We start from the raw sequence: 72,089 nt of genomic DNA, 5'->3' as shown, positions 1-72,089 counted from the left end.
TTAGTTTTTATTTAATCGGATCTTTCATATTTTTTTAATTATTGCAAGTACGAAGATTTAATTACTTGGAAAGTTTTTTTAAAAAATAATAAATGTATGTTTAATTCACTAGTTGGTTGGCCTAGCTGTGATGTTTGGCGCCATCATGACCTATAGGTGAAATTGAGTTGTGACAACATGGTATCAGAGTACTAGGTTTACGTAGGTCTCACAAGTTATGAGCAGGCCTAATAGAGTCTTGCAGATCGATATGGAGATGTCTGTACTTTTCTTTGGGAGGCTATAGGGTGTTAGGAAACTACCTTTCTTCATCTCCCATCGTGCAGTTGATGTAGTACTAAATATCTTTCTCTTATTCTCTTACAGATGGTGAGAACGTGCTCAAACGAGGTTCCAAACCAAGGAAGAGCTACTCCCCCAGTTGTTATAGGCCGAGGTAGAGGCCGAGGGAGGGCTCCAGCCCGTGGTAGGGGACGAGGACGTCCTAGGGTTGTTCCAGTTATGCCACCAGTGGATCCAGTGGAGGATCCTATTATCGAGGAACAGGGCGAAGTGCCCGCAGCCAAGCCAGCTCTGGTGGATTTCACATCCACACCGGGATTTCAGGAAGTCATGGGCCGTATGTTGCGGTTCATAGACACTATGACTCATTTCGGTTTATTTCCGGCAGACCCATCCACATCTCAGGCGGGCGGGGGAGCACTGACCCCTACCGCACAGACTCATGGGTAGGCAGCTGTTGTATATCATACTTAGGTTGCACTACCCGTGGGTGGAGCCCAACCAGTGGCAGCGGCTAGACCTGAGCCCAGACCAGTTGCATTCGGCGAGCCGCAAAAGTGATTGGATAGATGGACTAGGCTACATCTTCCTGTCTTTAGGGATGAGCGACATGAAGATCCCCATGACTTTGTTGATCGGTGCAGGAACAGACTGCACAACATGAGGATATTGGAGTCCCATGGGGTAGACTTTGCTACCTTTCAGCTGGAGGACAAGGCCCGTAGGTGGTGGCAGTCATATATTCTTGGCAGACCAGCAGATTCTCCTCCCATGACTTGGGAGAGATTCACCCGTATTTTCCTGGATAGGTATATTCCACCCTCCCATAGGGAAGAGTTGCGATTTTAGTTTGAGCAGCTCCAGTAGGGTCAGATGTCAGTGATCGATTATGAGGCAAGGTTCTCTGAGTTATCTCGCCATGCACTTATGATACTCCCTACTGAGGCGGAGAGAGTGCGGAGGTTTGTTGCGGGTTTACATACTGGCATTCAGGCCACTATGGCTCGAGAGGTTGAGATGGGTACTTCTTATGAGCTAGTCGTGGATATAGCCCGCAGGATTGAGGGTGTACGTCAGCGGAGCCGAGAGCAGGTTATGATAGATAAGCAGTTTAGATATTCTGGAGAGTTCAAAGGTGCTCCGTATGGGGGTAGAGGTCAGTTCGAACATTTTTACCTACCATAAATGATAAATCATGCGCTTTCTGATCCGCGTAACTCTTTTGTCTGGACTGTGCTGTACAAAGTCGCTCCTAAATCAACTTTACCTTTTCCAAGGCATCTTTCACCAAATCACTACCATATAACTTAGCCTCACCGGGCTCAAACCATCCGATGGGCGAACGACATCGCCGACCATATAAAGCCTCAAATGGATCCATTTCGATGCTGGATTGGTAACTGTTGTTGTAGGCAAACTCGATCAAAGGCAAGAAACAATCCCACTGATCTCCAAAGTCAATCACACATGCCCTGAGCATATCCTCCAAAATATGAACTGTCTGCTCCGACTGCCCATCGGTCTACGGATGAAAAGTTGTGCTGAGCTCTACATGGGTCCCCAATTCACTCTGCACTGCTCTCCAGAAATGTGAAGTAAACTGAGGGCCTCTATCTGATATGATGGAAATTGGCATACCGTGCAACCGAATTATCTCCTGAATATAAATCTGAGCCAACCTCTCTGAAGTGTATGTAGTCACAACCGGAATGAAGTGTGCCGACTTGGTCAACCTGTCGACGATGACCCAAACTGCATCAAACTTCCGCAAGGTCCGCAGCAACCCAACTACAAAGTCCATAGTAATGCGTTCCTATTTCCACTCTGGTATAGTCATCTACTTAAGTAGGCCATCTGTCCTCTAGTGCTCATATTTAACTTGCTGGAAATTTAGGCACCTAGCTACATATTCCACTATGTCCTTTTTCATCCGCTGCCAACAATAATGCTGCCTCACGTCATGATACATCTTTGTAGCACCTGGATGAATAGAATACCGAGAACTCTGTGCCTCCTCTAGAATCTTTTTCCTCAGTCGATCCACATTAGGAACACATAAATGATTCTGGAGTCACAGAATACCATACGTGCCAATAGTAACGTCCTTGGAACCACCCGTAGTAGTGTTTCTCGAAGAACCAATAAGTGTGGATCATCAAACTGGCAAACCTTGATATGCTCAAAAAGTGAAGACTGGGCCACAACACATGAAAGAACTCGGCTGGGCTCTGAAATATCCAGCCTCACAAGTCTGTTAGCGAGGGACTGAAAAAGCTAATGGCCTCTCCTCTGCTAAAATGAAAGACAAACTACACATACTGTTCGTCTTTCTACTCAAGGCGTCTGCAACTATATTTGCTTTGCCCGAATGATACAGGATAGTAATATCATAATCTTTTAGTAACTCAAACCATCTGCGCTGCCTCAAATTTAGGTCCTTCTGCTTGAACAAATGCTGTAAACTGCGATGATCAGTGTAAACTTTACAAGACACCCCATAAAGATAATGCATCCAAATCTTAAGGGTGTGAACAATTGCAGCTAACTCTAGATCATGTACCGGGTAATTATTCTCATGGGGTTTCAGCTGACGTGAGGGATATGCAATAACTCGCCCCTCATGCATTAATACACAACCTAAACCAATGCGTGAAGCATCACAATACATTGTATACATCCCCAAACCGAAAGGCAATACTAACACTGGTGTTGTAGTCAATGTTGTCTTGAGCTTCTGAAAGTTTACCTCACAATCATCGGACCATTGGAATGGAGCACCCTTCTCGGTTAATTTGGTCAAAGGTGCTGCAATAGATGAAAAGCCCTCCATGAACTGACAATAATAACCTGCTAAACCTAGAAAACTCCTGATCTCAGTGGCCGAAGTGGGATGATGCCAATTCTGAACTGCCTCAATCTTTTTGGGATCAACTTTAATGCCCTTACCCGATACAATATGCCCCAAGAATGCTACAGAATTTAGCCAAAACTCACATTTGGAGAACTTAGCATATATCTTTTGTTCCCGCAGTGTCTGAAGCACCACTCTCATATGCTGCTCGTGCTCCTCCTTACTGCGCGAGTAGATCAGAATGCCATCAATAAAGACAATAACAAACGAATCAATATATGGACTGAATACCCTATTCATCAAATCCATAAATGTCGTCGGAGCATTAGTTAAACCGAAAGACATCACCAGAAACTCATAATGACCATATCTAATCCGTAAAGCAGTCTTCGGGACATCTGAATCCCGAATCTTCAACTGATGGTACCACGATCTCAAGTCGATCTTAGAAAACACCCTAGCACCCTGTAACTGGTCAAATAGATCATCAATACGAGCCAACATGTACTTGTTCTTAATAGTAACTTTGTTCAATTGGCGATAATCAATACACATTCACATAGTTCCATCCGTTTTCTTCACAAATAATACCGGTGCACCCCAAGGCGATACACTTGATCTGACAAACCCTTTGGATAGTAACTCCTCAAGATGTTCTTTCAACTCCTTCAATTCTTTCGGAGCCATGCGATACAATGGGATAGATATAGGCTGGGTATCTGGAGTCAAGTCAATACAGAAATCAATATCACGATCTGGTGGCATGCCTGGAAGATCTGAAGGAAATACATTGGAGAAATCCTGGACTACAGGCACTGAATCAATCGTCGGAGTCTCTACAGTAGTGTCCCGAACATAGGCTAGATAAGCCAAATAACCCTTCTCGACCATGTGTCGAGCCTTCAGAAAGGAAATAACTTTATTAGATACGCTGACAGATAACCCTTCCACTCCAACCTAGGTAATTCCGACATTGCCAAAGTAACAGTCTTAGCATGGCAATCTAGGACGACATGATATGGGGATAGCCAGTCCATGCCCAGGATGATCTCAAAGTCGGTCATATCAAACAACAAAAGATCTACTCTAGTTTCATAACCACATAGTGTAACAATACATGACCGATAGATCTGATCCACAACATAAACATGAGTACTTAAGGACTAACGAGAAACAACCAGGAAATGAGCAAATAGAGATGACACATAGGAATATGTAGACCCTGGATCAAATAATACGGAGGCATCTTTGCTGCAAACAGAAATAATACCTGTGATCACGACATCTGAGGCCTCTGCATATGGTCTGGCCGAAAAAGCATAGAACCGAGCTGGAGCACCAGCTGGCTGGCCTCCGCCTGGATGGCCTCCACCTCTAGGAAGGCCCCAACCCACCTGCCCTCCACCTCTGGGTGGCCGGACGGCTGGTGGAGCAACTGGTGCGGTAATCATGGGCTGCTGACCGTGCTGCACTAGTCTACCCCTAAGCCTGGGGCAGAATCTCCGCACGTGACTGAAATCCCCGCACTCAAAACAACCTCTCAGTGCGATGGGTTGCAGACTAGAAGTCTGGCCCTGGTGACCTGAATACCCACTGGAAGAACCCTGAATAAACAATGGACGATAAGAACTCTCTGGCATAGCACTGAAATAAGGCTGCACTGGAGCACCCCGAGGAGGTGGTGGTGCTGGATATGGGGGCCTGCTGGACTGCCCTCTCACTCTTGAAAGTTTCGCCGATGAAGGGAATCATGAGATTTGGGAAAAAAGTCAAGTTGAGCCCAAGGTTTATAGGACTATTTAAGGTGTTGAGACGAGTTGGGGAGGTTGCTTACAAGCTTTCCTTACCTCCCAGTCTATCGGGAGTTCATCCAGTTTTCCATGTATCTATGCTCCGGAAGTATTATGCCGACCTATCACATGTGTTAGACTTCAGCACAGTTCAGCTAGATAAGAGCTTGGGTTATGAAGAGGAGCCAGTTGCCACTGTTCATAGACAGGTTCGCCAGTTGAGGTCCAAGAAGATTTCTGTGGTAAAAGTCCAGTGGAGGGGCCAACCAGTCGAGGAAGCGACTTGGGAGGCCAAGAAGGACATGCAGAGCAAATATCCACACTTATTCAACACTCCAAGTATAATTCTAAACTCGTTCGAGGACGAACGTTTGTTTAAGAGGTGGAGAATGTAATGAACCAACCAGTCATTTTGACTTTTAGAACCCCGTTCCCCTAAATAAAACTCCTCGTATGTTCTTTTACTAATTTATGATTTACGGGGATGGTTGGTTCGGGATTTAGAAGTGTTCGGGTTAAAATCGAAACACTTAGTTCCTTATTTTGACTTTAAAAGGCCAAGTTTGACTTCGGTCAACATTTTTAGAAAACAGCCCCAGAATCGGGATTTGACGATTCCAATAGGTTTGTATGATGATTTTGGACTTGGGCGTATGTTCGAATCGGGTTTTGGACAAACCGGGAGCGTTTCGGAGCTTAATAGTGAAAATCGGCTATTTAAAGGTTCAAGGTTCTTTAAATTTGGTTTGGACTAGGTTATGGAGTAATCGAGGTCCGTTTGAAATTCTAAGCCTGGGAATAGTTTCGTATGGTGATTTAAGACTTGCATGCAAAATTTGGTGTCATTCCGAGTAGTTTAAGTATGTTTCGACGTATTCGGAATAAGTTTTGAAATTTTGAAAATTCTAAGTTGAATCAATTTGGTTGAGGTATGATTCTTAGTTTTGATGTTGTTTTACACGTTCCGAGGGTTCGAGCGAGTCCATTTTATGATTTCAAACTTGTTGGTATGTTCGGGCCCCGGGGGCCTCGGGTGTCAACCGGACGAGGCTCGGACCAATTTTGAAATTTGGAACAGCAGCTGCTTCTGCTGCAATCGCACCTACGCTTGGACAGTCGCAGGTGCGACCATCGCAGATGCAACATTGTTCTTGCAGAAGCGGAAAGGGGAGGGCAGGCCATCAACCGTAGATGCGGAATTTTGGGCGCCATTGCGAGCGCGCAGGTGCGAGGCAAGGCACGCAGAAGCGAGAAATGCGCAGGTGCGAAGGCTTGGGCGCACCTGCGGTTGCGCAGAAACGGTCCCTTTGTGCGCATGTGTGAGAACACTGCTAGGCAGAATGTTTTAAAGGGGCAAGACTAAGCCATTTTAGCCCGTAATTCCTCCATTTTGGGGTAATTTTGGAGCTTTTTGAGAGGGGATTTCAACTAGCAACTTGAAGGTGAGTTAATTCTACACACTTTGAGTCAAATAAATAGATTATGGGTAGATTATAACCTGTAAATCGTGGAAATCAATGATTTAGATGAAAAACCTAGATTTTTATAAAAATGAGATTTTAACCACGAAAATGATTATGAAATTGTATGGAAATTATATATTTGAGTTCTTGAGATTATGGGTAATATTTTCCTCCGAATATTTCTGGAATCCGGGCACGTGGGCCCAGGGTGAATTTTAGTAATTTTACCATTTTGGGTTGGGTAATTAATTTAACAGCCTAATTTTGAATTATTGAGCATGTATTAATTATTTTATATAACTTTTGGATAGTTTCAAATTTTTCGGCATCGAATTGAGATATTAACGCGACATTTTGATCTGGAAGTGGACTTTGAGACTAGGTAAGTCTCTTGTCTAATCTTGAAAGAGGGAATTTACCCCATAGATGATTTTAATTAATAATTGTTGTTAATTGTGGGGGTTACGTACGCACGAGGTGACGAGAGTCCGTGCGTAGCTACTAATTATGCTATGTCTGGGTAGTTTGGGACTCAAATCATGAAATACTTGTGATAATTGAATCCTCTATATAATTAAAATGTTGGGATTATATTGTAAATTGTTAGGAAAAATAGCAAAAAATCGAAATTTCATATACTTGATTTTTTGTGTAAATTATTTATTTGTTAAAGAAAATTGTACATCCTTATGTGTTAGTTTTATAATAACTTCTCATTCCGTAGGTTCATAAGAAAATGACATCATTTCTTGTGGAGCGGGCTGAATGCCTCGGCAGTATAGATGCATCTATGGATCATGCCGCATGACACTCTGAATCTGGCCGAACGACCTCGGTAGGAATCGTGCCTAATAATAATAATTATACGATACCTTGATATTTTATTACAGCTTGTGAAGCAAATTGATAAATTGGAAATTATTGGAATTTGAGAATAATTAATTCTGCTCGTTAAGGAAATTATAGATGTTCAAATAAATAATGTTTAATTAAATATTTTTATTTTAATATTATTAACCCATAGTGAGCGTCAAAGTCGACCTGTCGTCACCACTTCTCGAGATTAGGCTTGATACTTACTGGGTACACGTTGTTTACGTACTCATGCTACACTTGCTGCACTTTTTTGAGTAGGACCTGAGACAGGTGCTATAGGTGGACATACCAGCGCGTACCCAAGTTATCCAGAGGCTTAGTGGTGAGCTGCCTTTCTGAGCCGTTCTGCAGGAACTAGTGCCTCTTCTTGTATTTGCATTCTTTCTATTTTATTTAAGATAGTATTTAGAATTTTTGTATAATCTACTAGATGCTCATATACTTGTGACACCAGGTCTTGGCACACACACTAGTAGAATTATGGTTTGAATTATTTTCTTGGTTTTTATTTAATCAGAACCTTTTTTATGTTTCTTAAATCTTGCAAGTAAAAAGAGTTTAATTACTCGAAAATTTATTAAATGAGGAAATACATGGTTAATTAATTCACTAGTTGGCTGGCCTAGCTGTGATGTTGGGCACCATCATGAACTATAGGTGAAATTGGGTCGTGACATCTAAATAATCGAAAGTGCTTCTTGAATTATTGGTTAAACCAAGTTAGGAGAATATTGGATAGATGTTTCCAAGATATTAATACATTAACATTCCCTTTTGCATATATCATTGTGCCTCACATTAATTTACCTCGTAAAGTTTAATTAGATTAATTTGAGAGAAGGATCTTGACCTTAAGATTAAGCTAATCATCTAGTGAATTCGTGAAAATTATTAGAACATTAAAAATGAATTTAATAGAGTTAGATTTCGAATAACTACCTTGCACCTATTTTGCCGCGATGCTTATTTCTCATATTAATAACAACCCATCTTTAGATCAACTCTTTAGTTTTTTGTGGTCAATTTTACTTAGTCATAATATTAGTTTGTTAGTTGTAGTTAATAAACGCCTCAAATTAAATGTTTATTCATTTTGAATGGTGTTAAGCTATAAATTACTAAAATACTGTTTAATACAATCCATATAGATAAAATACATAATTTATACTATTTTTAATTAACAAGCTTTCAATTTATACAATGATTTCATGGAGCAAATGCACAAACATAAATTGCATAACCGAGAAGAATTTAGAATTATGAGATGAGGGAGAGAGTTTTCAGCTCAAAGCTTATTGATCTCATTATCATAAGGAAAGGAATGATCAAAATGTAAAATAAACCTCTTACAGAAAGTATCAAATGTTCGGCTATTTATACACGGAACTAATTAAGACTAACTACCACTAACTCCTCTAACCACCTAACAGATTAAGTTATAACTTTTGTTTTGTATATATTGGCCGCACATCTTATGATATATTACAGAAGTAGCTCATGGTGGCTCAATACACCCCCTCCCCCCCTCCCCCCAAGCTGGAGGGAAGAAAAAATTCTTCATTCCTAGCTTGCCAACAAAGAATCATGTTGTTTTATGCCCAATCCATTAGTCAAGATGTCTGTTATTTGTTCCTTGGTGTTGACATGTATTGTTTTGATTGTCCCTGCTTTCACCTTCTCTCTAATGAAATGACAGTCAATGTCGATGTGTTTGGTACGCTCATGGAATATAGGATTCGCTGCTATCTGAATTGTAGCTCTATTGTCACACATCAAATTCACTGGTATCTGAAGCTCAATGCCTAATTCACCAAAAACCTGCCAACCAAACTACCCTAGTTGTTGTAGAGGCCATACTCCTGAATTCTTCTTCAGCTGAACTCCTTGCAATAGTCATTTGTTTCTTGGATTTCTAGGAAATCAAGGTTGTACCATAGAAGACTATGTAACCTATTACTGACCTTTTGGTTTGCAAACAAGCCTCCAATTGGCATCACAATAAACATTTAGTTGTCCATCACCCATAATAGGTAGTAGCAAACCCTGTATAGGTTTAGTCTTTATGTATCTTACTACTCTTATAGTTGCATCCAAGTGTGACTGCTTGGGAGCATACATGAACTGGCTAAGAGTCTGAATTTCATAAGAGATGGAAGGTCTAGTCATTGTTAAGTATAACAATCTCCATACCAATCTCTGATATCCAGCCTCTTCTAATAGACTATCATCTAGAAGTTGTTATTTAAAGGCGCTTTAATTCAATTCTAAATCGCACCATATGCATGCACTACTCGTTCCATACCTATGGTCCCGAAGGCTTTGGACCTTTATTTGGGTGGTTCTAGACTTTACCTAGGTTGTTCAAAATGATAAAACTAATCGCACATTCAAAACAAATAGGACTGCACATAATAGTACAGAGTGACTCATGTTAGCCTTCACACATAAATAAGGAAGCACACAGAATGATTTCTGGTATCAGGAAGTAGACAATTTCAGGATTAAGACGTATTTGAGTCGTTAAGTCCTATGGGCATGATTTCTATATGATTTTGATTTCTGGTATCATACAGGCAGTACTGCAATTTTTAGACTAATGCTTAGGCAGACTACAGGCATTGTAAATCCTATAGGCATAATTTCTAATTTTTTGAGCAATGAAATGATCCAGAAATAAGAATTACAAGTGCTGATTTATAGACGTGTGTCTCAAGAAGGTGAGAGTATCCTATAGGCAGGATTTCTAATAGTTGATAACTTAGGCAATGAAATAACCTCGAAAGTCTAGTATTAACAATGTTGATCTCATAAATAATTTTTTAAGCAAATGACAACATCCTATAGGCGGGATTTCTAACCATTGACAATCAGACTTGATTATATAACGATGTACTCTTATAGGCATGTCATCTAGGCGAGGCAGTGTAATAAAAACAAACAAGAGTAGTTGATTAAAAGATTGGTGTCCTATAGTCATGGCATCTAGATGGGCAGTACACTAAAGGTAATAGAAGCAATCGACCAATTGATTTATTACAAGTCCTATAGGCATGGTATCTAGGTTGACAAAAAGAATATGTCATACATCCTATAGGCATGCTGTCTGAATGCACACTAGTAACATAGAATCGAGTATGGTAAATACTTGAACTAACGTGTTTGGACAGTGTGCAAGTGAGATGTGTGTGATTCCTATAGCCATGATTTTTACTGATATGCAGAAATAAATCAAGTTTAAACAAAGTAGCACATAAAGCATGTAAATCCTATAGACATGTTTTCTACCCTTTTATGCGAATATTAAAATACCCGAGCCCCCTTTCATTAATCTCCTCATTATTCGTTATTACAAATTATTACAGGCCCAAATTATATAGTATAAACCTAAATATGACTGGTTACAGAATGAAACAACCAAAAACACAATATAACAAACACAGGCCCAATGCAGAACAACCCATGGATGTCCCTAAACCTTCAATGGTCCTAATCTTCATGCAACAACAAACCCATACACCACTTACCATAGCAACCTGAGTTTCATACTCAAACCCAGCATGTATGGCCCAACAATAGGCCTAACGAATAACCTTACTTACTCAAATCAGCCATACAGGTGACAAAATGTTCATAGAATTAACTAAAGAACTTAAACACTTAGTTCTTAGAGTTGTGGCTAACAACATCTCTAGCCAAGACATATAAACATGATCGGGCTAGATTGGGAAGCACACAAGGCAAATTTGTGCTCGTAGTTCTAGCGACAAAGTTTAAGAGTGACCTAATTGACTACGTAGGATAGTAAACCATTCCAAAGAGTTTCAATAATGAAGCATGATTCAGGTCAACCTAGGGAACCTTAGATGAAGGTCTAACAGATTAAAGCCAGAGGCAAACAAAGCACAGTCAACACATGAAGATGTTCATCATGAAAACCCTAAGGAACAAAGTAACAGAATCAGCTCACGTTCAAGCAATTGCTTAATGGAACATGGGAAAGACCCTAGCATATTGAACATTAATCATAATATAAGAAGCATGCCGATTCTCAACAGCAAGATAGGCTAGTATTGAACCTGATACTAGTCGGCCATATATGAGAGGAAAGACTAGTTATGAGGTTTCCTAAGGTCTCAAACAGTGTAGAAGAGCACAGGATTGCATAAGTCCAAGCATACATTAGAACTTAAATAGCATGGAAACAGGCCTTAGCTAACTAGTACAACATCAGAAACTCAGCAGGTTGGGCAGGAATGACTTAACAAGGTCTGGCATATATGTATTGATTATTACAAAGATATAAGACAGAGCAGGGAACATACATTAGTTTACAAGTAGTAGGAAAGCAGGTTTAGGCTAGTAACATAATCAGGAGTTGACTCTAATGAAACATTAAGTTATACATGAATGACTCAACAAGAATTAGAACATGACTCGTCTCGTCACAAGACTCAGTGTAGGCAACAATAATAGGCATTACACATTAGAGCAAACGGACTTAAGAAAAAATAGAATCAGGACAACAAATAGGCAAATTCGATTACTAGAAAGCATAGAGCCTCAAGAAGAACTTCAGAGTATACAATAGCGTGTTGATTCACAAAATCCCAGAGATATAGATATGCAGAAGAGGAACTCAAACGAAAAGGAACGGAATTGCAAAGGCCATATGTACTTACCAGTTACAGATTAAGGAACAAGTAAAAACGAAGAACAACAATACTCCAATGTCAAATAGCAAAACGAATAGTAGAACCCAGGAATCTTAGTGCATCAGAGTTCCTAAGGGTTTCGAATGAACCTCTGGCAGTGTTCACACTAAGAAAGGTTCGATAATTGAATTTCGATGGCCTTGGCTTTCAGCCGGTCAAGAAATTGAGCCTTAGAGTAGTATAAGATGAATAAGAATAAGAGAGTAGTAGTAATATTTCTCAGTGATTCCAAGTATGTCCCCAGGGAAAATTGGGGAGGATTTTATATAGTGTTGAATCAAGCATGTAAACAAGGAAAGAAATCAAGTAAACACGAACAAAAAGAGTAAAATATCGCATGCAATCAGTAAAATAACCGGAAAGGAAAGAAATCAAACTCCAAACCTTAGTTAGGGTTTAATACTCAAAAATCGGCCGACTGATATGAAGAATCAAGTCTTTCTTCGTATATATGGACGAAATATTGTCCAACTCTCCAACATTGAGGTTGATTCCAGTCCGATATAGAGATCGTATTTGCCAAAATTGGGCAAATACCTAAGTAATACCATAAACGTGTGACCAGTAGCGGAGAAACATAGATATGGTAAGCAAATAATGGTGGAATACAGTAATCAACGGGATTAGGAGAGAGAATTAAGTGAGAGGCGGCTAGGGTTCATTAGAAGAGAGAAGAGGAGAGTTGAAGGGATTTGGGGCAGCTGTTAGGTGGGAGATGAGGTAGGGTTTCTGTGTTTGGTTAACTAAAAGGGCTTGGGTGAGCGAGGGTCGTTGATCTTGAGAGATCAACGGCCAGGATTTAAAAGATGAATGGGGCGGGACGTTTAAAGCGGGTACCGACATGGTTTATTAAAGAGTCATTTGGTTTTGGGCCAATGGGAATTGGGCAAAGCTTTGGTCCGAAATTAGCCTTGTATTGGGCTGGATTTTAAATATAATAACTTAAAAATAATAATTTAATAAAATAATTAAATAAATATAAAAATATTATTTATACAACTTAATATGTTAAAATAATAGATGAAGGTTATAAAAATATAAAAAAAATTGACCTTGAATAAAATGACGAAATGCAATTAATTGTAAAGTATAGGCTATTTTGCAAAAAATGTATAAATAGCTCAAAAATGCAAAAAATGTAATTATATGAAATGACGTAAAATGGTATAAAACATGCATGTGGGTATAAATAATAAATTTGGATGATTAAATCATCCCAAAATAATTTGAAGGGATATTTAATAAATATTTAAATAATTAAATGCGAGAAAAATCAATTTTAAGCTTTAAAAATTATAGAAAATTCTTATATGAATCGTGTAAATTAGGTAATAATGCAAGAAATAATATTTTAAAAGTATACATGAAATTTATAAAAATATGAGGGCAAAATTGGGTATCAACACAAGTCATCCACATATATAAGCACAAGTACTAAATGGTTGCCTTCTCTTCTTGTAAACAAGGAATATTCATAATAACTCTGAGTAAAATCCATCTTTTGCGGTGCATCTATCAGCTTAAGATTCCACTGTCTTGAAGCGTGTTTGAATACAGGATACTTTCCCTACCTTAGAGCAGTCTTGGAGAAACCTAGAAGTACAATCGTGTACACCTCTTCTACAAGATCACCTTGTAAAAAAGCAGTATGAACATCCATCTGGTAGAGGGACCAGCCAAAGTGAGCTGCTACTGTAATAATGGACCTGACAGTCACCATTTTAGCTACAGGAGAGAATGTATCAATATAATCTAATCCCTCCTTTTTGTGTGTACCCCTTGGCTACTAGGCGAGATTTGTATCTTTGAACCTCCCCAGATGCCTTGTATTTGATCTAAAGACATTTGCATCCATTAGGATGCTTCCCAGGAGGAAAAGACACAATGCTCTATGTTTGGTTGTCATTCAGTGCTTGAATTTCTTTTTGCATGGCTGCCACTCATTTTGGATCTTTAGCAGCCTCGGAGAAAGATTTGGGCTCAACCTCTGCTGAAAATGCTGCCAAGCATTTCTAGTAGGTGGAGGCTAAACCTTGATAACATAGTGTTGTAAACAGTATACTAACTTGTTAGGGGTTGTGCCTCTTAGATAATCACTCATCCATATAGGGGATTTGGAAGTCCTAGCAGATTTTCTAAGAGTTGGATTAGCATGTGAAGTACAAGCAAAATCAACTGGTATTGAAGGTGCAGAAGCAATCTGACTAGCATCAGGAGAAAGAACTTCAGGATAGAGGTCACCAGCAGAGTCAACTGGAACTTGTTGGGTAGAGTCAAGAGGAGATCCATCTGCAAAGTCAACAAGAATATCCTCTAATTCTGAGCTAACAAACACAGAATCTAAGTGTCTATCATCAAGATGAACTAATAGAATAGGTGATACATCATTAGAATTCCTAGCAACAGAAACTAGGATCAGGTGTAGTATCAAAAGAATGTTGCTAAAGTATGGGGATTTAACAAGACCAGTACTTGAAGGCATCTGCTAAAGGGGAAGACATTCTCCTTGAATATGACATCTCTACTAGCAAATAAAGAGTGACTCTGTAGATCATAGAGTTTGTAGCCTTTCTGGATAAGAGAATAGCCCAAAAATAATGTTGGAACTCCTCTGGAAGAAAACTTGTGTTGTTTCTTGAGATTTACTGCATAACATAAACACCCAAATATTCTAAGATGATCAAGTATGGGATATTTGTTGAATACCACTTCAAAAGGAGATTTCCATGGAAGAGTCCTGTAAGGAATTATATTGATAGGATATATTGTTGTCATGATACATTCACCCCGGAACTTCAAAGGCACATTGACTTGAAATTTTAATGAACTGGTGGTATCCGAAATGTACCTTGTCTCCTCTCGACAACTCCATTATGTTGTAGAGTGTAGGGGCAGGAACTTTGATGTGTTATCCCTTCTGAACTCAGGAGATATTTTAGTTGGTTGTTAAAAAATCAACCTCCATTATCTGTTCTTAAAGTTTTGACAGCAACAGAAAAAAAATTTAAGAATGAAATGAATTGTTTCAGCACTAACACTGACTCATCCTTGGAGTTCATGAGACAAATCCATGTGTATCTACTAGAGTCATCAACCAATGTTAGAAAATACCTTTTTCCATCAAAAGTAAGAATTTTAAAAGGGCCTCAAACATCTGCATGTACAAGATCACCAAATTCTTCACTTCTATTAGTATTAGTAGGAAAAGAGAATCTTGTTTCTTTGGCTACAAGGTATACTGAACAATGTTCACTACAATCAACAAACTTGGTATTACGAAAAAAAAAAAATATTCTTAGTGTATTCATAGGGACATGGCCTAGCCTCCTGTGCCATAAAAGTCCATTTATTTTATTCACTAATTGGCAGCCTCTCCCTGAGTGACATTCTTACTTTCAGATCCAGGATATAAAGGCTATGCTCCACTCTACAAATCCCCTTCACCTGCCAACTGTAAATGTCTTGGAACACACATAAGTCAGAGAAGAAGGAAATGAACAAGCCTGCTTCGTTTGAAAGCTTAGAAACAGATAGCTAGTTGTACGAAAATTGTGGCACATACAGCACTCCCTTGATAGCCTGACCATCTAATATACAGGAAGACCCTATGTTAGTTATTCTACTTGTTTCACTATTGGAAAATTACACTTGTCTGACATCCGTGTTAGTCAATTCTATAGAATAAATGTATGCATCCAAATTAGAAACCATGTGATTAGTAGCTCCTGAGTCTATTATCCATCTATCTTCCTCTACTTGGCTTAGAAGAGATAGGGGTATACCTGTGACTTTGGCATGTGTTGCAGTCTCAATAGGTATTGTAGGTTAATAAGCAACTGCAACAATTATTGATATTGTTCCTCTATGAAGAAGTTTCCTTGGACTGCAGTTTTGTGACCATTTCTATCCTTTGAGCCTTGGGATTCATCGAGTTGCACATTGTGTGCTACTATTGTGTTCCTCTCAAAAAGGTTTCTTTTTTGCTTAAAATCCGCAGGATAACCTACTAGTTTGTAACAAACATCTTTACTGTGACCTATCATTTTACAATATTCACAATATGCCTGAGTTCTTTGTTCATAAGTGTTGGTAGCTCCTTGCCCGGTGTTGTAAGCTACAGTTGCAGCTCCTATCTCTAAGGTGGTAGTACTTCCTACCTTTGCTCGCTAACTCTCATCTTGAACCACCATTCCATATGCCTCACTAATTGTCGGTGTTGGAATCATTAGCATAATATAACTCTTCGCTTAAGCAAATGATTTATTTAGTCCACTTAGAAAATAAACCAGTCCTTGTTGTTCAATATGCTCAAGGAACACCTTCAATTCTAGATATGGACAAGACAGAGTAGGGGTCATGGCATCATATTCATCCCATAGATCTTTCAATTTCGAGTAGTAAGTAGTAACTGGAGCGAGACCTTGCTTCAAAATAACGATTTCCTGAAGTAGGTTGTAGATTCTGGAGATGTTCCTTTTATCAAATCTCTCCTCAAATCCTTCCACATATTGTATGCAGATGAAGAATAAATCACACTACTGTAAAGTTCTTTTGTCACTGCGTTCATGATCCAAGACAACACAAAAGCATTATATCCCTCTCAGTGATCATGAAGATCCTTCTTAAAATTCACCTTTTACAGGTTCCGTCAATAAAGCCGATTTTGTTCTTCGTGAAAGCCCAATTCTCATAGATCGACACCACAAATTGTAGTTTTAAGTCCCTAACAGTCTGAAATCGATCAGATGCTCCCCTGGCGAGTCCGATAATGCAAATACAGTCGATGATTGTGGTTAAGTACAGTATCATCACTCGTACCTTCGTCAATGGCCATCTCAGATCTGAATCAGAAACCCTAACTCTGGAACTGCCTTTGTCAATGGAATTGGACACAAAATCGAAGAGCGAAATCAACACTGGCACCTAATCGCAAGGCTCTGATACCATATTGAGCAAATGCACAAGAATATATTGAATAACATAGAAGAATATAGAACCATCAGATGAGGGAGAGAGTTTTAAGCTCAAAGCTTATTGATCTCATTATCAGAAGGAAAGAAATTATCAAAATATAAAATGAGCGTCTTACATAAAGTATCGAATGTTCAACTATTTATGCGCGGAACTAATTAAGACTAACTACCACTAACTCTTCTAATCACCTAACAGATTAAGTTACAACTTTTGTTCTGTACACATATTGGCCGCACATCTTATGATATATTACAGAAGTAGCTCATGGTGGCTCAATACACCCCCTCCCCCCCTCAGTGTCGCAGCGAGGTATGAGGTTCAGATAAAGACAGTGAAAAATGACAAAATATCATGTGCAGAAGCAAATTTAAAATTTTCATTTGTGGTGCATAATATCCTTTCACTCATTACTTGTCGAAGACGGTAAATGCGTGTCAACCAATATATATATATATATATATATATATATATATATATATATATATTGGTGAATTTTCATTTTTTATATAGTTTTTTTCTCAATAATCCAGCAGTTATGTCTCCATGTCATTGGCCTATTAACATCCTCTTACCTAGAACCAAAGCAAGAGAAACCACTTCACTGTCGGACAAGTTTCCTTCAAGATATACAAAATTAAGAATAAGAAACAGGATTAAAGGGTTAAAGATTATGTTCCAATTCTGCATAATTGTGTACGTGTTACTGATACACAAACTTGAGCAATAATTTTGTTTTATATTGTTGGTTTAAATATGACAAGATAATAAGAATGTTATTTTTTATCGTGACCTAATAAAAATAATGTGACAATTTAAAGAACCGGACATTAAATAAAATTAGATGCAGTGAACCTATAGAAAATATAATTCATGCAACCTTCTCCGCGAGATTTACAGGACTTTAATTTATCAGACAGTAGGAGAATGATATGTTCCAAAAATCATGCAACATTCCTAATTGCAAGAACTAATTATATATGACTTCCTCCGAAATTAAGATGCCGCTCTGTATCCTCAGAGCAATAAAATGTAACCCAAGTCATAAGGCATTTGAATAATCTAAGTTGTTGATTGACGGACTGTTATAGATAATTAATTGCATAACAGTTTCTTCTGCGGTTTTAAATTTGAACGAAACTGCTAAGAAATTCAGTGGCAGATAACGTGACTAGATGTGGCCAATGATGCAAGATTGAGTGGATCATAATATCTTAGTTTTAAATTTGGATATAATCATGATTCATGACAGCATTAGTTATTCCCCTTAAGGGGGTGCATTGCATTCCTTTATTCAGTCTGTCACTTGTAATACCATTTTATACTTGCATTGTACAATTCTTAATAAACATCAACTAATTATTTGGGATTGAAGTGGAGCTATTATTATATAGTTGTTAATAAAGATTTACTTATAGTTCCATCGCTTCTCCAGAAAACAAACATGTAGAGATTTGCAGGTAGAATTACGAATTGTCTTGCATGGATGGAGCAAGCAGTTTTATTTAAACTAGCATTTGGCCATAGATTCCCAAATTTATTCTGAAAAATCTGATTTGGGTGAAGTTTGGTTTGAAGATGAAAATGTGTTTGGACATTTGTTTTGGGTGAAGTTTGATTTGAAAAAATATGAAACATGACTTATACCCACAAGTTCTAAAGCCTATCACAAATACCCAACAGTATCATTATCAATAACATTCATTATATTATCGCAAACCATAGTCCTCAACATAAATAAATTCGATATTAAATTATCATTTTTATAATGAACTACATGATACACTATCAGATGACCGAGAAGACGAAGCAACATCGTTACAAAATAATAAATGGTGGACTCTTTTATAAAATACAAAAGTTTGGGGCAATTTTAAAAAAAAATATAATAGTGATATTTTGGCCCAAAACCAGCTATTGAGCTGGTTTTGGGATTTGGGATTTGAAATTTGGCCAAATTGTAGGCAAAATCTATGGCCAAACATGTGTTTGCCAAATAAAACTCAAGTTTATTTTGGCAAAATCTATTGTCAAATGGGTCCTAAGAAGTTATGCTTCCGCACTGATGCAATAATTAAATGCATTGTTTTCTCTCAACAAAAGCTTCATCTCAGACGGTTTGAATAAAAAAGTCAGTTAAGATCCATTTTAACCTTTTCAATTTCAATATTTTAAAATTCTCATACCATCACTCACAATTAAATGGTAAATATGACAAATATATCTGACATGAAAAATGTTACTAAATGCAGGATTTAGCGTACTGGTAAGCAAGGATATAACATTTGTGTTACTAGTAACATTATCCATTGAATCTGACATTATTTTATCACTAATGCAAAAATATCTACAAATATCTGTAACTGTGCTAGCAATAAAATACCATGTGTGACGTGAATTAATTATTCTATAAGCAATTATGCGCTTTTGCATTATCCAATCCTCATCAATCCAATGACTGGTAACAGTAAGGTAATCACAGTCATTACCACTTCTACCAATATTAGTTGTAATAGCAACACGATAATTTATATGAGTAAATAAATAGCGCAAATATTATTCATATTCATGCTTATATTTATAAATATCGCTCTTTACGGTTGTGCGAGGAAACCCTTTATAAGTAGGATTAAAAAAATTCTAATATAATGTACAAAGTTAGGGTCAGAAAGAAAACTATAGGGTAAACACATAACAGTTACCATTTTTGTCAATTCTTCCCGATCTTTTTTAGGATCATAATATAAAATACCATCGGTAACAGTGTTAATTACCGGTTGAAATTGATTTGAACTGGTACTATGGTCAGTCTGAGTAGGACTAGGTACACTTTTCCCCTCGTCCAAAGCTTTCAGACGTTCATATCTGATTCTATCTTGACGGTGTTTTTTTTATGTGTCTAGCCAAAGTCCCCTCCCCCATCCCCCCTTCCCCTCGCGATCCAAAATATTTAAAAGATAACTCTGTACCACAAGTTTTACACTTAGCCCTATTTTCTAAAACTAGTTGAGTAAATAATGGCCAAACAGGAGATATTTCCGTCCGTTTGGTAGGTTGTATAGAAAAAATAGGAACAATAACAGGAGGATCAGATGGGGCATCATTTGGATTAGTAGGGTTATCACTAGTTGGGTTAACATCAGTAGCATGACTAGTGGGTGTATCATCATCTGGTTGAGTTTCATCAAGATCAATTTCCTCATCATCATTTTCATCAATAGTATTATAATTATTAGAATAAAGAGCATTTATTAATTCATTGTCTAATTGTTCACCGGGTACAATATTATAACAAAATTGACTCTCAGTAAATTATAATAAACTATTGTCACTATCAAGAATAATAGGTGTAGAACGAATATGAGATTTGATTCGGGGAGCCGGGGGTAGGGGAGGAGGAACAGCATGACCACTAGATTCGCCACTCTTGGATTTTTCCTTATTTTTACCAAATTTTTTTTTTAAGGAAGTCATCTTAATTAATCAAGTAATAGCAAATAAATAAAATAAACAAAACTATAATATTAAAACTTAAGAGTTGGAACAAGTTTACCGAATTGATGAAAATTGATTATCGTTGAAGACTTGAAGACTTCAATTCACCAACTTCACAATTTTTTCACAAATTGTAACAATAAAGTAAGCAATAGTAGCAAGTATAGAAGAAAATTAGAGAGAGATTGTGATAGATTGATATTGATTTTGTAAGAAAAATGAAAGAATGAGGGGTATTTATAGTTTAAAATAGGAAAAAAGTGTAATTATAAAAAGTTTGGGGTTAAAACAAAGTTGGAGGGGGAGGGGGGAGGGGGGAGGGGATTAAATGACTATTTTATAAATAGCCAACGGCTATTTTTTACGGTCCAACGGCTATTTTTGACAGCCCAACTGCTGTTTTTTAAATTTTTCAATTTGTTTTTAAATATTATCGTTGGGATCGTTTGGCCCGCCAAGGGACCGGTCCGGTCCTTGGCGGTCCAAACGGTCCCGATCCCTGGTGGTCCCAAAGCATAGGACCGGCCCACGAGACGGGCTCAGGCCTACTAATACCGATCCTGGCCCGTTTGGCCCGCGGTATCGGAGCGAACCCGATCCCGGACCGACTCACTTGCCAACCCTTACTTAGACCAATGGACTACACCGTCTTGAAATTTTGGTGCTATAAATAGATTATTAGACAACTCATTACAGAATATATTACTAGTTGTTTACATAAGCTTTGGCTTTGACGATTAGGTACGCGACACATTTACCGTGTCCATAGGTTTTTTGTTTAATCTTGATATATACATTTGCGTGCTTGTAGGGGAAGTGAGAGAGACGTCATCTGTCATGTTTGTTTTACTGAATATTCCCAATTCCCACGAGGAGAGGGAATGCTGCTTTTATAGAGTAACGTTTTTCTTCTTTTATGATAGTAGGATAAAGTTTTTCAAACACATTCTATTTTATATATTGGACTTCCCAGTCCTTTACCAATTAAGAAGTGGCATGGACGCAAGGCAATTTTTTTTTTATCTATTTAAAAGTTTGGTGAACATAATTACTCAATATATGCATTGGTAAGAGCTAGTTGAAGTATATATATCAACACTATATATAGTTTAAAGTATATCATGGAAAGCCGTATGGTACTCCTCTTTGTCAACACAGTTAGATGGCACTCTCAATATGTATTACGAGGTAGGTACGTAATAGCTACAAATTCCAACCATGATTACTACAAATAGCTTGTTTGGCCAAACTTATAAAATCAGCTTATTTTGCAAAGTATTTTTTCAAAATTGCTTTACAAAAAAATTATTTTTGATGAGAAGTTTGGCTAATTAATTTGAAAATTACTTTTCAGCAGCAATTAGTGTTTGGTCAATTTTTTAAAAAGTGTTTCTAAGTGTATTTTTTTCAAAAGTGCTTCTATTTTCTGCTTTTTAAAAACTACTTCTACTTCTACTCAAAAGCATTTTTTTTCCTCTTCTAAAAGCTCGGGCAAACGCTTACTTTTAAAAAAATATATTTTTGACCTTAGAAAAGCTTAATCAAACTATAGTTGCTAATCAATTAATTATCATATTAACAAGTTAAGCGTCCAAGTCCCGAGTTCCCAACTCCCCTATATCTCGCACCCCGTTATTTAAAAAAGGAAAAGATAAAACCTCTAGAACTAGCCAGGACAGAGAGAATCCAAGAAATTATCGCATTCCTCCCACTCTCGCACAATTAAAAATTTATTCACATCGAATATTAATTTAATTTTTATAAATATATATTTATTTATTTATTTATTTTATTTTTTACCTTAATTCATGATTTAACCATAGTATTTTAATACAATTTGTACCTCAATGCAATGCATAAGTTATACTCTATAGTTGTTCGAAAAAATCAGTTATGCACTTAAACTTTACGGGTGTCCCTTTATTTCTATCCTTATTTGAAATGGAATTAATACCGTCCTTAAGCATATACAATGTCAGTTTCATGAGATGGAGTATAAATTTTAAAATTTTAACTCTTTTTTTTTCTTTTTTTTTTTCAAGAACAATTTTTTCCTTTTGTCACGGATTAATTATACACTAACTAATCCTTGTTTAACCATTTAAATCCCTGAATTACTCTAATCTTTTTCATCATCTGAACCCACTTCAACCCTATCCCTTAATCTCGCCGGAAACTAGTATACGTTTCTGGTGACCACTAAAGAGGATGAAATGATCAAATAGGAAGAATTAAAATTATACCAAATTAAATTAAACCATGAACAGAAAACACACTTACAGCTTGTTTGGATGGTTGTTGCCCATTGTATTGTATTGTATTGTTATCCCAAAATAATGTTTGTTTTGATGGTTTAGTTAAAATTAGTTGTATTGTATTGTTAAATTCATTGTTTCGGAACAATGAAAAGTCTCATTTTTTGGAACAATTGATTTGATGTGGTGGGATTGTTTCCTATTTTTCTTTCCAATTATGCCCTAACTTATTACTTTATAATTCTATTTTACCCTTTACTTCTTTTTTTATTTTATTTTAATCCAAATCTCCTAACCTATAACCTACATCTTCATTCCTTTTTTCCCTCTGCTACTTCCAACTCCAATGTCAGGTATAGGTTTTGCCTTCTTTTTGTTTTGTTCTTTCTTCTACTTTGATTTTTAACTCTAATTCTAATTACTTTATCTCCAACTAGCTGTATAATATTGATTTTTAATTCAAATTCTAATTACTTTATGTGCAATTCTTGATAATATTTAAACAATTAAGGGTATTTTAGTAAACTCATCAGTTACAATACATTACGATACAGACAAACCAAACAACAAAATATTATTTGACAACAACAAACAATACAATCTATCCAAACGTTGTATTCATAAAACGATACGATACAATACCATACAATATAATACGATACATTATAAAATGATAAGTAATAATGATCCAAACAGAGTGTTAGGGGTCGTTTGGTAGGAGGTACAAGAATAAAATCGAATATGGTGTATTAGTAATGTTGATATTAATTATGTTGGCATTAGTTATGCTGAGATTATTTCTTATCAACTGATTGGTTTGGTATATCAAAGCATTGCATAATTTCTAAAAACGTTGGCAGTTTTTAAGAACACCTCCACATTCTTTAACTTTGTATACTATTTTTATTACAACAATTTTATTACCCTTCAAATTCTTTACTCTCTCTAAAGCCAACTTTTTTTTTTACAGGGGAGCAAAATTAAAAGAGAAAACTAATTAAAATAATAAAGAAGAAAAAGAAGAAAAATTTAATTGCTATAACGTATAATACAAAATACCAAATATTAAAAAACAGAGTAGATTTTTAACAAATAAAGAAAACTGCAGTTTATACTTTGTATGAATTCAAAATCAAATTTAGTATTAAATATAATATTATTTTGATTATAGTAGAATGCTAAAGGGAACAATTAATTAAAATATCACAATATAATAATAAAATATACAAAATATGGCAAAAAGTATTTGGAATAGGTTTTGAGGGATTTGATGGATAATTATATCTTTAACTATATTATACAAGTATTAAAAACCTTTGCATTGCTAATATCATGGTTTGCTATGTATTAATTATACCTATGATAATACCAAATAGGATGTATTAGTTATACATAAGTTGAGAAACTGTACTCCCCCCGTTCTAGTTTATGTGAACCTATTTTCTTTTTGGTCCGTTCAAAAAAGAATGACCCATTTCTAAATTTAGAAACAATTTAGCTTAAACTTACAATTCTACCCTTATTGAAAAATATTTATAACCACACAAATACTCTAAACTCCTTTTTGACTTGTTTAGGACCATAAATTCCAAAAGTCTTCATTTTTTCTTAAACTCCGTGCACAGTCAAACAGGTTCACATAAATTGGAACGGAGGGAGTAGAATATTATGCATACAAATTTAATTTTTTTCGATAAATCCGCATGTAGTTTTGGAACCATTAGGCGCAAACTATTACCTGGGGAATTACATGAAAAAATAATCGGCAAGTCCTCTATCCGTAGGTGAATTTGTAGGTAGATGAACGAAACAATATTTTTTTTTCGTTTTTGAGTCGGCAGAAAATTTTCCAGGCAATTGTCATGCGGAGTTTGCTGTGGAAATGTACCTGGGGATTTAGTTTTTCTAAGGAATTACCTAGGGTTATTTTTCTACGATTTTACATGGGAAATATTTCTTGGAGAATACACAAAACTAATGCTTACATTATTTTTTCTATTATCTCCTCCCAAACGACCCCTTACCGATTGCATAGCTATTTACAAAAATTTAGGGTGTGTTTGGTATTACGAAAAATATTTTCCGAAAAATGTTTTCTTATTTTTCCACTATTTGGTTGCACAAAATAGTTTTGAAAATATTTTTCTAGATATCATATTTTCCTGAAAATGGATGAAAATGACTTTCCTAGAAAAAGTTAGGAAAATATTTTCCAAAAGTTCCACCTACTCTCACATCTAACCCCAAACCCCTCTCCCTTCTCTCCCCTACCCCACCTCTCCCACCCCCCTCTCCAAATTTTTTTTTTTCAGATTTTATTTTTTTTCTTTTCTGTCACCACCCACCCTGCTAACCCCTTCCATCCCCCTGCATTTTTTTTTCTTTTTATATTTTCAATTTTTTGTTTTTCAATTTTCAATTTAGATCCAAAGTTATAAGTTTCGAGGTTTATGTGTTTGAAAGTTTGTGGGTTTAGAAATTATAAAGTTTACGGGTTCGAAAGTTTAGCGGTTCGCAAGTTTATAGAATTTGTGGGTTCAGAAGGTTGTTAGTTCGAAAGTTTATGGCTTCATGTTTATTGTATCCAAATTATTTATGAATACTCTTGATAAATTATTTTCCTTAATTTGTGCACCAAACAACCAAAAATAAATAAGATTAAAATATTTTCCGTTATACCAAACACACCCTTAATGTTATTACTTTAGATTATTGTTTAATTTAACATTATTCCTCTATCTCGCTGGAAGGATCACCTCTCTGCCATGCATATCACAACAACAAAATCCCATTAATTTCAATTGATCACTGATCATTTCTTTCCAAACACCATGCCTAAAGCAGCCGAAGCAGTAGATGGAAGTGCTTGGCCGGAAATCATTAATATAATTTTGTTCAGTGAGGTGACTGAGGGAGAAGAAGGATAAAACAAAAAAAAAAGAGCTTACTGTGGGAGTTTGTTCCTCACCGTACTAAGTAAAGGAAAGAAATACGTATTTTATCTTAATACGTGTTGGAAGAAGAAAAGGAAATGTACGAACCCTATGGGAAGAAGAAAAGGAAAAACGAAAGTGAAGGATAAAAAGAAGAGAAAAACTAAGAAAGAAAGCAAAAAGAAAAAAGAGTTTGTAATACACGTGTAATAGTTGTCATTACAAAATAGAGCCCCATTAAAAGATGGCATATGTCCAATTTAATAAGTTTTTTCACTTTTCTTTTCTTCTCACTCGCGCGAGTAAATGTTAAAGCGCACTCTCTGTCACATCGGTAAAGATTAAATGTGTAACTAACTTTTTCGAACAATTAGTACTTTTCCCTAGTAACTATGAATAATAACATCATTTTTATATCCAAGGCAGCAATTACAAGGCACTAATGATTACACACCAAAGACAAAAGAAACTAGAGCTACTGTAAAATCAGTACATCAAACATCATCGGCTCAAATGTTGTGTCTTTACTGGTGATATCTTGATAGAAAACGAACTTTTGTTGGACAGTCGTCACTGGTAAGATATTTCTGAAGTGTTAAACTTGGATCCGTCTGGATTGATTTGCAGAGATTATAGTGAGGACAAGGTAACAAATCACAGCAAAGTAGGAGAGCATGACACTGTTTGTAATCTTGTGACAGAATTTGGAAACATGATCGCAAATGGGCATCCATCCCGAATGCATCTCTCCGTGTTTCCCCACATATCCTATTGCAGTCGCTGCTGCACATCCAGCCAGCATTACTGCCATCACAATCTGTCCTCACACCAAAATTCCAACATTCACATCAATGCTTCATAATAATTGCACTAACATTTTGCTCATGATAAAAATCTATATTTCTAATTAGCCAAAAGAATTAACTCCAACTAAAACCAAAGCCAAAGACTTTCTCATATATATATATATATATATATATATATATATATATATATATATATATATATAAATAAAAAAAATTGGTGAACAAGTAATAAAATAATTGTGCAGGAATTAGCAAGTGCAAGTGAAATAGTCAAAGTGCACATGTTGACTATTCTAAAAGAAGGGCCAACATAAAGGGAAAGAAAAGGGGTCGAACTTTTATACTCTACTAACACCAGTATAATCAAGGAACCACTTCTTAGCTCTAGCTTCTCTTTCGTTTTTTTTTCCTTTTATTGTCAAAACAATTTTCTCAAAATTTATATATTTAGTATTCACTGCAACAACTAGAAAAGTGTGTTGTAAATGACGTCTAGGTTTAAGTCTCATAAGAAAAGAATCAAATCAAGACAGCAATGTATGGAAAATACTGTATGAGATTCTAGTGTGGGGAAGAAAGGTATATATGGAAAATATTGAGTGAATCCATAGCGTGAGGAAGAAAGGAATTCTTTTTCCAGGCCCCAAATTGCTTTATAAATTACCTTTGAGTCTGCCTAAATCCAAATTGGTTATGAACTTTATCCAGATCTACTAATAACAATTTAAAATTAACGCAATGAATAGTAGTGCTAGATGGATATTTTCGACATGCTAATTTGACAAGTGACTGATCATTGAAAAGGAAAAGTTGGACGTACCAAATCATGAAGGAAAATGTAAAAGTAATGCTTTGGGTCAAAACCCTTATGGCCTAAAACAAAAGCCAGAAACAGGGACAGAACAGAGAAGGCACATCCAATGATATTTGCCAAAGCAAAGAACCTGCAGAGAACCCCAAAAAATAAACAGCAAAATCAGAACATACTATAAAACAATTCAGAACTTTCAAATAAAACCACAAATATTTGCTTTTGTTATTCTTTACTTGAAAGTGGGAGAATAGCTATAGCGAGCATCCATCTCAATGCCAAATACAGTGACAGTCTGTTTGCTGGTAAGAATAATCAAAGTGGACGCCAATGTGAATGCAGTTGCCAAAATTCTCAGGAAAATTTGAGTTCCCAACAAACATGTGTGAGATTTCCGAGGTGGGCTTTGCATATTTTTGACACTAAAACTCTCCATTTTGGGATCTTCTCAAGAAGGGGGCAAGAAGAGAAACAATAACGGAATGAAGAAATTAATGGACGAGTGGATGTTGTGGTAGTATTTATAGAGTGAGAGAGTAGGGAGAGTCCGAGAGAGATCATTAAAGTAAATGGATCACTTTCAAGACCGACAAAAAAGCAAAGAAGTTTGAAAACTGCTGCCTTAGATTTAACAAGTAACAAAAATAGATAAACAAAAATGTATTATTTCTCGGGAAAAAAGAACAAAATTGTTTTAATTGTAAACTTAATAAATTACTATGGGGTAAAGGACATGAGATTTTAGTGGGGGTTTGGTGATAAGTAAAATTGTGGTCATGTATCTTATGTTTCTTCTCTATATTTTGGCCTTCGCTTTCGGAAGCAACCAATGGGTAATGAGTATATATAGGCCTTCGATTTAGTGGCTGCTGCCAATTCTTACTTGCCTTAAAGTATGCCAAGACTTTGGCCTTACAGAAATAGTCCACTGGTCAACAAGTAAACCAATTAAAATGGATCCGAGGGAGTAAGTAAAGTTCTTAACCAATTCATTATTAATTAGGATTTTTACTTTCCTATACTATATTTAAAATTTTATTACCCGCTAATCAAGTTTTAACTTAATTACATGGTCATATATAATTTATTAATTATATACAAGTTAGTTTTAAATGAGTATCCCTTTATATTATGAATTGAATAAGGAATCAGTTATTTCTCATCTATGTTCTCTCTCCTGCTCGTTCTCTCTCTCTCTCTCATGCGCTCTCTCTGTCTCGCTATCTCTTATTCTCTGTTCTTTTCCCAATTTTTATGTTCTCTACTTTTTATCCTTTCATATTGTATATATTTTTAATGAAATTCATCAATGGATTTCAATCGTTTTACTATAGAGTTTTAACTTAGAAATTTCTTTTCATGTTGCATAATTGGTGTTCAAATTGAAATTGTCAATTAATAAATTTTGAAGGTATTTGACTCTCCACCATTGACAACCATTAAAAAGCTTTGAAGCTTTGAATTTGCGTTTTCAAAAACCATTATTTTGTTTGGATTGGGTGTTGTTGCTAATAATTGAGAATATTATTTGGAGTTTATATCTCAATTTTGAGGGTGTTTGGTGAAGATTAGACTTGATTTTGGATGAGAAGAAGAGGAAACTCGAAGAAGAGGAAGAAGAAGAAGAAGAAGAAGAAGAAGAAGAAGAAGAAGAAGAAGAAGAAGAAGAAGAACACATGACATACAATATACTTACAAAATTGTATTAAAGTTGTATTATAATTGTATTTAATTGTATTTAAGTTGTATTTTGTTGTAGTTATATATATTTTTATTTGAATGTTATATGAAAGCTAAAAAATAGTTGTATAATGTATGAATCGTTGTATAAAATTTGTATTTAAATTATAAATACTATCTTTTTACATAAAGTTGTTGATATGTATCAAAATTGTATTAAAAAAAGAAATTTTTGATTGAAATTTCAGAAAGGAAGAAGAACATACTACATACAAAATATATACAAATCTTTTACAAAATACATACAGAAGACATATTGTATAAAATTTGTATGAAAATTGTATTTAAATTGTATGATGTTGTAGATATATTTAATTGGGTAAAAATGATGTATGAAAGTTGTAGATAAGTTGTAAATAAGTTGTATACTATATAATTATTTGCATAAAATTTATCTTTAGAATGTATGTTGTTGTAAATATATCAAATTTGTATTAAATTTATACGAAATTTGTTTTAAAATTTATATTTTATTATATGATACATTATTCTTTTTTTATTCGATTTGTTAAAGAAAGAAAAATAGAGAGTGAATTCCAAATTGACTCATGTGCACTGATTCATGACATAACGTTTCAGCCTATAGACTTCAAATCTGATCGAATTGGAAGTTGTTCGTGGAAAATAAAGTCTGCAACAAAATAAAAGCGACTTCACCTCTTAATGTATACAGTTTACTTAATTTCTATTTATTCCTCTGATAATTTTTGCTTGATCTACTTATAGATTTCTATACCTGGGATGATGGATACTGTCTTCAACCTTGGATTCAATGATGAAGTCGTTACTGGTTTGGCAGCCAAAAGTGAGGAAATGTTCATTTATCACTTGAACAGACAATTTCATAAAATGTTTGGAGATGTGATAAATATTTTCATCAATGTCTTTACCTGTTCTAATATTTCTCTCTTTTCAATTTTTCCTACATTTCTTTGAAGGGGAATAGACTGCTGGTCAAAATCTATTAGTAGATTTTATCTCATATGGTTCTCGCGGTCCTCTGTTTGATTGAATTTGGAAAGAAAAATGCTTATTCAAAGAGGTGTGAAGAGAAAATAGAAAAATGATGTAACTAAATCCTCTAATTTAAGGTATTAATAATTTATTGTATATAATTTGTAAGTAATCCTTATTTAGGGCGGGTAATATAAAAAATTAGGATAATTTTGGTAAATAAGTTTCAAATATTATATAGGAAGGAAAATATCCCTTATAAATTTCGTTGTTAATTAATGCTAAAAGGTGAATTTTTTAATGTGTGAAAAAAAATTAAAATATCAATTAAAGTGGACCGGAGGGAGTATCAATTTGTGACAAATGATCAAAACCTTTTTCTTTAGTAAAATTAGTGAAGTTCTCAACGACAATCTTTGAAAGGTTAGATTTCTAAACCTTTTTCTTTAGTAAAATTAGTGAAGTTCTCAACGACAACAAAACATCAATGACAAATGAAATGAACCTTGTGAAACTTCCTTTATGGATGCCATTAAACTCGGTCGAATTTGCAAAAAGAGGAAAAGAAAAAAGTTTGATATGTCTATCTTTGTATATGAAATACTAAACTTGGCCATCTCATCTTAACACTTACAAGACGCCGCAAAATCCTCTCCCACATCCTAAAATGTTTTTTGGTGCGTAGAGAGGCTAGAAATGTTTATTTTGGACAGCGCAGCACCAAATGATGGAAATAAAATGGAGATATTTTTTTCTCATTTTCAACAAATTAAATATTGTGTGGTAACACTCTCTAAATTAGAGCTAGTTAAAACTATGTCTAAACTAGAACAACTTAAGTAACGAAGTGTAATATGCCAGATAAAAGCTCAATATAGAGAGAGAAGACGAAAATTTACTGCTTTTACAATTGTAGGGTGGATAACATGTCAAAAGTTATAACAGCCCAATTTTAAAAGGCTAAACAAAAGTAAGAGTAGTAGTAATTTACTTCTAGACATTTGATGGATATTTCTAAACTAAAGATAAGATACACATTTTTCTTTCATATATCCAACCACGGTAAATACTTACTCGCACCGGGTGTTTACGCCCATTCTATAAATAAATGACACATGTTATTTTATTTAATCACATCTTTTAGTATATAACCATAGTTAACTACCATATACATGATTTTAAATAATAGTATAAAAATACTTAATAATTTATGTTTCTTATGTTAATGTCAACTTGAACCAACGGCAAGTTACTGAAAACACAAGAAATCAACTGGGAAAAACTCAAGTTTTTTAGCTAGACATCCATTTGTTAAAAAATTATTCCATAAATTATACGTGAAAACAAAGATGTAGTTTATTATGATTTATTGATAAGAAAAAAAAAAAAAAAAGAGAGGAGGCGGACTGCATATCTTTTCTCGTACTTTCATGTATTCAATGAAAACATAAAGATAACTCCACATTTATTGAAGTTATATTTGTAATTTAATTTTGCTTACTCCTAAGCAAAAGGTAACCTTTGCTTACTTGCAAAACTTGTCTCCCACAATACATTTTCAATTGTGTTTTTGGCATAATACTGTAAATTAATTTTGCAATTGCATCCTTGAAAAAGAAAACTTCAGTTTCTTGTTAAATCAACGATGAAGAGTGAACCAATGTGAAGAAAAACTGAGGGAAATAAACGATAGTAATGTGACGGCAACCCTAAATTTTATCACAGTGTCTTATTAGATATACTCCATCTTTAAAAAATTTATTGTTTAGAAATAAGACTCCTAATAAACTTTAGTTTGTTGTTTATGGTTAACTTAACTAAATTGGGTGTATCCACCCGGTGTGGATAAGTTTTTACCATCCAGCCACCTCACTGCAACATAAATAAAAGAAGCTAAGCAAAAAATATTTTGATAGATATTTGATTGAACCAAAAATAAAAAAATGAACCAAACAATAATTTACTTTACATTTGATGGATATTTCTAAACTAACGAAAAGAGAACATTTTTCTTTCATATATCTAAGTTCTAACCACCTCGCTGACAATGAAATAAAAGAAAGGTCGCTATAGTTATTTTATTCATATTGTTTGCCTCTGCCCTTCCCATTGATGAAGCCTTTCTGGGATGCAGTCAATCAAAAGTCGTTTTGCCTTTACATTCAAAAATAGCGAAAGTCTAACAAGTAAATAGTGGTGGTAATTCATGTTCATTAATGAATGTTCTTTATCCCATTTCACAAAGGAAAAAAGTAGGAGAAGAAGATAAAAGATACTTTGGAGGAGAAGAATTGAGTAGCAAAAAATTTAGGAGACAAACAATTGTTATGTTGTATAAATGCCGCAGATGGATAACATATTTTTGGTAACCTAATAATTGCTCAATTTTGACACAGAAAAATAAGAACAGCCCCACTGAAAAAGTCCATCAAGCTTTCCTGCAGTCAGTGACCTAAATTTCAAAAGAAAGGAAAAACGACGCAGAAATCTTTATACAAAGGCTGCTTGCAAAAAGCATTCTCGCACTGATTTGTATATACCTAAAGTAAATAAAACTACTCCATCACACTCCTTCCATTCATTTTATGTGATCTTGAACACGTTTTTTAATTAAAAAAAACTTATAATCTAAAATAAGTTATAGATTAATAAAAAATTTAAAATTAACTTGTTTTTAAATATAAAAAAATATTATTCTTTTTTCAATTGAGTAAAAAGGCATGCCACTGGGAATAAGAGAATACTATACTTACCAACAGGGTATATCAGGACATGGGAAGACATGACAAAGAAGTTTCTAGACAAATATTTCTCCTATGCAAAAATAGGGAAATTTAGAAGAGAGATACATAACTTCTGTCAGAAGGACACATAAACTATTTTCGAGGCATGAGAGAGGTTCAAGGAGGTAGTCAGAAAATGTCAGTATAATGGAATTGAATTGTGGATGCAACTCCATGATTTTTGGGATAGACAGACACCCACCTCCAGGAGAACTCTAAGTAATGCAGCTAGAGGTCCCCTTATCAAGACCCCTGAGGAGATTGTTGCGATTATTGATGAGCTGTCTGAAGATTCAAACCAATGGCCTGTTGAGGAATACAAAAGAAGAAAAGAAGTTAGGATACATCAAGTGGAATCCAATCTCAACGCAGGCTCAACTTGATTCAATGGACAAAGAGATCAGAAAGTTTCCACCATCAGGTTGTGATTTTTGTGAGATGGGCCACCCAACACACGAGTGTCAGGATTTAGCTACAGATGAAGTGGTAAATGTGGTGGAAAGTTTTGAAAGAGGTAGATATCAAGGCAGAAACAATTTCAACTCCATGGTCCAGAGATATCCTAGATTTTCGCGGAGTTCACCTGGTGGTAGTTTGAATGCATGGCAACAGAATAATCCTAGACCCTAGGGACAAGGAGCTCCAGGTTTTCAAGATTAGCATAGGCAGTAATACCATCCTCAAATGTCCAATCAGTCTATCATGGAAGATCTAATGAAGGCCTTCATTATTAAGACATAGGAGAGACTTGAAACTAATAGCACAACCATTCAGAACTTAGAGAGGCAAGTGGGATAAATAGAGGGATCGAGGAACTCTTCTTGCTGATACCGAAAAGAATCCAAAATAAATAATAAAAGATATTTCTTTGAGGAGTGGCACAACATTGAAGGACCCTATTGTAGAACAAAAAGGGTGAGTTGATTAAAAAAATAAGTTGGGACTGTAGAGGAGCAGAATAATAATGAAAGCCAAGAATGTCAAGTAAGGGTAGACCCAGAGGACAGTCTAAAGAAGAAGAGGAAGACTGGAGCTTTGACAAGGAAGAAGAAGGAAAAATCAATAAACGAGTCAACACCGCCTAACACCGCTTGCTAGGAAAACTGTCACGACCCAAAATCCCAACCAATCGGGGTCGTGATGGCGCCTAACACCGCTTTCTAGGTAAGACAATACACAATAGGAAAACACAAAAGAATTACAATAAATGACTAACAACATGATACTAACATAGCGCAAAAGCAACTCGAAGATATACATAATAAGTCTAAAACCAACATCTAACGTAAACCATCCCAAGACATAGAGTCACAAGTACATGAGCTTCTAGAGTTTACTACATACACTGTTTTAAAAGAAAATACAACACTGTCCGAAAAATAAAAACAATACAATAGAAATACGAAGATGACATAAGGCCTGCAAATGGGATGAACTTTTACCTCGAATCACATGCCCGGTATCTGCTAAGCATCTCTTGGGACTCCGTTGGTACCGATATTCGGATTTGCACAAGAAGTGTAGATGTATAGTATGAGTACAACCGACCCAATGTACTTAGTACGTATTGATCCTAACCCACACGAGGTAGTGACGAGACTAAGACAAGACACTTATAATGAACCTGTGCAGTTATATATTAGAAGTAAAAAAACAACATGCAAGGGATCAAGTCAAATAACGAGATATCAACAAGTTAAAGGGGATAACGAGTATACAAGTGAAGGGGCATAAATGGGGAAAGTAAGGCAAAGTGATAACAACTTTGAGCCATCTTTCAAAAAGTAAGTAACAAATCCACAAAGCCAAGTCCACATTTCAAATATTAAAGTAAAGAGCAATGAAATCAACAAAACTGCACGACATCACCCTTCATGCCTTTTACTCTTGTCCTCGCATTATAATATAATAACAAGCAATGAAATCAACAAAGTTGCATGACATCACCCTTCATGCTTTTACTCCCATCCTCACATTATAATATAAAAACAAGCACGGAAACACCCATTGTACATATCCTCACGTTCAATCAAGCTACGATATCAATATATAAATAAGACACAAAAATACCCTTCGTGCACAATCACTCTTCCTTACAAGCACGACAACACCGTTCGTCCATTTCACTCTTTCTCACAAGCACGACAACAACCTTCGTGCATTTTACTCTTCCTCGCCAAACAATCATATACAACTCATTACCAAGAAAGGTGGAAAACAAATTCAATATCAACAATAGTATTTGAACACAACTTGTCATATGAGAATCTTCCAAAAAATAGCACCAACAACCAATTAACAATTCAATGATCTCAACACCAATATCTCAATAATCTCAAGATAGAAAATAACATGAATACAATAAATTTAAGAATTAAACAATCTATCTAAAGCATGAAAGACATAATACACAAATAACATGGCACAAATAATGCTAATTCTACCCGCATGCATATCCCATACACTCGTCACCTTGCATATACATGATCGGGTCCAAACCTACACCACTATTTAGTAGCGAGAATGGTCGATGCAGTTTTACCCAACAAGGTCGGGATCGATTTCCACATGGAGTTAATTGATTTGGAATTAGGTTTATATCTAAGTCTAGATGTGTGTGTTGTTCCTAATTGCACTTCCAAACATGATGGTGTTGATTCTACTTCTAATTCTATTCTATTGTATGCGATGATTAAATCTAAGTACAATATATTTTATGTTGGTTTTCAAGTGTTTAAAAGAACTAGGGTAGTGACTTTTGCCTAGGTGGACATCTAACGGGTAGTAAGAATCTAGGGCAAGCTCGATTAATTTGGGATCATAATATAGCCATCACACCCAAGTACTCACTCTATATCTCTCGATAGTTTGAGTGATTTTTCCAAATTTGGCTTTCTCAAGTCCAACTAGGTATTCATGCAAGTCATGTGATATTAGCTCAAGTCGGGTATTACTATCTGTAGGTTTAACCCTTTAATTGAGTCTATCAATTTCTTGAGTTCACCCTAATTCCTTTATTAGCCTAGTTTTTTCAGACTTAATCCCTCTTTCTCAAGAAGAGACCAAATCATAAAGGCATGAATCAGTATTTGCAACCACTAATTCTATAATTCTAGAAAGAACTAGGCTAAATATCACTAACACATAAACATTCAAGCCCTAAAATTCAAGACCCATTAAATACCTACACTAAGGTTGAGTCACAACCCTAGCTATGGGTCTAGCTACTCATAATAATAGCAAAAATCAAAGATAAAGAGAAGATATAATCCATAATACTAAATTAAAAAATAAAAATCTAATGTTATAAAGTAAATCTAGTACAAAATTGCCCAAAAAGGAAAACCTAGCCGTCTCCCGTACTCACCAAAAACATAACATAACCTAAAATTGACAAAAAGATCTATTTATACTAAACTAAAATTTCTGGACAAAAATACCCCTGTGGAAGTTTCGCGGCCGCGTAATTCTGACCGCGGCCGCACACTTGCTTTCGCGGCCGCATAATTCTAATCGTGGTCCGCGTTTCTTCATATCTGGACCTGGGTTAAAACTTGTTTCGCGGACCGCGTAATTTTTACCACATCCGCGTGAGAGACTTCGCGGCCGTGTAACTTTGACGCGGACCACCCTTCTCATTTTTGCTTGAGTTATGCACTCTCTGAACCTTAGCAACCGTGGTCCGCGAAATTCCCATCGCGGTCGTGCTGGTACTTTTGCGGCCACATCTTCTTGTCGCGGTCCGTGTTCATGTTTGTGCTCAAAATAACCATCTCTCTGATTCTTCATATCGCGGACCACGAAATAATGGCCGCGTCCGCGTTGATACTTTCGCGGCCACACTTTTTTGTCGCAGTCCGCGTTCTATACCTCTTGGCCCAGTTTTGGTTTTTGTTCAAGTTTGACTCCTTTATGAGTTGATTATGGCTCCTTTGGCTCATTTTGAACAGTCCCTGCAAGTAAGCATATTAAGTTAGTTTCCGGAAATACCTTCACGCATTGTTTTGACCAAAACACAAGTAAAATAGAGCAATTAATAGGCTAAAATCCCTACTTATCAACTCTCCCAAACTTAAGCTTTTGCTTGTCCTCAAGCAAATAAGATAATTCTCACCTTCACAAGAAAAAGAAAAGGATATTTCAGCTGGCCTAAGGTGAATTCATCAAGAATCAATTGGGACTAACAATTACCCTCAACACAAATGAATTATCAACAACGTCATGTTATGACCCTTTGAGTTCCATAGTTCTAATGTGACACTAGAGCATCAAGAGTTGACTCAATTCATCAAGGAAGCTCGTTCTCTCACGTAGGTCATTGTGGATCCCAAACTCCTTCTCCTCTACTCTCCACGAGTAGATCTCACTTTTTAGAATGTAACACTCAAAACAAGGATTGTGAAGAAGTGCGCTCATCACTCTCAAAAGAATGCCACAAGTCCGGCTCTAAGTACCATAAGCTTGCCCCTTATGTAAATCACCACTAATGTAAGCTCACTCAACTTGAAATCATATAGGGCTTTAGCAGGGATGTAATGAAGGCTTTTGGATCAAGGTAGGACATAACGAACTATGATGGTTTCATCTTTCCTTACGCACTCCATTTTCTCATTTCGGCTCATACTTTCTTGACTCTTTGAGTCATTTTTCTTCTTCTTTAGGGGAACTAGAGAGACAAACCATCATTCTTTCTTACTCATGAAAATTATTTTTCTCCTTTTCTCATCATTCCTTTCCTTTCATTATTATGTTCTTTGAATCCCTTCAAACTTCTCTTTCTTTTTGACGTATTTCTTTTTGGCTTTTCTTCCTTTTCTTTGACTTTCCTTTTCAACAATTCTTTTCTTCTTTGAACCTTTTATCACTTTCAAATTACTCATCTCTCCCCCAAATTTATACTTTTGCCAATTGTTCATCATGAATGCTAAGGAAAGATTGGGTGCCAAGAGAGGGTCATTATGAAACAGAGAAAGGCTGGTAATGTGGCTATTGAATGAAAAAGGCTTAGGCTCAAAGGAGTTGACTAGGGATATCATATTGGTAGGCTACGGAAGCTTTCAAAGTTCAACTTGGACCAAGGAGAGCCTACAATCATTTCTCAAGTCAAGCTATACTTAGAATTTCGCTTAGACAAATATTCAGGGCAAGTTCTAGACTTATTGGCATAGGACTTGGACTTGCAATTCAATACCTCACCTCTCAAGCCGCTGGATTGTTAAAGAGAACAAAGTCGAGGGCCCACAACAACCCTAGCTAAGATTGAAAATCACAAATGGCTCAAGGGAACCACTCGATGATTGTTTTAGCCAACACAAGAGTCTTAAGGTCACAACTAGAGCTAATCTCTGCCAATCAACTTGCCTCTAACCATGAGACCAAAGGTAAATGTGTTAGTACCAAGTGAAGCATGCTTGAGACACTTTTATTCATTACTACTACTATATACACCAAAACAAAAAGAAAACGGATTTGATTCCTTAAGAAGGTTGTCACGCCATCATCGTTTCACACAACATCCACCTTTGGAAAGAACCGTGGCATTAAGAAAACCAAAGGCTTATTGATCACGAAGAATGTAAAAAGAAGCTAAAAATAAGCTACTAAAGGAAATAAGAAGCTAAGCTATTAAGGAAAAATACAAAAGAAGTTATGAAGTAAACTACGGAAAGTAAAATGAATAGGTACAATAATTGAGTGAAATGAGTACATACAAAATGGAGATGAATATATACATCGAATGATAAAGTTATATACATACCAAAAGTAAAAAATAACGAAAGTGAAACTAACGATAAATGAAGGTAAAGAAAAATAGTATCATAATTATTACATACCAATGTCATCAAATCATAACCAAATCAAAATGGACCACCCCCCCCCTCCCAAATAAAAGATAGCATTGTCCTCAATGCTAATATCAAAATAAGATCAGGGAAGAGTTAAAGAGTAAAGAAAACTCCCTATGTGGTCTCTGTCTGCATGGGGTCAGGCACATGAGTGGGGTCCTTGGACTGCATAGGATCATCATCTCCCTCCGGGTCCTCTAATTGGATTTCCAAATCCTCTGACTGGGGGACCACAAATCTTCTAACTGGAGCTCTGTCTTCCTCATGCTCTGCTACCTGTGCTGGTGGGGCAGTCTCCTCCATAAGCAAGTCAAGTGGGATGTCTCCAGCAGAAGTGAACTTCTCTATCTCCCTCTTCAACTTCTCCACTGACTCCTTTGAGGCCTGAGTCTTTCACATCTTCTTTACCTGCTTGCCCAGATCCTTGAGCACCTTGCCATGAGTATCCAAAGTCTCCAGGATCTTCGTTTGGTTGTCCAGGAGCTTCTTCTGGTTGGCCAGAAGCTCCGTCAATGAATCTTCTACTGATGGAGGTACCTAAAGCTGTTCTGGCGATGACTGTGCTGCTAATGCACTGGATAAGACAGACAGCTTTGATGTAGCTGCCTGCATCCAGTTGTTCATGCTGGATAAGGTTTGAGAAACTCGTAGTGCAGTCTGGGGGTAAGTAGAAGATGAGGGCACAGATAGTGGCACAGTGATGGATGGCCTAGATGAAGGAGGAGGCATGGCAGCTGAAGGTCCCTCTGCTGTGGAAGGCTCTAACCCGGTCGCCACTACCCTTGGCTCTTCAGACTGGCTAGTAGAGGTAGTGGATTTATCCTTTGCTTTAGGATTGTCCGGTCCTTGAAGGCTATACCAGGAGAAAGGTGTCTTCGGCTTCACCTTCGTGTCATAGTGCCTCCCCTCTACCCCTTGGTCCTCGATATACATAATGATAAAGTTGGGGTAGGGGTAGGACCTTCCTTCTTTTTCGGTTCCTTTGGAGATGTGGTGAGACATGAGGTTCCCCACATTGATTGGATACCCCGCCATGATGAAAGCTATTAGGATTGCCCGAGAGAGTGGGATGTCACTATCATGATGGCTAGGATCAAGCCGGTTACATAAAAATGTGCACCACCCTTTGGCTTCAAAGCTGAGGGTGTTTCTGGCGATTGGGACTCCAACTGCGAGCCGGGCCGGTGTTGTCCCTAGGATGGCTATTACTTCCGCTAGCCAAGGCCAGGCTGCTTCATCTAGGGTCATCTTCTCCAAATACTGTACAGCTTCCACATCCTCAAAACTGGCATATTTGTTCAAGGTGTCGCCATCAAACCGTATCTTCAAGTTCCGTACCTTTGTCACATTGGTGCCCTTTTTGATGTCGGCAACATTTGCGTAGAACTCCTTGACAAGGTACTCATTGGCATCCGGGATCTTGCTGGTGAAGTACTTCCACCCTTTTCTCTCCTCAAACTATCTCTTGACATTTGGATTGTGAGGAAGGAGATCTCTGTCTATAAACTGTCGCTCAAGGATGAGCGACCTTTGGGGCCACCATTTCCAGAATTTGAGGTATGCTTTCTCGCTCACGAATCTATCCGCCCACACCTCGGGTTTCCTTGATTTAGCAAGACCACCCACATTGGTATCACCCCCTCTCCTGTCATCCGGGACCTCATCATCCTCATCTACATTGATAGGAGTAGTTGTTGAGGCCGGAGTTGTAGCAGGTGAGGGAGATGGCTCCGATGCCTCACTACGTCCCTCTGAGCCATCATATGACCCAAAAGAGGAGGTAGCTTCATCGATTAGGCGAAATGGTTGTGATTGAGCCTCTTGTCGAGGTTGTGTAAATTCCCCCTCAAAAATCTCCCAGGATGGGAGATATTCACTTGTGTCTGATGAATCGGTAGGAGGTCTAGTGAGGGTTTTCTTTTTGCTTATGATTCTTTGAACTACTAAGGGCAAATCCTACTTTCCTTTGCCCCGACCTCGAGAGGATTCTGCCCTCCCTTTTGATTTGTCTGCTCCTCCGCGAGATCGCACCATTTTTTGTAACACACAATTAGTGAAAGATAATTAAATTGGGGTTCAATCATGCCTGAAAGCAGTACAGATGAAATGAACAATATGGCTTCTCAAAACAGGGCATCGCGGATCGTGAAAAAGTGGACGCGGCCGCGGAATGCCCATCACAGACCGCTAAAAAGTGAACGCGGCCGCGAAGAGGTCAGGTTCAGACTACTAACTCTCTGATCTTGGACACACACCGACCGCAAAAAATTAGACGTGGTCGTGAATGACCAATCACGGACCGCGAAAAAATCAACGTGACCATGAAAGCAATTAACAGACTCCTTGAAGTTCACAAGCGCGGACCACAAAAACTTGAACGCAGCCACGAAGGACCAGCCGCGGACCGTGTAAAAGTGACTGTGGCCGCGAACTCTTAGCAATCATTCAGTAACTAAAAGCTGGGATAGTGCGGATCGCGAAGAAAATGAACGCGGCCACCTACCCTATCGCGGATCGCGTAAAATGGACCGCGGCCGCGAAATTCTAATAATATCGGTACTAAGAACACTGATAACTAGGGTTTTCACTAAGTGTGCCAAAATTAGTTCAATTAACCATACAAAGTTACTAACCCCAGCCCCCATTAGGCATATAAACACTATCCATATGTATTTAAATATCAATTAAGCATTAATTTGAGATCATGGCATGCATCTAACCCTAACTAACAAAGAAAAATTAAAACAAAGAGAAAAGAAAAGAAAAAGATAAAATCACATCATGGAATTGAACATACCAGTTGTAAAATTGTAGTAGGAAATGAACTCTTAATGTGAATGAGATGAAAATTGAGAACATGATGAGATGAACAGTGCTTTTTTGTGCGGTGAAACATTAGGGTTCGAAAACTGTAAAATGTTTAAAGAACCCTTATTTATACAAATAACCTGTGGAACCCACCACCTTACCTGAGCGTGGCCATGAAATTCTATCGTGGTTCGCGCTACGTTACCTTATGTAGACCAGCTTCAAGTACATGGGGGCGGTTCGCGGAATATAGGTCGCGCCCGCAAAATTCAATGTGGTCCACGAAAATTGGAACGCGGCCGCGATCTCTGAAGGATTTTCAATAGTCCAACTTCAGAGAGTTGACATTTTTCTCTTTTCAAGTATGCGTCCGCGGATAAAAATGTGCTGCTGCAAAATGCTCACGCGTACCGTGAAATTTTGGGCGCGGTCCGTGAACTTCCAACACTTAGCCAAATATTTCCTGTCAAAATCCTGCACTGCACAACTAGTTCCTACATACACTTCATAAGCAGTTAATCCAAAACAATGCCTAATCTAAGAAGAAAATCAAAAGAAAGAAAAACACATGAGTTGCCTTCCAAGAAGCGCCTGATTTAACGTCGCGGCACGATGCATGTTACTATCATCATTTGAAATGGATCAAGGCCACTACGTGGCTATCATCAATCTTGCCAAGGTAATGCTTCACTCGGTGCCCATTGACTCTAAATATTTCACCATTTTTGTTTTTCAAATCGAGAGCACCAAACGGAGTTACATACATCACTTCAAAAGGGCCACTCCACTTTGACTTGAGCTTTCCCAGAAACATCCGTAACCGAGAGTTGAATAGAAGAACCAAGTCACCGTCCTTGAATTCTTTGTTCCGGATATATTTGTCATGTAAGTACTTCATCTTGTCCTTATATAAGGACGAGCTGGAATAAGCATGGAACCGGAACTCATCAAGTTCATTTAGTTGCTCTACCCGGAGATTGGCAGCTACATCCTATTCAAGGTTCAACTTCTTCAGCGCCCACATGGCCTTGTGTTCTAATTCAACCGGAAGATGGCATGCTTTCCCAAATACCAACCGGTACGGAAACATATCAATTGGAGTCTTGTAAGCTATACGATAGGCCCATAAAGCATCGTCAAGTTTCCTTGACCAATCAGTTCGGTTTCCTTTGACAGTCTTGGATAATATGCTCTTGATCTCCTTATTAGAGACCTCAACTTGTCCACTAGCCTGTGGGTGATAAGGGGTTTACACCTTATGATTAACACCATACTTAGTAAGTAAAGTATCTAAGGCTTTGTTGCAAAAATGAGAACCCCCATCACTAATGATAGCCCTTGGGGTGCCGAACCTTGTGAAGATATTTTTCTTTAAGAAATCCACCACACTCCATGCCTCATTGTTAGGCAAAGACATAGCTTCAATCCATTTGGAAACATAATCAACAGCAACCAGAATATAAGTGTTCCCACATGAACTCACAAATGGCCCCATAAAGTCGATGCCACACACATCAAAAATATCAATCTCGAGAATAGTGGTGAGGGGCATTTCATTCTTCTTGGAAATTCCACCAGCTCTTTGGCACTCATCACAATGCCTAACAAGCTCGCTAGCGTCTTTGTACAAGGTGGGCCAATAGAATCCACAACTTAGGACCTTTGTAGCAGTTCTCGCCCCACCATGGTGACCACCATAGGGTGAGGAATGGCAAGCTTTAAGAATATTTAATTGCTCTTCTTCCGGAACACATCTCCGGATAACACCATCATTGCAATTTTTGAAAAGATATGGCTCGTCCCAATAATAATCCAAGCAGTCCCGTTTGAGCTTCTTCCTTTGGTTTGAAGAGAGCTCATTCGGGACAATGCCAGTCACAAGAAAGTTAGCCACATCGGCGAACCAAGGTATCCCAGTCACAGACACAGAGAGGAGTTGTTCATCCAAAAACGAATCATTAATCTCGAGGCCATCATGGGGCCGCCCCTCCTCTTCCAAGCGGGACAAATGGTCCGCCACTTGATTTTCACTCCCTTTTCGATCTATGATTTCAAGCTCAAACTCTTGTAGAAGAAGACCCCATCTCATCAACCTAGCCTTAGAGTCCTTTTTACTCATCAAATAACGAAGTGCCGCGTGATCGGTGTGCACAATCACTTTGGTACCCATGAGGTACGGGCATAACTTTTCCATGGCGAAGACAATGGCTAATAGCTCTTTCTAGGTCACCGTATAGTTGACTTGGGTGTCGTTCATTATTTTTCTTGCATAATAAACCGGATGAAATATCTTGTTGATCCTTTTTTTTCCAAAACCGCTCCTACCGCAACGTCGCAAGCATCACACATGAGCTCAAATAGTAAGCTCTAATTGGGTGCGGTAATGATGGGAGTGGTAGTTAATATATACTTGAGAAGCTCAAAAGCTTTCATGCAATCATCATTGAACACAAACTTTGCATCTTTTTCCAACAACTTGCACAAGGGGTTCACCACTTTTGAGAAATCCTTGATGAACCTTCGGTAAAACCCTGCGTGACCAAGAAAGCTCCTCACTCCCTTGACGGAAGTAGGAGGAGAGAATTTTGAAATCACTTCAATTTTTGCTTTGTCCACTTCAATACCATTCTTTGAGACCTTATGGCCAAGGACAATGCCCTCCTCGACCATAAAGTGACACTTTTCCCAATTAAGCACTAAGTAGGTCTCTTCACATCGGGATAACACTTTGTCAAGATTATCCAATCATTCTTCAAAGGAATCCCCCACAACACTGAAATCATCCATGAACACCTCGAGGGAGTCCTCCACCATATCCGTAAATATTGCCATCATACACCGCTGAAAGGTAGCCGGTGCATTACACAAACCAAACGGTATCCCCGAGAATACAAATGTGCCATACGGACAGGTGAAAGTAGTTTTCTCTTGGTCTTCAGGTGCAATGAGAATCTGGTTGTACCCGGAGTACCCATCCAAAAAGCAATAATAAGCACGCCCGGCAAGTCTATCCAACATTTGGTTGAGAAATGGCAATGGAAAATGGTCTTTGCGGGTCACTTTGTTCAACTTTCTATAATCCATGCATACCCTCCAACCGATGACAGTTCTTGTGGGGATCAATTCATTTCTATCATTTGTGATCACAGTCATAACCCTCTTCTTTGGGACATATTGTTTCGGCGAAGTCCATGAACTATCAGAAATAGGGTACACAACCCCTGCATCTAGCCACTTGATGATCTCTTTCTTAACTACCTCTTGCATGGCCTTGTTCAACCTCATTTGATGTTCCACAGAGGGTTTGGCATCTTCCTCCAATATGATTTTGTGCATGCAGAAGGCGGGGCTTATACCCCGAATATTCGTCAATGTCCAACCTATTGCCTTCTTCCTTCTTTGAAGCACCGCAAGAGTGAAATCTACCTGCACGTTAGTTAAGCACGAAGAAAGAATAATAGATAATGTGGAACAAGGGCCTAAGAACTGATACCTGAGGTATGAAGGCAAGGTATTTAACTCCAATATTTGTGGCTCCTCGATTGAGGGCTTTGTTGGCGGAGTCTTCCGGTTCTCAAGGTCGAAGGAAAGTTATGTGTAAGATCCCATTCCTTGCAAAGCATTTGTACATTCTATCAAGCCTGCCTTCTCATCATCCTCATGATTCAACAACACAACTTCTAGAGGGTCTTCCATATTGATCATAACACTCGTGTCATTAACAATCACCTCTATCACAAGATCCACAAAAGAGCATACTTCATTGCTATTAGACTGCCTCATTGACTTGCACACGTGGAATACAACATTTTCATCGCCCACCCGGAAGGTGAGATCCCCATCTTCCACATCAACCAATGCCTTCCATGTTGCTAGAAAATGTCTCCCCAATATGATTGGCACCTCATAGTCAACCTCACAGTCGAGTATCACAAAATCTGCGGGAAGTATGAACTTGTCGACCCAAACTAGCACATCATCAATTATCCCCAATGGCCTTTTCATTGTTTGGTCCGCCATTTGCAACCTCATGGAAGTAGGTCTTGGTTTCCCTATCCCCAATGTCTTGAACACAGAATATGGCATCAAATTAATGCTCGCTCCCAAATCGCACAAGGCTTTGGCAAAATTGGCACTACCGATAGTGCATGGAATTGTAAAGGCACCGAGATCTTCTAGATTTGGAGCCATGGAATGCATAATGTCACTCACTTGATGTGTCATTTTGATCGTCTCACAGTTCATTGACCTCTTCTTTGTTACCAAGTCCTTTATAAACTTGGCATATCCCATCATTTGTTCTAGAGCTTCAACAAAAGGTACATTTATGGACAAATGTTTCATCATATCAATGAATTTCTTGAATTGGTTCTCGTTGTTTTGCTTTGCGAACCTTTGAGGATACGGTGGAGGAGGCCTTGGCAAAGGGGCCTAGGCTTTGGGCACTACCATTTCTAGTATGTCTATCACGTGTTCCCTAGATGGGTTCACATCATTTTGTGTCTCCTCCACGTTGTCATCAATGTCTATCCTCGCTTCATCATTCACATTCTCATCATTGATTTGGATCTCATCATCTTCTTGCATAACCAAATCATCATTCACAATCTTTCTTAGATTGGAGGTACTTGCATCTCCACCTCTACCGCTTCTTGTGGTCACTGCCATAGCATGGCTCGTATTGTTTCCACCATTCGAGTTTACTACCGTATTACTTGGTAGTGCCCCCTTAGGGTGAGTATTGAATGCTTGATAAATTTGACCCAATTATACTTCCAAGTTGCGGATAGAAGTATTGTGGGAGGCTATTTGGGCATCGGAGTCGGCATTTCTTTCCATCATTTGCTTGAACATACTTTCTATCCGCCCCATCTCAATATTTGAAGAACTTTGCCCTTGAGACGGATATGGAGGCGGGTTGTTGGGTTGTTGATACATCGGGGAGCTTTGAGGGCCCAACCCCCTTGGTTTCCATTGCCTCCCCAATTACTATTATTGTTACCACCCCAATTGCCTTGGTTATTTCCTTGATTCCCCCAATTTTGATTGTTGTTCCCCCAATTGTTCGGATTGTTGTTGTTTCCACTATTCCAATTCCCTTGGCCTTGGTTACCCCAATTTTGATTGTTTCCCTGTGATCTCCACTATTGTTGATTTGGAGCATTGCTCCTTTGACCTTGGTAATTGTTCACATATTGAACCTCTTCACTTTGATCATCATAAGAGTCATATTGGTTGTACCCACTACCACTTTGCTCAAATTGATCCTGATCGTGTTGAACTTGTTGACCTCTTTGTCTCCTCTTGTTAACCATTACATTCATCCCTTCCATGGAATTTACTTGCTTTGGCCCCTGAACCTGCTGAAGTTGTGCCTTGACTAACTGATTCATGGTAGTTGTCAACTCTGCTATGGCTTGTCCGTGATCATGGAGTTCGTTGTGAAGGTGGATAACATTAGGGTCACCCTGAGGAACATTGGTCCGACTTTGCCAAGCTGAAGAGGTGTCCGCCATCTCATCTAATATTTCACATGCTTCTGAATATGATGTGTTCATGAAGTTTCCCCCTGCGAGCTGATTCACCACACACTGGTTAGTTGTGTTGATACCCCTATAAAAGGTTTGCTGGATCATTGCTTCAGTCATATCGTTATTGGGGCACTCTCTGACCATTATCTGGTACCGTTCCCAAATCTCATGTAACGGTTCATTTGGCTCTTATTTAAAAGTAAGGATTTCATTTCTCAATGTTGCCATATGTATCGGAGAAAAGAACTTCGCTATGAACTTCTCGGCCAACTCATCCCAAGTGGAGATGGAATGGTTGGGTAGCCTCTCAAGCCAATCTAAAGCCTTCCCTCTAAGTGAGAAAGGGAAAAGCCTTAACCTCAAAGCGTCCTCAGATACATTCGTCTGCTTGCTCCCCCAACATATGTCTACAAAACCTTTAAGATGCTTATATGCATTCTGATATGGAGCTCCGGTGAAGAAACCCCTTTGTTCCAATAGAGTAAGCATGATAGTGGTTATTTGAAAATTGCCCACCTAAATCCGGGGCGGGATAATTTCACTTGCGTAGCCTTCATTGGGCAACACCCGGTGTGCTGCCTTTGGAGGAGGTGGGGGAGAGTTTGGAACGTTGTCATGAGGCGGGCGACCTCTTCTTTGTACTTGAGGTTCAAGGTGAACCTCATCCACTTCATTTTCATCTACCTCCTCCCCCTGAGGAATATGTCCGAGGACCTCGTTAAGAGCCATTTGGTACCTAAAAGCAATTGACACACAAAAATTAGAAAAACGGAAGGAAAGAAAAACAAGACACACAAATAGTTAGATATATAGCTAAGACCGTCTAACTCCCCGGCAACGGCACCAAAAATTGATTGGGTCCAAACCTATACCACTATTGAGTAGCGAGGATGGTCGATGCAGTTTTACCCAACAAGATCGGGATCGATTTCCACAGGGAGTTAATTGATTTGGAATTAGGTTTATATCTAAGTCTTGATGCGTGTGTTGTTCCTAATTGCACTTCCAAACATGATGGTGTTGATTCTACTTCTAATTCTATTCTATTATATGCGATGATTAAAGCTAAGTACAATATTTTTGATGTTGGTTTTCAAGTGTTTAAAAGGACTATGGTAGTGACTTTCGCCTAGGGGACATCTAACGGGTAGTAAGAATCTAGGGCAAGATTGATTAGTTTGGGATCGTAATATAGTCATCACACCCAAGTACTCACTCTATATCTCTCGATAGTTTGAGTGATTTTGCCCAATTTGGCTTTCTCAAGTCCAACTGGGTATTCATGCAAGTCATGTAATATTAGCTCAAGTCGAGTATTACTATCTCTAGGTTTAACCCTTTAATTGGGGCTATCAATTTCTTGAGTTCACCCCAATTCCTTGTTAGCCTAGTTTTCCCAGACTTAATTCCTCTTTCTCAAGAAGAGACCAAATCATAAAGGCATGAATCAGTGTTTGCAACCACTAATACTATAATTCTAGCAAGAACTAGGCTAAATATCACTAACCCATACACATTCAAGCCCTAAAATTAAAGACCCATTAAATACTCACACTAGAATTGAGTCACAACCCTAGCTATGGGTCTAGATACTCATAATAATAGCAGAAATCAAAGATAAAGAGAAGATATAATCCATAATACTAAATTAAAAGAAAAAAATCTAATGTTATAAAGTAAATATTATACAAAATTGCCCAAAAATGAAAACCTAGCCGTCTCCCGTACTCAGCAAAAACATAACATAACCTAAATTTGACAAAAAGATCTATTTATACTAAACTAAATTTTTCGGACAAAAATACCCCTGTGGAAGTTTCGCGACCGCGTAATTCTGACCGCAGCCGCACACTTGCTTTCGCGGCCGTGTAATTCTGATCCCGGTCCGCGTTTCTTCACTTCTGGACCAGGTTTGAACCTTGTTTCGCGGATCTCATAATTTCTACCATATCTGCGTGAGAGACTTCGCAGCCGCGTAACTTTGACGCGAACTGCCCTTCTCATTTTTGCTTGAGTTATGCACTCTCTGAACCTTAGCAACCGCGGTCCGCGAAATTCCCATCGCGGTCGTGCTGGTACTTTTGCGGCCGCATCTTCTTGTCGCGGTCCGCGTTCATGTTTGGGCCCAAAAAAACCATCTCTCTGATTCTTCATATCGCGGACCGCAAAATAATGGCCGTGTCCGCGTTGATACTTTCGCGGCCGCACTTTTTTGTCGCGGTCCGCATTCCATACCTCTTGGCCGAGTTTTGGTTTTTGTTCAAGTTTTGACTCCTTTATGAGTTTATTATAGCTCCTTTGGCTCATTTTGAACAATCCCTGCAAGCAAGCATATTAAGTTAGTTTTCGGGAATACCTTCACGCATTTTTTTGCCCAAAATACAAGTAAAAGAGAGCAATTAATAGGCTAAAATCCCTACTTATCAATACGCCGCCCCCAACACATAGATCACATAGAAAATAGACTCGATTCTACCCTATTTTCCTAAAATCAAGGTTAACCAAGATACTTACCTCTTTTTGGAATACAATCAACAACCCAACACAGATTTTTCTTTATAATAAGCCTCCAAAGCAATCGAATCTAGTCAAATATTGTTTAAACAAGTCAAAACAAGATTTAGAATCTACCCTCGAATGAAAAAGGTTCAATCTTTGATATAATTTAAAAAGTCAACAAAAAGGCAACCCAGGCGCACATGGTCAAAATATGAAATTAAGACCAAAATCCGGATTACCCATTCACCCCACCCAGGATATGAGATTTATTTTGAAATCCGACCTCAATTTGAGGTCTAAATCTTAATTTTGCAAAATCCCTAAATTTTACCCAAAACCCCCAATTCTTAGATTTGATGATGAAATTCGTGAAAAAGTAGTTGAAATCAAATGAAAACAAGTTAAGTTTACTAATCTATGAATTTGGGAAGAAATTGCTCTCTAAAAATCTCCTCTATGGAGTCTAGAATTCAAAAATGGTGTAAAATGAGCTAAATCCTGAAATCTCACCATTTAATCCAGTTGTAGATATCATAATTGCGAACACTTGTTTTTAATTGCAACGCAAAAGCGAACCACTGTTCACAAAAGCGAATAATGTTTGATCCATTCAGTTGTCGCAATTGCGACAAAAACTTTGCATTTGTGAAGTGCCCACCTATCGTAAAACGATTCAATCTTCGCATTTGGGAAGTTGTCCAGCCCATCCTTGAGTCACAAATGCGACACATTGATTGCAAATGCGATGCCCTCTAACTCGCAAATGCGAAAAAATCTTTGCATTTGCGAAGTGCCCACCTATCGCAAAAGAGATTCAATCTTCGCATTTGGGAAGTTGTCCAGCCCATCCTTGAGTCGCAAATGCGACGCTTTGATTGAAAATGTGATGCCCTCCAGCTCACAAATGCGATCACTACTTCGCAATTGTGAAGCATACCTGCCCCTACCCAATATCGCAAATGCGAGTCGGACTTTGCAAACGCATTTTCCCAGAAGGAATATCTTTAGATATCCCAAGTAGCCTCCTCAATCAGCTGACCTCTCCAATGCACTTTCACAGAAAGAATATCTTTAGATCTCAGCTTCCGAACCTACTGGTCTAGAATAGCCACCGACTCTTCCCCATAAGTTAAATCCTCATCAAGTTGCAACGTGCTGAAGTCTAAAACATGTGACCTATCTTCATGGTTCTTCCGAAGCATGGAGACGTGAACCTCCCCAACTCTCTCCAAGATATCAAACGGGCCAATAAACCTCAAGTTCAACTTTCCCTTCTTCCCAAATTGCATCACGCCCTTCATAGACGACACTCGGAGAAGAACCTCCTCACCTTCCATGTAAGCCACATCTCGAACCTTCCGGTCCGCATAACTCTTTTGCCTTGATTGAGATGTACAAAGCCAATCTTGAATCACTTTCACGTTCTCCAAAGCGTCACGAACCAAATTTGTGCCCAACAATATAGCCTCAACAAACTCAAACCAACGGACTGGAGAACGATATTGCCTCCTATATAAGCCATGTGGATGCTTGACTGATAGTCGTTATTGTTGGCAAACTTTTCTAGAGGTAGAAAATGTTCCCACTAACCCCCGAAATCCATAGAGCATGCCTGCCACATGTGCTCCAAAATTTGAATGGTCTGCTTAGACTGTTTGTTCATCTGAGAATGAACGCAGTGCTCAGCTCGACCCGCTTGCCCAACTCATGCTGCACAGCTCTCCAAAAGTGTGAAGTAAAATGCGTTCCTCGGTCTGAATGATGGACATGGGCACACCATGCAGGAGAATAATCTCCCGGATGTAAATCTTAGCCAATCGCTCTGAAGAATAGGATATCTTCACCGGAATAAAGTGTGTAGACTTAATCAACCCGTCCACAATGACCCAAACAATATCATATTTCCTCAAGGTCCATGGTAAGCCTACCACAAAGTCCATAGTGATACGCTCCCATTTCCACTCCGGTATTACCAATTTTTGAGTCAACCCACACGGCTTCTAATGGTCATACTTCACATGTTGACAATCCAAACACCGAGAGACATGTCCAACATTGTCTTTCTTCATCCTCCGCCACTAATAGTGCTGCTTCAAATCACGATACATCTTCGTGACACCAGGGTGAATGGAATACTGTGAACTGTGAGCCTCTTCAAGGATAAACTCTCTCAACCTATCAACATTCGAAACACAAATCCGGCCCTAAAGCCGCATAATACAATCATCCCCAATCACAACCTTCTTAGCACCACCCTGCTGCACCGTATATTTCAACACCTACAAGTGAGGATCATCAAACTGATGAGCCTTGATACGCTCTAACAAGGATTACTGGGCCACAACACAATCAAGAACCCTTCTAGGCTCCAAAACATCCAATCTCATAAATCGATTGGCCAAAGATTGAATATCCATATCTAATGGCCTCTCCACTGCCGGTAAAAATGTCAAACTGCCCATGCTCTCTTCCTTCCTACTCAAGGCATCGGCCACTACATTGGCCTTCCACGAATGGTATAATACGGTGATATCACTATCTTTCAATAACCCTAACTATCTCTGCGCCTCAAATCAAGGTCCTTCAGCTTGAATATATGCTAGAGACTCCTATGGTCAGTATAGACCTCACATTGAACGCCGTATAGATAGTGCCTCCCAATCTTGAACACGTGAAAAATGGCTAGTAACTTCAAGTCATGCATAGGATAATTCTTCTCATGGACCTTCAACTAACGAGATAAAGAGGCAATCACTCTACTATACTGCATATGTATCGCGCCAAGTCCAATATGCGATGCATCATAATAAACAGTGTAAGATCCCGAACCTGTGGGAACACCAATACTGGGGTTGTAGTCAAGGCAGTCTTGAGCTTCTAAAAGCTCTCCTCATACTCGTCGGACCATCTGAAAAGAGCGCCCTTCTGAGTCAACATGGTCAATGGGGTTGAGATAGATAAAATCCCTCCATGAACAGGCAATAGTAACCTACAAATCCCAGGAAGCTCTGAATCTCTATAGCTGAAGTAGGTCTAGGCCAGTTTTGAATTGCCTCTATCTTCTTAGGATCCACCTTGATACCCTCGGAAGACACAATGTGACCCAAAAAAGGCAACTGACTCTATCCAGAACTCAGACTTTGAAAACTTGGCATATAATTGATGATCCTTCAAAGTATGATATACAATCCGTAGGTACTGCTCATGCTCCTCACTACTACGAGAGTAAACCAGAATATCATCAATGAAGACAATCATGAAGGAATCTAAATAAAGCTTAAACACTCGATTCATCAAATTCATGAAGACTGTTGGAGCGTTAGTAAAGCCAAATGACATCACCAAGAACTCGTAGTGACCATATCGAGTCCTAAATCCTTTCTTAGGGACATCCAATGCCCTAATCTTCACTTGATGGTAACCAGATCTCAAATAAATCTTGAAAAACACCTTAGCACCTTGAAGTTGGTAAAATGTATCATCAATCCTAGGCAATAGATACTTGTTCTTGATAGTAACCTTGTTCAACTGCCGATAATCTATGCACATCCTCATTGATCCATCCTTCTTGTCAACAAACAACACCGGCGTACCCAAGGTGAAACACTAGGTCTAATGAATCCCTTGTCAAGCAAATCTTGCAACTGATCTTTCAATTCTTTCAACTCAAATAGGGCCATATGGTACGGTGGAATAGAGATAAGTTGAGTGCCCGAAACCAGATCAATGCAAAAGTCGATATCCTTGTCGAGTGGCATAACTGGCAAATATGTAGGAAATACCTCAGGAAACTCACTTATAATCAATACTGAATCCATAGAAGTAACCTCCGCACAAGAATCACAGATATAATCCAAATACGCCAAACACCCCTTCTCGACCATATACCAAGCCTTCAAATATGAAACCACCCTACTAGTGGAGTGATAGAGAGTCCCTCTCCACTCTAAACTAGGCAACCCCGGTATGGCTAAAGTCACAATCTTGGCATGACAATCCAAGATAGTACGGGGACAACTAATCCATACCAGGAATGACCTCAAAATCCACCATATTAAATGACAAGAGATCAACTACTGTATCAAAACCATTAATAGTGACAACACAAGACTTGTATACCGTATCAACTACTATGGAATCTCCAACCGGTGTAGACACAGAAATAAGAACATAAAGAAAATCACGAGGCATACTTAAATGCAAAGCAAAATCTGAAGACACATAAGAATATGTAGAACCCAGATCAAATAACATGGAAGCATCTCTATAACAGACTGAGAAAAAACCTGTAATAACTGCATAGGATGACTGTGCCTCAGGTCTAGGTGGAAATGCATAACAATAGGGCTGAGCCCAACCAACCAGTCCTCCACCTCTAGGACGACCTCTCACTAAATGGCCTCCACCTCTAACTTAACGGACTCCACCTCAGGATACCTAAACCCCACCTTTAGCTGGTTGTGCGGGTGGAGGAGACATCGGTGCCGGAGTTATGTCAAGAGTACCCCGTTGTGGCATACTGCTCTGTGACCTAGAGAAAAACATGGCAATGTGCCTCAAATCCCCACATGTATAACAGCCCTCGGCTGACGTGATTGTTGAACCAGGAACTACCCTGTTGACCTGAATAAATACCCTGATAACTCTGTACTAGAGGTGCACTAATAGGAGCTGGTGGCGCACTGCATGCTAGCTGATCGGGATGAGGTCCATAAGTATTGTGGATTTCCTGAAGCACCATGTGATACCTAAAGCTTTAACCAACTGGCCTGATAGGATGGCCTCTACTAAAGGAACCCCTGCCTTCAGACGAGGCACCACTGAATCCTAAAAAGTGATGGGGCCTCTTGTCAAAGGCCGCCTCCCTCGCCTGGCCTCTGATGCGCTCGATCCTCCTAGCAATCTCCATGACCCGAGTGAAAGAAATCTCAGACTCGATCTCTCTACCATTTGAATCCCGATGCCATATATAAGACCCTCGATGAACCTCTGTACCTTCTCCCTCCTAGTAAGGATTAGAATAGCTGCATGGCGTGACAGATCCACAAATCTAGTCTCATATTGAGTAACGGTTATACTACCCTGCTGAAGGCGCTTGAATTGACTGCATAACTCCTCTCTCTAAGTGAGGGGAGTAAACTTCTCTAAGAACAACTGTGAGAATTGAGACCATGTGAGAGGAGTTGATCCCCCTGGCCTGCCATGCATATATACCTGCTACCATCTCTTGGTAGAACCATGCATCTGAAATACAGTGAAATTAACTCTGTTGGACTCCACTATCCCCAAATTGCGCCAAATGTCATGGCAACGGTCCAAGAAGTCCTGGGGATCCTTAGAAGGTATACCACTAAAGTGAGGGGGATAAAACTTGGTGAACCTGTCCAACCTCTTCAGCTCATCAGCTGGCATAACGGGTCTCTCCCCGGGCTGTGTAGCAATAATAGGCTGAACCGCCCCAATTAGTAGAACTGCTGGGGTCTAATAACCATGAGCTATATGCTTTGGAGTGTGAGTATCAAAGGTCTGGGCTCCTTTCCCATCCTGGGAAACAGCCGGTGCCATAGGAAACACGCTGGCCTGGGCCATACTCTCCATGAGGCCAACCATGCAAACTAAGGCGTCCTAAAGCACTGGGGTAGCAATAAACCCCTCTGGGACCTGAGATGGTCCTACTAGCTCGGTCGGAACTGGGATCTCATTTCCCTTCTCTATTTGAGGCTCTATAACGGGTGTCAGTGCATGCACTCTAGGCTGAGCTCTACCTCTAACTCTGGCTCTACCTCGGCCACGGACCCTACCCCTAGTAGCCGCTGCAATATGGGGCTCCAGCTCCTAATCAGCTATAGATGACGTACATGTCCTTACCATCTGTAGCTCTACCTCGAATCACCTGGCCGGTATCTACTAAGAATCTATCTCGCTGGTACCGATATCCAGATCTGCACAAGAGGTACAGAACAATAGTATGAGTACAACTAACTCAATATACTCAGTAAGTGTAGAGCCTAACCTCGACGAGGTAGTGATGGGGCTAAGATAAGACACCTACAATGAACCTATGCAATTATATATCAAGAACGAAATAACATGCAAAGTATCAAGTCAAATAACATGATAGCAATAAGTGAAAGGGGATAACGAATACACAAGTAAAGAGGCATAAATGGGAAAAGTAAGGTGAAGTGATAACAACTTTGAACCATCTTTCAATAAGTAAATAAACGAAGCCACAATGCCAAGTCCACATTACAAATGTTAAAGTAAAGGGCAATGAAATCAACAAAACAGTACGGCATCACCCTTCGTGCTTTTACTCTCATCCTGACATTATAATATAAAAACAAGCAATAAAATCAACAAATTTGCACGGCATCACCCTTCGTGCTATTACACTCATCCTCACAGTATAATACAAAAACAAGCACGGAAACAGCCTTCGTGCATATCCTCACGTTCACTCAAACAATAATATCAATATATAAATATGGCATGGAAACACCCTTCGTGCACAATCACTCTTACCCACGAGAATGACAACACCCTTCATGCATTTCACTCTTCCTCACAAGCACGACAACACACTTCGTGCATTTCACTTTCTTACCGAGCAATCACATACTACACATTACCAAGCAAGGTGGGAAGAAAATTCAATATCAACAATTGTATTTGAACACAACTCGTCATATGAGAATCTTCCAACAAATAACACCAACAACCAATTAACAATTCAACGATCTCAACACCAATATCTTAATTATCTCAACATAGAAAATAACATGTATACCAAAAATTAAGAAATAAACAATATATCTAAATCATGGAAGTCGTAATACAGAAATAACCTGCATGCTTATCCCATGGATAACGCATATACACCTATCACCTTGCATATACGCCGCACCAACACATAGAACACATAGAGAATGGATCGATTCTACCATATTTCCCTCAAGTCAAGGTTAACCAAGACATTTACCTCTTTTCGAAACACAATCAACAATACAACACAGCTTTTCCTTAGAACATGCCTCCAAACCCATCAGATTTAGTAAAGTATTTTTCTAACAAGTCAAAACAAGCTTTATAAATTAGCCTCGAATTAAAACGGTTCAATCTTTAACATAATTGAAAAAGTCAACAAACATTCAACCCCGACCCACATAGTCGAAATCCAAAATTAAGACCAAATCCCGATTGTCAATTCACCCTCGAGCCTGGATATGTAATTTATTTCAAAATCCGACCCCAATTTGAGGTCTAAATCTCAATTTTATAAAATCCCTAAATTCTACCCCAAAACCCCAATTTATACTTTAAAATTCTTAGATTTCACGATAAAATTCATGAAAAAGTAATTGAAGTTGAATGAAAACAAGATAAATATTACTAATTTATGAATCTGAGAAGAAATTGCTCACCAAAAATTGCCTCTATGAAGTATAGGGTTCAAAATTGGTGTAAAATGAGCTAAGTCCCGAAATCCCAACATTTAACCTGGCTGCAGATATCGCAATTGCGAACACTTATTCGTTATTGCAAACATGTGTTAGCAATTGCGATGTTCACAAAAGAGAACCACTGTTCACAAAAGCGAACAGTGTGCGAGTCCTTCAGTTGTTGCAATTGCGACATAAATTTCGCATTTGCAAAGTGCCAACCTATCGCAAAAGCGATTCAGTCTTTGCATTTGTGAAGCTGTCAATCCCAGCCTTAAGTTGCAAATGTGACGCATTGATCGCAAATGCGATTCCCTCCAGCTTGCAAATGAGACCACTACTTCCTAATTGTGAAGCATACCTGCCCCTGCCTAATATCCCAAATGCGAACCTGACTTCGCAAAAGCGAAACTCGCAGTTGCGAACAGGTTCTCACAAATGCGAGACCTGTAGATCATGCACACCAGCAAATCCCAGCTTAGCCAAAACCATCCGAAACTTACCCGAGCCCCTCAGGCTCCAATCCCAACATTCACACAAGTGTAATCATGTCATACAATCTCTCTCGCAAGCTTAAATCATCAAAATAACATCAAATATCTAGAATCGATCATTAAAACTCAAGCTTTTCAAAGTTTAAACTCAATTTTCTAATTTTTCACATAAAGTGCCAAAACGGCCTCAGGTCACCCGGGACCCCAACCAAACATGCGTACAAGCCCAAAATCATCATATGAACCTACCTAAATCGTCAAACTAATGATCTGAGGTCGTTTACCATAAATGTTGACAATGATCAACTCTAGCCATTTTTAAATTCAAAAATCACATTTTCTTTAAACTTTCGCGTATAAGCTTTCCGAAGATCAACACAGACCCCACACGCAAGTCATAAATCATCAAATTAATCTATGAAAAGTTTCAAAACATAGAAAAGGGTACTAGTACTCAAAATAACCTATCAGATCATCACACAAACAGTTTGGGGTTGTTATTTTGACGCTCTCTGATGTGCTCATACAAGGAAGACCAAGAAACCACATAAGCAAGAACCCGGTTGGGCTCCGAAACATCCAATCTCGCGAACTGGTTGGCCAAGGCCTGAACATCCATGGCTAGTGGCCTCTCAGCTACCAGTAAGTATGCCAAACTGCCCATACTCCTGCCTTTCTAATCAAGGTATCGGCCACTACATTGGCCTTCCCGGGATGATACAAAATAGTGACATCATAGTGTTTCAGCCACTGTAACCATCTCTGCTGCTTCAAATTAAGATCTTTCTGCTTGAACAGATGCCAGAGACTCTGTTGGTTGGTATAGACCTCACATGGAACACCGTACAAATAGTGCCTCCAAATCTTCAATGCATGAACAATAGCTCACAATTCCAAGTCGTGCGCCGGATAATTCTTCTCATGAACCTTCAGCTACCGAGACACTTAGGCAATTACCCTACCGTCTTGCATCAATACCACGCCAATCCCAATACATGACGCATAACAATACACAATGTAAGACCCCAAGCCCGTAGGCAACACCAACACTGGGGCTGTAGTCAAAGAAGTCTTGAGCTTTTAAAAGCTCGCCTCACACTCCTCAAATAATCTGAAAAGAGCACCCTTCTGGATCAATCTAGTCAAAGGTGCAACAATGGATGAGAAACCCCATACAAAATGGAGATAATATCCGTCCAAACCAAGAAACCTCCGAATCTAAATAGATGAAGATGGTCTGGATCAACTCTGAACTGCCCCAATATTCTTCGGATCTACCTTGATCCCCTTATTAGACACCACATGACCAAAAATGCCACCGAATCAAGCCAGAATTCGCACTTGAGGAACTTTGTATATAACTTATTCTCCCTCAAGGTCTGGAGCACGATCCTCAAATGCTGCTCATGATCCTCCCGGCTATGAGAGTACACCAAGATGTCGTCAATAAACACAATGATGAATGTGTCAAGATGTGTCTGGAATATACTATTCATCAGGTGCATAATACTGATGGGGCATTGGTCAGCCTAAATGACATCACAAGGAACTCGTAAAGACCATACCAAGTCCTAAAGGCAGTATTCAGGATATCCAGATCCCGAATCTTCACCTGATGATACCTTGACCGCAAATCAATCTTCGAGAACACCCTGGCACCCTGAAGCTGGTCAAATAAGTCATCAATGTGCGGTAATGGGTACATGTTCTTTACTATAACCTTTTTCAACTACGGATAATCAATACACATGCGCATAGAACCATCATTCTTCTTCACAAACAGAACTGGAGCACCCTAAGGTTATACGCTAGGCTGATCGAAACCCTTATCAAGCAATTCTTGTAGTTGTTCCTTTAGCTCCTTCAACTCCACTGGTGCTATACGGTATGGTGGAATAGAAATGGACTGAGTACCCGGCACCAGGTCAATACCAAAATCGATATCTCTAGGCGGCATGTCCGAAAGATCTGCTGGGAATACAAAAGGAAAATCTCTCACTACCAGAACTAATTCAACGGTAGGAGTATCAACACTGACATCTATCACAAAAGATAGATACGCTTCACACCCCTTCTTAACTGTCTGCTACACCTTCAGAAAGGACACAACTCTACTAGGAATATAATCAAATGTACCCCTCCACTCCAACCACGACAAACCTGGAATAGCCAATGTCACAGTCTTGGTGTGACAATCCAAAATAACATAATAGAGCGACAACCAATCCATGCCAAAGATCACATAAAAGTCTACCATATTGAGTAACAATAGATCAACTATGGTCTCAAAACCACCAATAACAACTAAATATGACCGATACACATGGTCCATAATAATAGAATCTCCTACAATCATGAACACATATATAGGAGAACTCAAAAAATCACAAGATATATCCAAATTCGGAGCAAAGTAAGATGACACATATAAATAAGCGGATCCCAAATAAAATAAGACTGATGCATCCCTATGACAAACCGTAACCATATCTTTGATGACAGCATCCGATGCAACCGCCTCTGTTAGGAAAAGCATAGAAACGAGCCTGGCCTCCCCTTCTAGGGTGACCTCTACCCACCTGACCTCCACCCCTAGCTGGTGGGGCAGGTAGAGTGGCAACTTGAGCGGAAACCATGTCCTGCAAACCTTGTGGACCCTGTAGATTCCGTGGAGCTTGTGTAGTCTATGGAGGTTCATCCCTCCTGAGTCTAGGGCAGTCTCTTACCATATGTATTGTATCATCACACTCAAAGAAAGCTCTCGGTGGGCGTGGCTACTGAAACTTACCCTGCCCTAATCGGCCAGACTGACTGCTGAAGGCACCCCGTGCAGGAGGTCTACTAGAAAGTGGCTGAGCAAAATGGGCAACTTGATACCTCAGAATAGCAGGTGCACCTCTAGTAGCTGGAAGTGCCAAATGAACTAGATGACTCATATAGCCTCTGCCATGACGAGCTACAACTAGAGCGCGAGAACCACTATATACTCTAAAATCTTGTGGCCTATTGGCCTCTCTGTCCTCCCTCTCACGACCCCACATACCCTCCAACCTCTGTGCGATCTCTATCACCTACTGATACAGAGTATCTGTCTTTAACTCTCGAGCCATGCTGAATTTAATACCATAGTTGAGTCCCTCGATGAATCTACAGACTCGCTCTCTGACTGTAGAAACCATGTTTGGTGCATGTCGGGGTAACTCACTGAATCTGATAGCATACTTTGACACCGTCATAGTCCCCTGACATAGATGCTCAAACTATGTGCGCCATGCATCCTGAAGGGTTTGGGGAACAAACTCTCTCAAAAGCATCTCTGAAAACTGAGCCCAAGTGAGTGGGGCTGCATCAGCTGACCCACCCTTCTCGTAAGCCTGACACAACTGATACGCTGCTCTTGACAGCTGAAATATAGTAAAAGCAACTCCGCTCACCTACTGTTGAGAGGATTGTTGGGGTGTTCACATGGGAGCTGTCTGTGCTATTGATATTATTGATATTGCACATGCGGCGTGACAAGGCGGGCTATATATATGGGTTTGCGCATGTGGCGAGACAAGGCGGGAATATTATTATACGCACGTGGCGAGATAATACATGCATTTACTTTATTGTTGCGCACATGGGGAGACAAAGGGGTCTATGTTGTGGATGATTTGTGATGACTTGTGATGGCCTGGGAGCATTGTTATTGGTGATATTTGTGTAGTGGTGTGCCTACCTTGTGTGAGTTGTGCATTTTAAGTTTTGTTGTGTCTTTTCCTATGTGTCATTCGTTGTCTCTGCTCTTACTTGTTGACTCGAGTTGTTATAGAACACTTGCACAAGCATACACGTAATTAATCACTCATATCGGTTTAAGAAGATGAATCATGATGTTTATTGATCATTTACATGTATTCTCGTTTACTTGCCTTCTGTGTGAGAGTTGTACTATTGGCACGTAAGTTATCCGTGGGGTTATGAGTTATTTTTATTGCTGGCACGTGAGTTGTCCGTGTAGATATGAGATATTGTCACTCCCTTAGCACGTGAGTTGTCCGTGCAGATATGAGATATTATCACTCCCTTAGCACATGAGTTATCCGTGCAGATATGAGGTATTAATGGTATTGGCACGTGAGTTATCCGTGCAGCACGTGAGTTGTCCGTGCGGTTGTGATTTGTAATGTGGGCACAAGATGCCAAATAATTAGGGTTCGTGAATTGGGACCCGTGATTTGTGATTTATGAGGTGTGGTACCTCGGAGAAATTCTTAAATAAATCTTGTGTGAAAGAGGTTGTTGATATTGAGTTGTTACTTGTTTTCCTTACTTGGTATCACTAGAATTAAATTGTATTCAGCTTACTCTGCGGTGTTATTACTGGTCGCTACTTCTTGCTAATTGTTGCTCTAGTTCTTATTGCAAGTATTGAAGCATCTTTCTTACCATGTTTAGCTTATATTGTTCCCTGTTAGTTTTATATTCATACTTGTACAGGTTATTACATCTGGTAGGTGTCTTGACTAATCCTCGTCACTACTCCACTGAGGTTAGTCTTGATACTTACTGGGTACCACTGTGGTGTACTCATGCTACGCTTTTTATATTTTTTTGTGCAGATCCAGGTACTTCAGAGTTTGTTGATCGTTAGATAGCTGATCAAATATTGTAGCGGAGACTTCAAGGTATACATGTCGTCGCGTTCGCAGGCCTCTGAGTCACCTTTTCTATTCCGGAATAGTTGTACTTAGAAATTTTCTAGTGAACTCAGTAGAGCTTATGACTTGTACTACCGATTTTGGGATATTGTATAGTGTTGGGATTGTTGGTTTTATATAGAAATATATGGTTTTTGTTTAATAATTGTCTTGGTTAAATTCTATCATTTGATTCAGTAAGTGTTAGGCTTACGTAGTCTTAGAGATTAGATTCCATCATGACATCCCACAGAGGGACATTGGGGTCGTGACACCCCACCTCCACCACCACAACCACAAGCGGCGCAACACTGGATTTTGCCCGATGAAGGTTATGCAAGTGCAATAAGCCCTCCTCACATTAGGGCGAAAAACTTTCAAATCACCAATGTGATGCTCACTTTTCTAGAGCAACGAGGCTTTTTAACTGGGGCGCCGAATCAAAATGGTTATAAACATTTGAAGGGCTTTGTGGATACGTGTTGGAGGATGCTTTAAGACTAAGGTTTTTCCCTTCTCTCTACGGGGTAATGCTTTAGATTAGTTGGAACGCTTGCCTAACCATTCTATCCATACTTGGGATGAGTTGGCGGCAAAGGTTATTTCTATGTTTTTCTCTCCCGCGGACATTTCTACTCTTAGGGATGAAATATTATATTTTAAGCAAGATCCCAATGAACCTTTGCATGAAATTTGATCCAACAAACTTTCTACCATGGTATTAATACTACGAACCAATATGTGGTCAATCACTCTGTCGGAGGAAACTTTATGACAACACCTTATGTGGAGGAATGTGAGATTCTTGATGAGATGGCGAAAACATCTTCGGCTTGGAAATCCCGAGCCAATGTTCCAAAAGGTGATCCCAACATGATTCATATCCATAAAGAGTTACAAGACCATGGGCAATCCATTGCCAAATTGACAACAACTGTGACTCAACTCGACAAGGCCCAACTTTATCAAGTTCAAGCTCCTAAGCAAGTTCATGCTATGGAAGGGGTCAATGTGTTGGTCAACAAGAAGAGGACCAAGGGTCCACTATTTCTTGCATATCTTCACGTGCTTAAATTGGTTCATCTTGTGAGGTTAAGACTTAATCGAGAGAGGAGTTTTGCCTAACGTTTGTAATGATAATTGAGTGAATTCGAGAGACTCACTTGAACATTAAAGTGAATTATCTAGAGTTTGATCCCGAACAATTATCTTTCACCTATCCTATCAAAACCCTATATTCTCCCATTGATAACCTTCTTTGCTTATTCCTTGCTTCGATTGTCATTAGTCAATAGCTTTAGACTCTTAGTTAATTTTAGTTAGAAAATATATAAATCTCAATTGTTGATCATCTTCGATAGCAACCAAGCTAGAAACTACGAGAATACTATTTAAATCCAATACCTGTGGATACGATATTATACTATACTATATTTGATTAGCGAGCATAATTTAAGTGTGTGTTTTGAGCTCGTCAAATTTTGGCACCGTTGCCGGGGATTGGTAGTCAATAGTGTTTGAAATAGTTTGTAGTGCTAATTCAGGATTTTTTTCCTTTTTATTTTACTTTTCCCTTTTTACATTTGGTGTTCTTTGGTTGTATGCAGGTTACAAGTTAATATTGGTGCATGACTCGAGCTTCTATGAAAGTAGTGCTACCATACGAGCCAGAGTTAGAAACAAAACTGCGACAACTGAGGAAGGAAAAGTATCTTACCAAGACATCAGAAAAGGTTGGGAAATCCTCAACCAAAGAAACTATGGCTGAAAACTGTGATGATAATGTAGATTTGGCTGCAAGAGAGGCAACCCAAACAACGAGAAAAAGCTGCACGGGATGCTGAGGAAGCAACTATTAGAGATTCGCATAACATCTATGAAGAAGAGAGGGGTCACAAATTTAATCAACATCAACCCTTGGCTGCAGAGCAGTTTGGAAATATAGCTCCCAGGCCTAGAATACAACTTGGCGATTATGCTAGACTGGTCTACAATCAAGTATTATCCAACGTTAGACCACCTCCAATTGCAGCAAACAATTTCGAGTGAAGCCAAATGAAAATCCAAAAACTCATCTAATCGACTTCGAGGAGATTATGAACACCTTTAAATATAATGGGGAGTCACAACATGAAGTGTACTTAAGGGAATTCCCCTTTTCACTTAAAGATGATGCTAAGGAATGGCTTCGGAGTTTGCCCAGTGGATCGATCAGAACTTGGGAGGAGATGACTAGAAAATTCCTTGATAAATATTTCTCCTCGGCTAAGACGAGCAATATTAGAAGAGAAATCCATAACTTCTTCCAGAAAGAGACTGAAACTATTTTTGAAGCATGGGAGAGGTTTAAGGAGATAGTTAGAAAGTGTCAACGTAGCAAAATTGAACTCTAGATGCAACTCCAGGATTTTTGGGAAGGATTGACACCGGCCTCGCGTAGAACATTGAGCAATGCAGTTGGAGGCCTTTTGATGAAGAAGACTCCAGAGGAGATAGTTTTAATTCTTGATGAGTTATCTGAAGATGCAAATCAATAGCCCTCTGAGAGGGCTGAAAGAAGAAGATCGACTGGTGTTCACCAAGTTGATAGAAATATATCTGTGCAGGTACAACTTCATGCTATGGCTAAGTAAATACGGAAGTTGACCTTAGCCTCGATACAAAATGAGCCTCATACAACTTGTGATATATGTGGAAGATGACACCCTACTCATCAGTGTCAAGCCTCAATTGAGGAAGTAAATGATGCGGGAAACTACAATTTCAATGCAATGGGTCTGAGGCACCTCGGATTTTCATGGAGTTCACCTAGAGGTACTGTGAATGCTTGGAAACAAAATAACTCTTGACCCTAGGGACAAGGAGCTCCAGCATACCAAAATCACTAGAGGTAGCAATTTTAGCCTCAACAGCCTATTCAGCCTGGTCTAGAGGATCTAATGAAGGCCTTCATTATCAAGACAGATAAGAGGTTGGACGCCCATGGAGCAGCTATCAAAGAGTTGGGCACATCTTTTCGAAACCTGGAGAGACAAGTGGGACAAATTGCAACAATATTATCTGAGAGGGCTCCAGCAATTCTCCCTGCTGATACTGAGAGAAATCCCAAAGAAACAGTGAATGCTGTAACTCTGAAAAGTGGGCAAGAGTTAAAAGATTATACCCCGATCCAAAATGATGTGAAACTCAAAAAAGGAAGTGGGGAGTAGCTGAAGAATGGTGTTGATAAAAAGAAGAAAGGCCCGATGAAAGTGAAGAAAAATAAGAAGGAAGAAAAATTGAGAAGGGAGGAACTTGATGAGAGCGAGCATATGCCTGCTTTACCTTTCCCTCAAAAACTATATAGAAAAAAGTTGGACAAGCAGTTTGGGAGATTTCTGGATCTGTTAAAACAGGTTCATGTAAACTTACCATTCACAGAAATGCTCTTACTAATACCTGCTTATGCAAAATTCTTGAAGGATATCCTGACGAAGAAGAGGAAGATAAAAGAGACCTTAGTGGTGAAGCTCACAGAGCATTGCAGCGCGATATTGCAAAACAAACTCCCATAAAAGTGTAGAAATCCAGGGAGTTTTACTATATCTTTCTCTTTAGGAACTATTAATTTTGATAAGTCTTTATGTGATTCTGGTGCCTTAATTAATTTAATGCCTCTTTCGATTTATAGGAAACTGGAAAAGGAGATTGGAGAGATAAGGTCTGCACCTATATCTTTGTAGCCGGCAGACCAAACGACTATAATACCCGAGGGGATTGTGGAAGATGTGTTAGTTCGGGTGGATGAGTTTGTATTTCCTGTGGATTTTATAGTGGTGAATATGGAGGAAAACAAGGAGGTCCCGCTCATCCTAGGAAAATCATTCTTAGCTACGGGAAGAGCTATATTAGATATACACGAGAGGAAACTCATGCTTAGAGTGGGTGAGGAGACTGTGACTTTTGAGATGAATGTAGCAAAGGCGGCACAAAAAGAAAAACCACTTGCGAGAGTTGAGTGGAAAGTGAAAGGCTCAAAAGAGAAGGCTGCACTGAGTGAGAAAGATAAGTGTGGGGTGTACCCCAAAAAGGCTGAGAGGAAGCTATCGGCATGGATGTGTGCGTTGGTTCGGGCACGTGGAATAGAGCCCGACTTCAACTCAGACCCCGATTGGATGTTTAGGGAAGTTTCCTTTACCTTATACTTTTTAATTGTGTCATGGGGACATGCCACAACTTAAAGTGTGGGGTGGGGGATATGTATGTATGCTTGTATGTATATTAGTTTTCTTTTTGTGTTAGTTTTAGTAGTTAGAGATAGAAAATAATTGAAAACAAAAACCATAAAAATTGAAAAAAAAGATTTTTTTTATTTTTCCCGATGATGGATATCATTCGACTGGTTTCTTGAGGGATTAAGGTCGAAATAAAAAGAATAAAAGCTTTTCTTTTATTAGGTAGTGTAATAATTCCCCCTTGGTTTTTCTTTGTGCCGCAGTTCTTTTCCAAGGGTTTTGTTTGAACCGAGTGTAGTTAGTTTTTATTTTGTAGAGTAGTAGGAAGCCTTGTGTTGTGATTTGAATTGAAAGCAATGTCTCTTAACTTTATTATGCCTTGAGAATAGTAAGTGATTTAGTTGTGACGCTTAGGGTCAGTTTTTGACTCTTTTATAAGTACCTTAAATTGTATGATCTTAACTTTGCTTAACTGCTTTGATTAGAGTGTCTTGATAATCCAATCTTGAGTGGGTTATGTGCCATTTGTGTGTGAGGTTTTGTGTATTTTGTGCGTTGTATTTGATGTATAGAACTTGCCCCCGTGTATTTGCAAAGCGAAATGGTAGTTTTATTCAAGCTTGGAAGTGATATAGGCATTTCTTTATTGAGCCAGTTATAAGCTTTTGCCCACGTAATTGTTATGTATCTTAGTGAACCCCCTTTGAGCATGTAATCCTACTTCTTTGGCAACCACATTACAAGCCTTACCCATTTGTTTGAATTGACAATTTTTTTAAACCTTATACCTCTCGTGATAACTTGAATTTGTTATGAGCTTTGTAAAAGTTGAAGTGTGGGGTGGTTGGTTTGGATTTTGAGTGGAACTATTGAAATAAGGAGAAAGATGCAATGTTTTGAAAAGTAATAGCCACTTGAATTGAAAAAGAAAGAAAAGATAAGTGAGAGATTGTGAAAAATATTCCTTGATAGTGGTTACTTGATGTAATTGGGCTTAAATAAGTAGGGAGTTAATGTATATTGACGTGAAGGTGGAGTTTTGGTTGACATAAGTGTGGGATTTTGAACAATGAGATGTATGTATTAAAAGTGCTTGGGGAGGTGTAGTCACTCTTATATCTAAATGTATCCTACCTATTCTGCAGCCTACATTACAACCGATTAAATTCCTAATTGATCCATGACTGAATGAGCTCAATTAGTAGAGTAGTACACTACGGGCAAGCCTATGGTACGTCTTTTGTGGCATATGAATGTTGTTTCTGAGAGTGAGTGAATTCTTTCTATCTTGAGTTCCTAATTGTTCTTAAATTTCACTTTGTGAGGAACTACTCTCTATTGTTATGTGAGGGCACTTGATTCATGAAGGAAAGGTAATGTCGCTGAACTCTATGTTAGAGTAAGTGAGCGGATTATAAATAATTCCTGGTGCTTTTAAGTCAAATTTTGAGGGTAGGATGTTACGGTATTGTACTTGTTCTGTTTTAAATATTCTTGGTGTGATGAGTTATCAGAGTTGTTTAAAAAGGTCGTGTTTATATAAAGTGTAGTTTGATTGCTCGAGGATGAGCAATGATTTAAGTATAGGGTGTTGATGGTAGGCTATAATCCCATATTTTAGTCGCTTATTGCACTCTAATTCACTGCACTTTACTTGTGTTTGAGCTTTAATTGATAGTGTTTTGCATTTATTGTGTGTTTTATGCCTTGTAGGAGTGATTCCGAGCTATGTAGATGTTATGGAATGAATTTAAGCTATTTGGAGCTTTGAAGTCTGAGTAAAAGCTCAAAGGATTAAGCCGAGATCGTGTTCAGGGGTCGAGGACCAAGTCTGGATGTCAAATATTGAGATTTGATCCATACTCTAAGAAATCTCCACTGTCGCGCGCCACGCTTGTGCAATTTACTGTTATCTGTTAGAACTTAGCTCTCTGGATTTCCCCACTAATTTCCCGCATGGTGCGTCGCCCCTGTGCCATATTTATAGAGTGAAAATCCTATTTCGGCTAGCAGAAGGGGGTTTCGTCTAGGACGGACGCTACTTGGTATAAATACATGAAAAAATATTATTTTCAGTACTTTTGACACATATTCGACCTAAGGAGGCTAAGGAGGAGTTGGAGGAACACGAGCACAAGGATTTCATCATTCCGTCCTCACTTAAGACCCAAGTTTGAATTGAATTTATGTTTTCCTCGACTTTAACTTTATTTGTGATGAATTGCTCCATATACATGGAGTAGTTCTCTTTAGAGTTTGATGGTTTTAGTGTATTGATGATTGTTCGTGGATTATAACTCTAGTTTATGTATTGAAGCATTTTTGGATGATTTAATTGTTGCATCTTTATTCACTTGTTCATGTAATCGAGAGGCATAACTTGTGATATCGTTGCATTATATTGTTGGTTGAGTTCATTAATTCTTCTTAGTAATCGAAAGAGGCTAGTTGAATCATTGATTAAACCTAGTTAGGAGGATAATCGAGAGTGGTTTTCCTAAAGACCATTCCACTACGCATTCTTGCATATCTTCACGTGCTTAAATTTGTTCATCTTGTGAGGTTAAGACTTAATCGAGATAGGAGTTTTGAATAACAATTGAACTGATAATTGAGTGAATTCGAGAGAGACACTAGAACATTAGAAGTGAATTATCTAGAGTTAAATTCCGAACAATTATCTTGCACCTATCCTATCAAAACTCTATCTTCTCCCATTGATAACCTTCTTTGCTCATTCCTTGCTTCGATTGTCATTAGTCAATAGCTTTAGACTCGGTTAATTTTAGTTAGAAAATATATAAATCTCAATTGTTGATCATCTTAAATAGCAACTAAGCTAGAAACTACAAGAATACTGTTTAAATCCAATCCCCGTGGATACGATATTATACTATACTATATTTGATTAGCGAGCATGATTTAAGTGTGTGTTTTGAGCTCGTCAAAGCCTTCTATTGAAGAGCCACCTACTTTGGAGTTCAAGCCATTGCCACCACATCTTCGGTATGAATTTGTTGGCCCTTGTTCTACTTTACCGGTTAATCTTTCCTCTTGTTTGACTAACTTGCAGGTTGATTCCACATTGGCGGTGTTGCAAAAGAGGAAGAATGCTATTGGGTGAACTTTGGCGGATATTCCGGGTATAATCCCCACATTTTGCATGCATATGAGCAAGTTGGAGGCTGGTGCTAAACTGTCCATTGAACATCAAAGAAGACTCAATGAGACTATGCAATAAGTGGTCAAAAAGGAGAATATAAAGTGGTTGGATGCCGGGGTTGTCTACCCCATCTCCGATAGTTCATGGACCTCTCCGGTTCAATGTGTCCCAAAGAAGGGGGCATGACGGTTGTTACCAATGAGAAGAATGAATTGATTCCCACAAGAACGGTGACCGTTTGGAGAGTTTGTATGGATTATCGTAAGCTCAACAAAGTCACAAGGAATGATTACTTTCCACTTTCTTTTATGGACCAAATGCTCGATAGATTGGCCGGCCATGCTTTCTATAGTTTTCTTGATGGGTACCCGGGCTACAACCAAATTCTTATTGCTCCGGAAGATCAAGAGAAAACAACCTTTACATGTCCTTATGGTACTTTTGCTTTCAAGAGGATGCCTTTTGGTTTGTGCAATGCATCAGCAACTTTTCAACGGTGTATGATTGCTATTTTCACGGACATGGTGGAGGACTAACTTGAAGTATTCATGGATGAGTTCTCGGTGGTTGGAGATTCTTTTGATGATTGTCTTGCAAATTGGACAAAGTGTTGGCTAGATGTGAAGAGACCAATTTGGTGCTCAATTGGGAGAACTGTCATTTCATGGTTGAGGAGGGCATTGTCCTTGGCCATAAGATCTCAAAGAATGGTATTGAAGTTTACAAGGAGAAGATTGAGGTGATTTCTAAGCTTTCACCCCCAACCTTGGTGAAGGGTGTGCGGAGTTTCTTAGGCTATGCTGGTTTCTACCGGCGCTTTATCAAAGATTTCTCTAAAGTGGTAAACCCATTGTGTAAGATCCTTGAGAAGGATGCCAAGTTTCATTTCAATGATGATTGTATTAGGGCTTTTGAACAATTGAAGCTCAAATTGACAACTACTCCTATCATTACCGCTCCAAATTTGAGTTTGCCATTTGAGCTCATGTGCGATGCAAGTGATGTAGCGGTTGGGGCTATTTTGGGGCAACGTATCAACAAGGTTTTTCATCCAGTTTACTATGCTAATAATACCAAGAATAGTGCCCAAGTAAATTATACCATTACGGAGAAAGAGCTCCTTGCTATTATGTTTGCAATTGAGACGTTCCGCCCGTACTTGATGGGTGCAAAGTAATTGTCCATACATATCATGCGGCGCTTCGCTATCTTATGAGGAAAAAGAAATCTAAATCTTGGTTGATGAGATGTGTGCTCTTGTTGCAAGAATTTGATATTGACATCCAAGAAAAGAAAGGTAGTGAAAACCAAGTGGCAGACCACTTATCTTTTTTGAAGGAGGAGGAGAGGCCACATGATGGCCTTGAAATCAATGACTCTTTCCCCGATGAGCAACTTTTGGCACTATCAATGAAAGAGGTACCGTGGTTTTGCGGATTTGACAAATTTCCTTATGAGTGGTATCATTCCGGATGAGTTCTCTTCAAACCAAAGAAAGAATCTCAAAAGAGATTGTCAAGATTATTATTGGGATGAGCCATACCTTTTCCAAATTTGTACGGATGGGGTGATTAGAAGGTGTGTACCAGAAGAAGAGCAAGGTGGTATTCTTGGAGCTTGTCATTCTTCGCCATATGGTGTTCATCAGGGTGGAGCAAGAACGGCAGCCAAAGTTCTAAGTTGTGGTTTTTATTGGCCTACTCTTTAAAAAAGGGAAATCACTTAGAGAAAAGATGTGATGAATGTCAACGGGCCAGTGAAAATTCAAAGAAAAATGAGATGCCTCTCACAACCATCTTGGAGATTGATATTTTTGATGTTTGGGGAATTGACTTTATGGGCCCTTTTGTGAGTTTTTGTGGAAACACCTACATTTTGGTCTCGATGGATTATATGTCTAAATGGGTTGAGGTCATCACCTTACCCAACATTGAGGCGAGAAGTGTAATGGCTTTTTTGAAGAAGAATATTTGTATAAGATTTGGTAATCCACGAGCAATCATAATCGATGGGGGTTCACATTTTTGCAACAAGGCTTTCGACAATTTACTTAGCAAGTATGGTGCTACTCACAAGGTCATGACTCCCTATCATCTACAAGCTAGTGGTCAAGTAGAAGTCACCTATCGGGAGATAAAGAGTATCTTGTCTAAAACGGTGAATGCAAATCGGACGGATTGGTCCAAAAACTTGATGATGCATTATGGGCATATAGGACAGCTTATAAAACACCTATCAGAATGTCCCCATACCACTTAGTGTTTGGGAAATCTTTCCATCTTCTAGTGGAACTAGAGCACAAAGCAATGTGGGCCTTGAAGAAATTGAATCTTGATTGGGATGTAGCCGCTAACTTGGGGTTTGCACACTTGAATGAATTGGATAAGTTTCGGTACCATGCTTATGAGCGTTCATCCTTGTACAAAGAAAATATGAAATTTCTTCATGACAAGTACATTTGGAACAAAGAGTTCAAGGCCGACGATCGAGTGTTGTTGTTTAACTCAAGGTTGAGGATGTTTTCGGGAAGCTTAAGTCCAAGTGAAGTGGTCCATTTGAAATTGTTGGTGTGACACCCTTCGGTGCATTGGATTTGAAGAACAAGAACAATGAAATATTCCGAGTCAAAGGTCACCGGGTGAAGCATTACTTGGCAAAAGTTGGAGAGAGCCACATGGTGGCGGTTAT

General features: G+C 38.5%; 1 protein-coding gene and 2 non-coding genes across 3 annotated transcripts; all 3 read right to left on the bottom strand.

Moving 5' to 3' along the window:
- Window positions 1-26,015: 26,015 nt before the first annotated feature.
- LOC107785195 (CASP-like protein 1F2) lies at window positions 26,016-28,027 on the bottom strand. The gene is made up of 3 exons (XM_016606435.2): window positions 27,482-28,027; window positions 27,255-27,378; window positions 26,016-26,445 (listed from the first exon to the last, which is right to left on the bottom strand). Exons 1-3 carry the CDS (start codon window positions 27,679-27,681, stop codon window positions 26,224-26,226), a joined length of 546 nt encoding a protein of 181 aa, XP_016461921.1. The 5' UTR covers window positions 27,682-28,027; the 3' UTR covers window positions 26,016-26,223.
- A 4,742-nt stretch (window positions 28,028-32,769) lies between these two features.
- Window positions 32,770-32,876, bottom strand: LOC142175585 (small nucleolar RNA R71). Its single transcript, XR_012704693.1, has one exon. It is a non-coding gene; the product is annotated as a small nucleolar RNA R71 (small nucleolar RNA).
- Window positions 32,877-64,300: 31,424 nt separating this feature from the next.
- On the bottom strand, window positions 64,301-64,407 carry LOC142175636 (small nucleolar RNA R71). The gene has a single exon (XR_012704732.1). It is a non-coding gene; the product is annotated as a small nucleolar RNA R71 (small nucleolar RNA).
- Window positions 64,408-72,089: the final 7,682 nt, after the last annotated feature.

The sequence above is a fragment of the Nicotiana tabacum genome, chromosome 21 (genome assembly GCF_000715075.1).
Source record: "Nicotiana tabacum cultivar K326 chromosome 21, ASM71507v2, whole genome shotgun sequence".
Taxonomy (NCBI): Eukaryota; Viridiplantae; Streptophyta; class Magnoliopsida; order Solanales; family Solanaceae; genus Nicotiana; species Nicotiana tabacum.
The sequence above is the reverse complement of the archived record's forward strand: the minus strand, read 5'-3'. Positions and strand labels throughout refer to the sequence as shown.

Excerpts from the sequence above, each read along its gene's own strand:
- LOC107785195 (XM_016606435.2), bottom strand. The coding sequence starts at position 27,681 with ATGGAGAGTTTTAGTGTCAAAAATATGCAAAGCCCACCTCGGAAATCT. Across the intron at positions 27,379-27,481 it reads AGCTATTCTCCCACTTTCAA|GTTCTTTGCTTTGGCAAATA; the intron begins GTAAAGAATAAC and ends GGTTCTCTGCAG. Across the intron at positions 26,446-27,254 it reads ACATTTTCCTTCATGATTTG|ATTGTGATGGCAGTAATGCT; the intron begins GTACGTCCAACT and ends GTGTGAGGACAG.